The sequence below is a fragment of the Nicotiana sylvestris genome, chromosome 1 (assembly GCF_000393655.2).
Source record: "Nicotiana sylvestris chromosome 1, ASM39365v2, whole genome shotgun sequence".
NCBI lineage: Eukaryota > Viridiplantae > Streptophyta > Magnoliopsida > Solanales > Solanaceae > Nicotiana > Nicotiana sylvestris.
Genome location: NC_091057.1, coordinates 101,615,830 through 101,687,918, shown reverse-complemented (window position 1 = coordinate 101,687,918; position 72,089 = coordinate 101,615,830). Strand labels below are relative to the sequence as shown.

Below are 72,089 nucleotides of genomic sequence, written 5' to 3'. Positions count from 1 at the left end.
CGTTTGACCCAGCAATCTTTGAGATGGCTGGTATGCGATAAGTTCTTAAAATGGTTGAGTTTCAATTATGGGGGCATCTATTCCAAATAGATGCACCTAAACTGTATGAGGATGAGGTTCAAAGCTTCTTTTCTAGCCTCTTTCCCATTGAGACCGACCACATTTGTGATTTGGTGAATGGAGTAGATATCGTGTTCGATGTAAAGTTTATTGGGGAAATTCTTAAAGTCCCTACAGTTGGTGTGACCAGTGTGAAGGATGTGTGTCACTATAATTTCCGAAATGTCGTGGTAAAAGACAATGTGAACCAAAAGGGGGACCAGATCCACAAGAAGGCATTACTCTTTGTTTATCAACTACTTTTCGAATAGGTAAACAAAGTTCTATTGCTTCGTACTGAGAGGAGGTCCATCACTTCTAAGTCTGACCTATTTTTGATGGAGCAACTGGATAGCTTTACTCTCGTAAGCCTGCCTGTTATTATGATTGAACACATGCAAAAAGTAGCAACCTTCAAGGATGGTAATCATGGCCTTCCTTACGGTTTCTGCTTACGCGAGTGTTTAAGTTTTTCAAGGTGTCGTTAGGCCAAGGCAACGTAGGAACTAAGAAACATACTTTCTCACAGACAACGTTGGAAGAATACGAGTGCATAGAAAAGAATGGGGGGTAGGAAGTACATCAACCGTCTCACAGCTCATTAATGCTCAAAATAGTGCAATTGAGGAGATTCGCCAGTTGAAGGCTAGGAATGCTATCCTGGAAGGTCAGCAAGCCCAAGGGGTTCTGGCGTCAAACGATGAAGTAGCTCATTTGACAAAAACGAATGCTGATCTCAGGGCGCAAGTAGAGAACCTGAAAGCAGAACTGCTCAATGAGCAAAAGTCGGCCAATACTCGAATAGACGTAGTTCTCCAAACACTTGCTGCAGCCTTAAGCCCTCTACTCCTAGTGCCCCCTAAGTACCCCTTTAGTGACCAATTTCTGGAATGTTCTTTTAAGTTTTTTTTTAGCATAGTTTTGTTTTCTTTTTTTGATATGGTTGGGATTACACAGCACTGCTCTCGTCTTTAACAGTCCAATTTTACCTTTGCTTTTTAAGCAAAGGCTTATATTTCTATTAATATAAAATCTATCCTCTTTTGTTATCTCATTGCTTGAATTTTCTAATTCTCTTCTCTATCATGTTGTGTGCACATATGTGGCATGACTTAGCTTGGCTAGACTTCTTTGTGATGTTTGACTGCATGTGTCTTTTTAATGATGCCAAAAGGGGGAAGTAATATTTAATCAAGGATCTGATTAAGGGGGAAGTATAAAGTCAGAGAGAACTTGTGAAGTTCATGTTACTTTATCTGGTTCTCTCTACTTTAAATACGTGTTATCATTGTCTCAGTTTGTCATCATCAAAAAGGGGGAAATTAATGGGTTTCAATATCTTTGCCTTATGTTTTGATGATCTAACAAACTTACTGTCCAGAACCAGATAGGGAACCTGACACATTTGGGCTACAATGCAAGTTAACGGATTCCAGTTAAATATGAACTACTATAGCTTCAGGAGATAGAGAACCAAACAAGTACCTGATACCCTTGTGGTTCCCTCATAGTATTACGAAGTCAATTGGACACAGTTGGAAGCGACGTGATAGTCTGCACTATTTCTGCCTGCACTGCACTGTTTCCAGTGGCCACTTATCTTTTGACCAACTGAAGTGCTTACATCATTCAAGTGATATCATTAAGGTGTATCAACAAGGCGTTTATATCAAAACATTACTTGAACACTTGCTTTTCTCATTCAAGCCTTCTGTAAAACTATGAAATTAATTCTCACGAGCTTGAAAAACAAAGTTAAATGCTACTACAGACCAGTTCCTAAATTTAGTATTTTGTTGTCCTTAATTGAGTTGTAACTTTGTAATTGTTCTTATTGTATCTCCTAAATTTCTTAGCCAGAAGCGTTGATTAGGAACCCTCTTGTAAAATCCGTACTCTCTGAGTTTATGTTGTGACTAGCTTTAGTCATAAGTTAAAGTCTGTGTAACTAGAGAGTGACAAAGTGGCTTGTGGTAAGAGTATCACAAGTTAGTTGAGTTGAATTCTTTGTAATGGAGTCATTACAAAGTGGCTTGTAATAGGTGTTTACAAGTTAGTGAAGTTGAAAGCCTACATGTGTAGGTCATGGTTTTTGTCCTTTTGAGTTGGGATTTTTCCATGTAAAAATCCCGTGTCTTATTTACTTACTGTTTTATCAGCATTCTCAGTACAACCTCATAGAGGACCAGGCACTCTACTGTTTGGTGGACTCATACAAATTAACGGCATGAGACTAAGCTCTGTCTCAATTCCTCATAAGGCTAAGACCTGCCTTTCCATTTGCATAAGGCTAAGCACTACCTTCTTATGAGACTAAGCATTGTCTCCATCTGCATATGTGTGGCTCTATTCTAAACCTTGCATTGTCCTCTTCTCTCGGGGCTAATATCTTCTCCCAAAACAAGACTAAGCTCTGTCTTGTTTTATCTCAAGCACCATGTCTCTGCATCTCATGGGCTGATATATAGCCAATTTTTCCAAAGGCGTCATAGTCCGAAGGCGTCATCCTCATAGCCTAAAGACATCATGTCATTGCCTGAGGATCTCTCGATATTGCACATCATTATTTAAAGCCGTTATGGTTCAGAGGCACCATTCTCATGTTCTGAGAACATCATTCCATGGCCTGCGAATCCCTTATCTCATGATTCATGGCCCGGGATGTCATGGTCTAAGGACATCATCCTCACCGTCCAAAGATAACATTCAAGGTCCAAAGGGAATTTGCATCATGTTTAAATTCTCGCAATAATCCATATATATTGCACGCATCGTGTTTTAAGTTTTGCAGGTAATCCAGGAAGTAACTGTTCTTCAAACATGAGCAATCTTCGCTCTAGTTTCTATTACAACGTTCACATTTCACAAATATTTTAAACATAACCAACCACCATCAATTCCCGCTTCTTACTCTATGGCTATTCATATACTTGCTCTATAACATATCTGTTACGTTTCATATTCACATTCATAACTCTGCATAAATCCATCTAATACTATCCTTCCCAAAAGAACCATTTCCGAAACACACGACTATTCATATAATAATTCCATCAGTTTCATTCACCGTTGGGTCCAGAACTATACACGGCCTGATTCCTGTAAAATCAGGGATATGTAAGCAGCTCAGAAATCATATTGCGGCCTATATTTTTTCAAATCACTCCATTCGGTCAAAATTGGTCATCATTTCTTTACTCGACAACTCTTTCATCCCTCCCGGGTAAAGAGGGGCAGCTGTTGATACCCACTTTTTCCCTCCTATATTTCAAACATGCATATATACTTTCAAAATAGTGCATGAGCATTATCAAGTATTTTTCCTAATTTTTAAAGATTTTTTAATCAATTTATTCCCATATTTTATTGTATAAATAATCATTAATTGCATCACAAATCATTTTTATGATGATTTTATCATCTAACTTCACTTAAGCCTTCAATAGTTTTGATGTATTTATTATAATTATATTTTGCATCTTTAGGTTAAAATTGTATATTTTGTAATAATAGCCCTTATATACTTATGATTACTTCATTTATGCAAAAATGACTTTTTATGCTTTTGTAGAAATAAATAGTTGTTATTAATCATTTTTATGTACAAATAATATTTTTGCTATTTTATTTATCATTTTTTACAAATTCTTTTATTAATTAAATTGGGTATTTAACTAATAGCCCCTAAATTCACTAATTTCGGACCTAAAGTACCAACCCCTTAGACCATTTACCTAAAATACCTACCCAAATTCTTGGCCCAACACTTAAGCCTAATCTATAACCCCCTAACCCAGTCCAAAACCGACCCAACCCTTTTTAAATCACAGCCGTTGATTTAAATCTCTGAGATCAACGGCTCATATCACTCCCTTCCTTTTAATTAACCTACTTATCCCAAACCCTAACCCTCATTATCCTAGCCACTCCATCTCTATACTCTCTCGAACCTTCACCTCCTTCTGTCAAACCCTAGTGTCGCCACCCCCAAATCTCTTATATTCCGGCTCAAACATGGAATCAATCCATGATTTACTTACCTATTTTGTGTTACTCTATTATTATACGCTCGTCTATGGTATTACTTAGATTCTTGCCCTGTTTTTGGCAAGAACTACCTCAATAACGGGTAGATTCACCCTGATTCTGTGAAGATCTGGACGATCTTTCGTCCATATACATGTTTTATTGAACGATTCTTGCATCTCTAGTCCGATTCAAAGCATCAGTCTCAACTAGGGTTTGAGATCTTTCCTTGTTCTTTACTGATTTTTGATTAATACTCTTTCCTTTCTCGTATTTGACTAATATTTTCCTTATTTCTGTTTAATCTACCGTGTTTCCTTTATTTTTACCTTATTTTGCTCTAAATTTGATTGTTAATCGATTCTTATATGATATTTTCCTTATTCTCTGTTGTATCCCCTTATTTTAAGTGTTACTCGCATGATTACATGCCATTATTCTCTGTTAATATACTAAACTCTTTGTTTATGTATTATTTGCCCTAAAAAATTAGATCCTAATTAATTTTATATTTAATATTTACCGTGTTTCATATTTATACTATACTAATATATAAACCCCTCCCCTTTCCCTTTTAAGACAGATGAAAATCAATATACTCTCACTGATAAACTTAAGATTTGGCTATGTGCTCTCTTTGCTATCTCGTTCTATCTCTGGTATGGCCAGCTGAAATCCAAGGCCAAACATTCTGGGTTCTCGACTATTGTGGTGTTATTCTTGCTTTTCTTGTCTAACTGGTGAGTGACTATCCTTTGTCATTTCATTCTTGTGTATGCATGAACTGTGTTTATGATCCAGCATGTTTAAAGTTACCTTTTGAGCATGATTCTACTAAATTCATGTTTATATGAGTCTCCTTACTCCTCTAATTGATACTGTTAGTTCTGAGATTAGTTATCTTTGAATAATATGAATTCTCTTAGAGGTTAGCTTAATGTCTTTTAACTTGTTTCATGTATGTTGTTTTGCTAGTTCTGAAATTGTCCTGAACCTAGCATCTTTAGGATCATACTAGTATGTTCATCAGTTAATCAATACTGAGTCTTTACAAACTTGTATTAAACCTTTCTCTGTCATTCATATGCCCTGATAACTTGCCTTCTAATATGGTATGCATCTGTTTGGATTCATGTGATTATCTGACTATTTACCTTAATGCATTGTCTAAATGTTTCTGTGATTGAACAAATTGTCCTAAATGCTAGTATGTACATTTATGCCTAATTAGACCTTTTAGGCTTTAACTTATCAAGTATTATGCATCTGTGCATAAACAACTTTGCAAATCTTGCCAATTTGTCTTCTTAATACAATTCTGCCTATATATTCTGTGTTTTAAACTATGTTATGATGGCTTTTTCCTAAAATCAAATCTGTTTTAAAATCTGTCATTTACCATTGTCTCCTTTTATATGCTGCTACTTGTAAACTCCTATTCTTAGGTCCTTTAGGTTCTATCTCTCACCTCCTCAGTGTGAGCACTGCTTGGGGTCCATGTGAGACCCTTGTGAACTCTAACACACTAGGGTTTGGTTTCTAATCTCCTTTGAACTGTTTTTGAGTATTTGTTCTTTAGTGTGAGCATTGCACTGGGTTCTTGAAACCCTTGGAAACTTTGACACACTAGAGATTTAAGTTCTATGTGCTATGGGTGAATCATTCACCACTGATCATTGTATACTTGTGAAAGTGAGCCTTGGGTCTGCTATGGTTTGAAGGCCTGAATTGCCCGGGTGTATTTTGGCATGCTGTAGGCTCTCTATAGTTTTACTTACCTTTTGTAATTCGTTTATTAACTCTGGTTTGTAATAATTATTGTAATACTAATTATGGGGTATTTATTTAATTGGGAAGGGTTTCTTATTTTTATTTGCAAAGTCGAGTAGAAATCCTGCCTATAGGGTCTCTATTTGTGCTGTTAATTCTGCTTATAAGTTTCGTATTATGTTGTTGTATGTTAGAAATCCTGCCTATAGGATCTATGTTGTGTTTACATGTTAGAAATCCTGCCTAAAGGACTGACATTATGATTTGATGAAAATCATGTATTTAGGTGTATCAATCTGTCCAATAAACGTGTGTTAGCAATCATGCCCATAGGATCAATGTTTGTCTTAATTGTCTTCTGGCTCAGTGTGTATAAATTCATGCTCATATACTGCTCAATTCTAGAAACCATGTCTATAGGATTAAAATTAGTTTAATGCTATAAATCATGTATATAGGATTAAAACCAATTCAAACCCAGAAATCATGCCTATAGGATAACCATCATCACACTCGTATAAGTCATGCATATAGGATTCTATTAACTGATTCGGAATTCGATTATCACTGTTAACCACTTAGACAATATGCCTATAGGATTTAACAATAATTCTGGACTTGTGATTTACTGTTGAGATGCCCAGATATTGTACTGAATTAAAATCAATAGGCAAATATACGTAGGCCCTAACACTCGCATGAAGAAATGTCTCTGCATACTACTGCTCGCTTGTTCATCACATAGATATCCTGCCTATAGGACTCTAAGATTAATAAAGCCTGCTAAATCAGTTGCGTGCATTTGTTGTTTACATGCGGAGGTTAACGTGAGCCCATACATGTCTTTATTTGAAAGTCCTAATTGTTTTGTTTGTCGCTTAGTATTTTACAATTTTGAGAACCTTATGCCTAGTCTAGAACTTTCCTAAATAGAGGTCCCAATGCCTCCATGACCTTAGGTAAGGGACGGGTAGTGCACGCATAGGACATGAGTTAGAATCAACTCAAGCGCTTTAGGTAAAACTCAAAGATAGTAATCCGGTAGCAGGAGATGATAGTTTGTGACCGCTGGATAATATGAGTAACACCCCCGTCTTGGGGGAGTTACGAAGTATTATTTATGTTGCGTGGGATGATCCTATAGGCTAAAAACTTTAGGACCCCCATCCTTATTAATAGTTTATTCGCTTCTTCAGACTAATTCGCATAATTTAAGTTCGGCCGAGACCCACCGTTGTGGACCTCGAGGGGTGCCTAACAACTTCCTCTTAAGGTAATTTGAGCCCTTACCCGATTTCTGGTGATGCAAGCTGGTATAATCTGAGTTATTTGTTATAGGTGCCCTAACGCACCTTAATTCGTTAGGTGGCGACTATAACAACCAATTCCTTTTTGCTACTTTCTCAAAAGGAGTTGTCAAAATGTCTAAACCCGATTTCGCGAGAAAAGGGGGGGCGCGACAATATACAAAACCATTGAAAAGAAAAAAAATTCAAGATCTCTTAATTTTAGCATGTCAGTTACACGACACCCACCCACCCGCCATTTCCAATAACTCCCCCTACATTTAAGATTTTGTTTCTTTTTTCTCTCTTTCGTAATAATCACCCAAAATGTCTCTTTTATTTTTATAACCCCCCCTACCCCCCAAATTTTCAATTCTTTTCCTTTTCCACGGTTTTTCAAACCCAATTTCTCTTTTTTTTTACTAATTACTAAGATCTCTATTTCTTATTGAGACAATGCAGACGAAATTCGAAATATTGCTCTAGAATTAAGTTGTGGGTAAGTTTTAAATCTTGTTTTCTTTCTTTCTAAAATTTTTATTATATGTGACTTGTATATGATACATCAATACCCAAAATAGTACTCGATATAATACTAATACAATTATATTAAATATTTAGTGTAGAGTTGTGATTGAAACTTGAAAAAGATGAAGATCAAAAGTGTATCATAATTTTTCAGAATGTATCGTGATTGTATTATAATTGTATATGTATCATAATTGTTGCAGGAATTGTACTACAAATGTATGATAATTGTATATTTATTGTATATTCTTACGAGAGTTGTGAGTTCGTGACGAATTTCATAGTTTGTATCACAAGTATGATAATTGTATATTAATTTATTAGTATTGTATCATGTATTATTTTGGGTATTAATGTACCAGATACTTAGATACAATTATGATACAAGTATAATACAATTATGTTTTAGGTATTGATGTATCTGATACAATTCAAATACAATTATGATACAATTATCATACAATTATGACACAATTTGTAAATATTTTTTAATAATATAAAGTTGTTGGCAATGGTAGGAAGAGAGAAGATGAAGATCCTCGACGTAGATTAAGGTATTTTGATATATAAAAAAAGGAGAGAGAAGAGGAGAAGGGAAAAAAAGAGAGGAAATGATGTAACTGAATCCCTTAATTAAAGGCACTAATAATGGGGTGGGAGCCTTTTAAGGAGCAATGTATACAATTTATACAAAAAACCTAGATACTTATTAAAAACTACAAAATATAGAGAATATAAGTAAATAAGTTTCTAATATAGTATAGCTAGGTAAAAATCACAATGGACAATATCGTCCCTGTTATTGGTAAAAATTACACGGGGCGCCCTATTTGGTCGCCCCCATTTAATCTATATCCATATATTTAAAATTCTTTAACTTATACCATAATTTTGACAACTTCAGATGCCTTCTCTTCTTCCTCGTGACCTATGCACTCTTTTCTTCCTCATCTTCTTTTCTCTCTCAAACACATTTACATGGAACATAAGCATTCTAAAGATGATTTCTCTTAGTACAGCAAAATGCATTTCTAATGGCGCCCATGAAGCTAAAGCTTGTTCAAGTTCAATTCGAATCTATTTTTGCTTTTATATTTCCTTGTCTAAATGTCTGCAAATCACTGAGGCTATTCGAGCAGAGTGGAAGATGGATCAAAGCACTGTTAGAAGAAGCTGAAAATGAGAGGATGCATCTCATGACTTTCATGTAAGTAGCCAAGCCTAATTGGTACGTCCCTGCTATTGCCATTGAAAATCTATACTGAGTTCCTCAAGGAATTGGACAAGGGTAATATTGAGAACGTCCCTACTCCTGCTATTGCCATTGATTACAAGGCTTAAGTTATATTTTAAAGCCATCTAATTTTAAAGAAAGACAGAACAGAACTTCAACTCTAAGAATACTGAAGTTCAACAAATATAAACAAAAACTTCAGCTACTAGAATGTTGAAGTTCAGCAAATATAAACAAAAATTCCAGCTCATAGAATACTGAAGTTCAACAAATACAAAACAAAACTTCAGCTCCTAGAATGCTAAAGTTCAACAATTACAAAACAAAAACTTCAGCCAAAATATGTTGTAGTTTTATTGAACTGAAGTTTGTCATTGCACTATGAACTGAAGTTTGTGTGATTGCCTTTGCAAGTCAGGCCAAACTTCAGGCAAAAATATCTGAAGTTTTGCTTTGATGAGGCTACACTTCAGGCAAAAAAATTATGAAGTTCAAACTTCAGACATAAATTTTTGCTACTTCAGGCCCGTATATTTGAAATTACCCGAAAAAGTACGTACCCTTGTAATTTTTTATGCAAAACGGGTATAAGTTAAAAGGTGACCCAAAAACTCGATATATATCCCCTGTTATTGGGCGTTTATCTCTTACTCACTAGTGGAATGGGCTAATGAATTGAGAATTGAGCCTATGGCAATTTGGTCACTGGGTTTCCATTCTTACAAGAGAAATACTCTTGGGCTTCTAAAAGGAAACTCAGGATTAATGGGTTACTTAACCGGGCCGAGTTTGGAGCAAGACTAAGCTGTTCGGGTATCTGGCATTTGACAAAGCTGACGTGGCACTATCTATCAGTACATCTCCTAAAATCTCAACGAGGCAATTTAATTTAGAGAACATAAGGTTAAGCACACTATATTATGATTTAATATCGGATGCAATAAATTAAACACTCATACCCCTTATATTATAGAAATCCTACACTTAAACCCCTATAAGGTATATCTATAGCTAAATATATTAATTTTTTTAATTAAAATTAGTTTTAAACAAACGAAAGTCTATTTTTTAGTTTGTTAATCTATCCTTCGGCGTCAAAATTGTCTTAAAATTACTTAATTCGATGAAGTTTATTTGTTGTAGGATTTCAATTCTATAATAAGTTTAAATATTTTAAAATAGGGATACCATTATATTTAAGTGTTTTGAGAGTTCTTTGATTTTTTTTTTTGCCAAATAGTAAAAGTTAGGGACAGACACGTATAAATTCTAATCCATATTCATCCAACACCAAGTATTCCAAGATTCATTCAATGTAACTATAATTATAGTATGTTGCAAACAGGTCGGCGAAACCTAATTCATAAGTTTCAAATCTTAACTCCAACGTAATTCTCCACGCTTATGATTATGTGGCTTCGCTGCCAATGGTCTATATAACATTTTATTCACTATAAAAATTAAATTTTTTTCGAAACCGATTATTGTATTATGTTATAATATAATGTGTCAATAACATCACTTCAACGTAACAGCTAAAAAATATCAAAACAAACAAGACTGTTATATTCGTGACTGTACTCTCTACAAGTAATATTGGTGCACATAGTAGGTGAATTTCCCCCATTTAAGGTGATCTTTTTTATTCGATAAGAAACATTCATGTATATGTGCTAGACTAGACATAACAATATCGATATGACAAGAGCAACAACACACTTGCCAATATGTGACAAAAGTTATCTCACGCCAGTTTCTTAGTATCAATTTATCTTCTTGTCTCCACGTGATCAAGTTGAACTAGAAACACAACTCCTGTGATATCTAGAAACGCAAGGCTATGCTATTATATATTGGTCAATAAATTTCTCACCGCCAGATAATCCAATAAACAGCACCACCACCTTACACTTTTGCTTGCAGCTGTTTTGTAAATCTGCTGGTTTTCCAGTTTGTGAAAAAGTATATCGAAAGCAAGCAACAAATAACAATACACTATTCTTTCTGACTTACGTACTAAAGGATATTGAAATTTATGACATCCAAAACCATGGATGTATCTAGCTATTGATCTGTAGCCAGCATTGGCGATGACTTTCAAATCTTTCGTAAGCATAGGATTTACGCATATAACGTAAAATCGTAAATCAAAGCTTACTAACTACTAAGTATCTCTTTTTCCATTTTTGCCGGAACACATTTCTTTTTCAACTTTTCTTATTAGAGAACCTGCAAACCTTCTTTGTTTTGTTTAATCATTTAGTATTCAGGATTCATTAGGCTGGCTAATTTAGATTCGAGCCAAAACCTTTGAACCTAAAAATAAGAGAAATCAAAATGGTAGGTTCTTCCTTTATTTTTTTTTCAAAAATTTAATTAACTTCCGTACACCAAATAACATGATAAATCATTGTTACAATATCTAGTAATTTAGAGATAATTACATGTAATTATTCATAATAATTAAGTAGAGCTATATATATACCTAGAAAAAGATGCAGTTACTTGTTACACCAAGCTAAATTATAATGATAGTATAAAAATTATATATATATATATATATATATATATATATATATATATATATATATATATATATATATATTGATTCTTTTCATTTTCCTCCGCGTGTGTGTGTTTTTTGTTTTCTTTTTTGGTGGGGCACGGGCGTGTGGCTGGATTACTGGGGCATGTTGTTCGTTTTTAAAAATACTGTGGGCAAAGGACAAACCAAAGAGCTCCATCAGAGTATAATATAAATTGATCTTGATATATAAGACAGCTTAGAGGCATTTGCTAATAAGGTGGTGGAGAAAATGGTGAGAAAAATGAAAATGAAAATGAAAATATATAGTCCACAACATTTAGCAACATCATCGTATCGATTACTTTGGTAACTCTAATCAAGAATGAATGCAAGAGATGCAGTGGCTTTACAACAGTTGTGTACTCCATATTATGCATGGTATGCTTGCATGGAATTAACATGATTTTCGTAACTTTTTTGGATTCATTACATTACAACTTCCCAACAGTATTCTTTTCTTCCTTCTTATCTTTGACTCTTTCCTTTTCCTCTGAGGTTGTAGACTTGTAGTATATGTGAATGCCTTCGAATTAGATATAAACTAGTACATTCTTATTTCATGTTTTTATAAGCCGGTCATTTTTGGAGACATTAATATTATATCATTGGATCTGACACTACAAAAAATTAGAATTAGTTACGAACTTCGTCGCTAAATTATTCGTTCTTAATAGAATTTCTTGATAATTTATCAATAATTCATTGTTAAATCGGATTAGCAACGGATTTTTTTGTCTAGCTACAGAATTTATGATCCGTCGCTAATTTTTACTTTTTTTAGTGTAAAATCTGCAGCCAAAGCTTAAGCAGAGCATGCATAGGCAGTTTTGTATGTTAAAACTTGGCATGAAAAGCTAATCTTATACTATAGTTTTTGAGTTTTCAAGTATAATTTTGGAACCATTCTGTCATTTAGGTTAATACAATTATCATGTATAAACTCGTAAGATATACAATATTTTCTTGGATGTAATTTCTTTGTATAGTTTCTATCAATTTTACTATTAAGTTTCTTTGAGTACTTTTGCTATTCTTTTTTATGTATATTCCTTTCTTTGTGATTTATGATTTTCTTGATAATCCATAATTAAGCGCATGTTTATTCTTTTACATTGATAAATGCAATTCTTTTCCAAATACATAGCTTTAATCATGACTTTCTAATTTCTATTTATGTGTTTGAGTTGTTTGTTGTTAGGTCGAAGCAATTCTTAGAAAGTGAATTCAATATTTAACTTTTTCCATCACATGAAATTTTGTAATGCCTCTCTTGGTTTCTTGATTTAATAATTTTGAAATAAACAGATTCTTAATACTAGATGATACTTTTTTTTAGATGGTTGTCTTGCTTTAGGAAGATACTGATCTTGCTTTAACAAGAATTTTTTTTCTTTTATGCGGGAAATAAGATTGAACTCATGAGTTATTTTACATCTTTAAAATTTTTAGTAAGTAAATAAATCAAAGAGCGTATAAAACCAAAAATACAAAATGTGAATATCTTGGGAAAGTCACCGACCCCCTCGACTAGGGGGTTGGTTAGCCAATGGGAGGGTAGAAAAAGATTTTTTCAATTAAAAACATAGAATACTGCTTTCTCCAAAACAATTTACTTTGTGCCTCACACAACTTGTACTAGTTGTGTGAGACCTCTTTTTTCGTCTCATAATTTTGTGGACCCAAAATTATAAAATATAGGTTCACAAATTTGTAAGATAAAAAGAGATTTCACACAAATAGTGTGAGACCTCTTTTTTTGTCTCATAATTTTGTGGACCCAAAATTATAAAATATAGGTTCACAAATTTGTAAGATAAAAAGAGGTTTCACACAACTAATATCAGTTGCGTAAGGCAAACCATAAAACTTTTCTCCATAATTGGAAGATAATTTTGAAAGCCCTTATTTTATACTTAGCTATGCATATAATTTCAATTTTTTCTTTTAAGGTTAATAAACTTATAATTGTAATTTTATTATTGGGATATTAGCACTTTTAGCCCCTGATGAATTGATAAATTATTATTTTAGTCCTCATGATATTTGGTTAAGCGCATTAGCCTTCAATTACTTAAAATGTACACTTATATTCTGTATTTGAGAATAATAATAGAGATTTATAAATAATCTAAAATATGACGTACTTCCTTTGTAAAGGAAACCAAGATACACTTCTTGATTTATTAAAGATTAAGTATGCTTATTGAAATATCATTGTATAGGCAAAAAAATTATCCTAGTTATATTTGGGCCACATCAGACTAAAGGAGCCTTCGAAGGCTGCCTATGTCATCAGTATGATTTCAACGAAAGATAGATTTAAGGTCGAAATGATCTGACGAAAGATAAGGGCTAGGTCGAGGAGTCAACAGAGGTCGAGGTTGAGGACGAGTACCCTCCTTAATGGAGCAGTAACGACTAGTTTTGGGGATCTGACTTTAAAGAGAATATTCCTAAAATCTGTACTATTAGAGTTTTGTGGCACATGTCCTCTTATAAATAGGAAGAGACATAGTTATAGAGGGCATTGGACACTCATTTGTAAAAGAACAATACTTTGACATTCTCTAAAGATTCTTGTTTTATTATATACATATAAAAGACACCTTTTCTTGAGATTCTGATATAACTTTTCTCCCACGATCCAAGAAAAATTCGAATATTCAAAGGCACATCAATCATTTATCATCGTCATAGGGAATACCACACGATTTCATCCCTTTCGGGCATCTCTCTTGCATTTATTTACAATAATTCCATTATATACCATTATTGCTATTTAATGCTATTCACTTTGTATTTGAGCCATTAAATATTGTTTATTGTTACATATTCACTGCTGTTCCTACTTCTATATGACATTTTGCCATGGTACTAGTTAAATAATCTTTTGGATATTAATATTGGCTAAAATTAACCTTATTTCATTAAAAAATCGTATTGTTTAAACCTAGATCTAAATTTTGGGTCAAACAATCATAAAAATCAAAATCAGAAGTTATCAATAATTGAGAGCTCAAGAGTGCAATATCCATTTATTCTATATGATTTATACTGTACTTGGTAAAGAACCAATAAATTGTATCTTTAGAGCTAATTCTTTTTTAATTAGCTAATGAAATGAATCATAAATACAATTTTTGGTGTTTTCTACTCTGTCACAGGAGTCATTTGGTTATGAATTATGAAAGCATAAGAAGATTTTGGATCAAGTGCCAAAATGTCGACCGTTTCCAACACTCTAGAAGAAGAGCTTGTGCACAAATCTATGGAGTTCATATATTGCTATAAAAAGGATGCAGAAGCTATGATTTTACGTTTGTGGATAATAACTAATAAGAGCAAAAATATCCTCAAATTTTTGTGAAAGATATTTTCTAAATGTTGAAACTTGAAACGTATTAACAAGAGATGGTTGCTAAGTATGATAAGCACCCTTTACCTCTAATTTTAAAAGATTGTGGGTTCAGATCACCAACCGAGTAAAATTAAAAGCTCATGGGAAAGGGTAAAGAAAAACTTGAAGGAAAGGGATGCAGTGGGTTTTTTCTAATATGGAACAAGGAAAAATAACATTATACAACCGCTCTCAAAATAATAGTCGAAAAATATATAATTTTTTTGTATATACATACATTTGTATGATATATATAAAATTTTACAATTTTTATATACTTTTTCAGCTATCGAATATAAATAGTTTCTACCTCGAGTTAAAAATTGAAAAAAGCCCTGAAAAAAAAAAGCTAGTATAAAATTGTGGGCCGCAAGATAGAGACACGTGTCAAACTACTCGACCAAAGTGAAAACTTTTACTTTAGACCCGCGTCGCATGGAATTAATCCACCTGTTCTCCCATTTTACGAAGCCCCTTCGGTTGAGAATCAGAAAAAAAAGATAGTAGAAAGAAGGCGCCAATGGAGAAGATCAGAGATGTAAAACGACAGAGAGAAGTAACTCGCTAATTTATTAAATCAATTTTTCACTTTGCTTCGTAAGTGTTTTTTCCCGCGCTTTTCCCCCTTAGAATCAGTTGAAATTTTCTCTATTTTTTCCTCTAATTAAATCTACACTAATGATACTTAGATTACTGTATATCTGGAATTTTAATTGTTGCTATTCATATAGAATGAGATTACATGGAAATCAAACAAAAAATCACTGTTCATAATTGAAATGGAGCAATTCAACTGCAAATTCAAGCTCCTAGTGGTTTAATTACTAAGTTAATAATATGATCGGTGAGCATACACTTGTAAAATTAGGTTTAACAATGTTAACTTGCATCATAAGCTAAGTTCTGAACTATGGGATCAATACCTAAGAAATTAGAAATTAAATCAACGAGGAAGAAGACTACTTAATTTACTCACTTATGATTAATACGCTTCTGAATATGTGATGGTTTAGCTTTCTAGAGTTATCCCGTTATTCTCTTTGCAAAATCGGTAACACGATAGTTGAGATTATACTATGATGTTCACAAAATTATCCAGGGGGGCATCTGATTGTCCCAAAATGGAGGGAAATCAGATTTTTCTCTGTACCTTTCTGAATAGATAAACAGAAAATATGCCATTTTCTAAACCAATTTGTCAGAGAGATAGAGGGAGATATATATATATACACACACACATATATATATATAGAGAGAGAGATGAACTTTTCATCTCGATGTATGGCCTTACTATCCTGGATTTATGGTTCTTTTATCTGATAGATTGAAGAAAATATTGTTGTCAAGTACTATTTAGCACTTTTACTTAGTTTCTAAGGAGATAACCTTTCACTTTATTTAGTACATGAAGTATCAGCTTGAATTAGGACTAATGATGACTAAATTGTTTGAAGGGGAGCCTTGGAGCAACAGTAAAGTTGTCTCCATGTGACCTATAATATAGGTCACTAGTTCGAGCCGTGGATCTACTAATGCTTGCATTAGATTAGGCTGTCTATTGGGGATGCGGCCCTTCTCCGGACCCTGCGTGAATGCGGGATGCCTTGTGCACCAAGCTGCCCTTTGCACCAAGCTGCCCTTCTCTTTTTTGATGATTAAATCGTTTATGCCATTTGGTGTTCTAAGGAATTATTCGTAAGTAAAACCAAAAGAATTAAGATAAAGAAATTGCAGGCATATAGAGTAGCATTAACGATGGATTCTGATATTTTCCTTTTATGATGTGAAAATATAGCGACTAATCAACTTGATTAGCAAAGGTGATATCATTTATTCCGTTAAGTGCAGTAAGGAACTATTTATACGTAAAAAGAAGCGATTTGGTTTAAGAAACTGTAGATGTATTTGTCATAATGTCAATTAGTTGAAAGGAGTTTTGAAATGATAAGTAGATTGTGATATACAGCTTGGACCTATGAAATTTAGTGAGATCACGCTGATAAACAGTTTTATATGGTTAAAGACTCGTCAATTGACATGCCAGACTTATGGAACTTGATCTTGAAGTCACACTTCCTTCTTAGCTTACAAGGGAATAAAAAGAAATTAAGAAAGAGATAATTTTACTAAAGTTGCTATTATGCTGGCTAATTTGTGGGTTTCATTTGCAGAACAACTATTGTTGAAAGGTGATGGTAGCTGTATATGGTTGCGATGGTAAATCACGCTAATATTCTTTGCAGGTGTAGTTAGTGTAAGATCTTAACTAATTCTCCTTGTCAATTTACTCTCAAGATCTACCTTGTTTGGGAGTTTGTGCTTTCAACAAGCACATGTACCAGAGATCAATGTGGCTTGATTGCTGAAATGTTGTTGCTCTACATTAGCCTCAAACTGGATACCAATACAACTTTAATGTCTTAAATGTGGTGAATGTATACAAAATTTCTGCAAATTGAAATATAATTTTTTTGTTTCCAGTTTGTAACATCTATCTGCTGAAGTTTGTGGTGTTAGCCAACCGAGGTAAAGCATATGCGCAATGAAGATCCTGATGGTGCATTTGTACTTTGTTAACAAATTATGGGTTCTCAAATCATACATGACCTCTATGAGAATCCTACTTAAAAATAAATAGACTGGTAAACTTTGTCCCATAATTTATTTGTCACAGTGAGGTCTCTTACATGAAGATTGAAGAGCCCCTCACCATTGATATTAGATTGACTCATAAGAAAAATAGGTACTGATAATTTGATTGTGCATTTAAACAAGTACAAACACACAGGTTGGCAGCATGGAGTTTGAGTGTGAAGAAGAGATTTCACATATGCTCTCTCAGGGACCATAACCATCATGAGTTTATTTTTAGTTTGTCTATGTACTTTCCTTCGATGATATTTTTTTGAGAAATGAAGTCAAGGAAATCACTGAAGCTTCCTTCTTTGTAGGACAAGATATGTTGTTCGTTGACAAGGTCTGGTGCAGGTCTAACTGTTTTACCTAAAGCTAGACTATGAAGGCTGGCAATTGAAATGCGCTTTTTTTCTGAGTTAACTGCTGCTCGGTGGAGAACACTTTTGTATCTGCCATTGCTCAATACTTCCATGTGATCTCCCAGCTGAACAACGAGAGCTCCTTCAATGACTGGAACTGCATGCCACTTTTCATCTCGGTCCATGATTTGTAAGCCCTGGTAATTTTGAAGAATGATGGATAGCATACCATAATCTGTGTGTGGTGGCAATCCTAGTGTAAGATCTGGCTCAGGACATGCTGGATAGCAATTAACGGCCATGACCTGAGAGCCTTCTGCAATGTCTTCATGTAAGTAACTAGGGTTTAGTCCTAAGCTCTCAAATATCACTTCCATGAGTTCTTCTTGCAACTTTTGTGCTGCCTTTGTGTAATTTCCCATTTTCTCCCTGCATGATAAACTGCTTTAGGCACTTGAAAAAATTATATTGTTCTTGAACAGTAAGAATATGCATCTATAAGACAGCAAAAGCATATTGCAAGGAAAATGAGAGACTTACTTGTAACATGTGGGATTTGATGGCCACAAGTCAATCCAAGTTGAGATTGGATTAGCGTAGTGCTTGAGGAAGTCTCTCCAAAAGTGTACTTTGTCTTTGACATGATTTAGACTAGTACCATATCTTATGGGTTCATGAACATTTGAAGACAAGAGATGCTTTTTCTCTTCAGTTGGTAAATCGAAGAATTCGCTTGCAGCATCTATGGCATCTTTCATGACTGACAGTGGGATTCCATGGTTAACTACCTGCAAAGTCATTTATCACATGCATGTTGTTATTTTACGTTCAGGTTGAAAGTATTTTCTTCCTGTTAGACAACCTAAGTAGCTGAATTCTTGGACATTTGTTTTAACAAATTTGAAAATAAAGGGAAGAGAGAAGACAGAGGAGATGAAGCCTAGAACCCTACCCTGTGTGTGACATGAAGTTATTTCTGCTTCTTGATTTCCAAATGCTTTTTCTATATGCGGATGATCTGACATCATTTTACTTGGTGTGTGCATATTATTCAATGGATCCTATCTTGAGGAACTTTATGTATACTGAAGTAAATAAATAGGCAAGACAATCTTATTCTAGTGCGTGATTGCAGGTGACATGGATGTAACACGACAAGTAGGGTACCTGGAAGAAACCTAGTTCCTTGCAAGCCAGGTGTACTTCCTGGATTATCTGAGGCCGAAGAAGAGGGTGTCGCAGAAAGGAGAGATCTACAACGGGCAAGCATGTGTCACACAGGGTACGCTCGGGGCGTAAGGATGGGGGAAGAATGTAACGCTTGGGAACATAGGTTAGCCCCTCTTCATTTAGTGTCATGGCAGTAGTAAAGGAACCATTTGGTGAAGCTGAGCTATCTCTCATTTTTCCCACCATATTGTGCTCTTTCTCCCTTTATGTTATGGCTTATCTCCCTATTTATAAGCAACAAATGTGAAGATAAGATTGGAGTTTTTGATTATTTTTCCAGTTATATATGTAATGAATATACGTATAATGTGACGGTACCATGAGTATAACCAATGGAGAAATAGAGAATACTCATACATGAAGAGCCACAAAATGAAACATTATAAGCTTGTAGTAACTCCAATGTGAAGGTAATTGTCGGTTCCAATAGTTGAATCCGATAGAGTAACAGTGTTCAGATTCAAGTGGGAGTGAGCCCACGCGCCATGAGGGAGAATGGTGAGCTAATTTTACACATGCAGTACGTAGGCGCTCTGGGATTTTCGAACGTTATATTTCCTGTTTTCCTCTTAGTATCCTATCAGGTGCATTTTTCCTACCCATGGGGGTGACGAGAACAGAGTAATTTACTGAGGCGGCAAGCCTCATGTTTCTTATTTCTTTTTTTTTTTCTTCAATCGAAAACTCAAATGAAATAAGAAATTGACATGTGTCTGGTTTGGTTGGGTTTGATTTTTATTTTTTTAAAATTTTGGACTTGATTTTAGTTTGAATAAGAAAAATTTCAGTGTGCTGTATTTTAAATATATCTTTTCTCATAGACAATCCACAAATACTATGTGATTTTTTCGTTAAAATTTTACTCCGTATATATTCATGATCCTTACTTGTAATGTAATCTTTAATATGATTATTCTGATGAATGATCCATTTTGCTTATTTAAATACTTAATCCAATGAATGACACTTTTTTTATTGAGAGTTATTTAAATCCTTCGATCTACTTTTTCTTTCATTTTCACAATTCAACATTTATTAAGCTCATATATATTTTTTACTTTGATATATTGTATGTTGACGGTTCTTAAAATTAAACTTAGCATATTATTATTTAGGTTTCATATTGAGTTTCATGTCCTATATTGAGAATTTTTAGGCTTTGGCAGGAATTGCAGAGAAAATTCCTCACATAATAATAATTTAATAGGTATAAGTTTGTCCATTTGTTTAATTCTTGCCAAGAATATATTGACTAATAGAGTTGTTTATCCATTATTTCTACTTATATTAATCGAAGCTCCTCTTCGTCGTCGTGTATGATTGCTGAAATAAGAAAGTAACTTGAGGGTAGTTTTGTTATTCGTTCAGCTAATTTGACACTTAATTCTGATATGGACGCAACGTGGCCTTCATGTACTATTGAGCAATTTCATTGGCTAAAGTTAAAGCTTTTTAGTAAAAGCTTTATCTGCTTGACGATTTTACCCTTTACTATTTCAGAAGCCACAACCCAAGGATATCTTGCGTTTTGTAATGTGGGACCAAGGATATTGGTTCAAAAAGAAGTTTACTGTTTAAAAGTTTAAAACACAATAATTATATTGGCGTATACGGTTAAAATCGGGTTTGTCCTTTCTTGTATGACTAATGGAGACTGCAACGTGGCAGACCAAGGTTCGACCCCATGTTATATCGGACCGTGATGTAAAGTAGATTGCAGAGCTTGTGACTCAGAGATCGATCGAGATCGAAATCGGCCAAGACCGAGACCAAGCAGGATAGAGATCAAGCAAGATCGAGGGAAGCTTACCGAGCCAAATAACCGAAAGCCAAAATATCCGCAATCAGATGAGGATCACCGCGGAAATCTCGGCATGTATCAAGAAGAGGCTAATTAATTAGCTAATCATGGGATTTCTTATTGTATTTAGAATTGTATTAAGGTAGGACTCCCCTACTATATAAAGAGGACATGATCATTTGTAAAAGGCATCATATTTACGCAATGCAAAGCAATATACTACCTTTCTCTTAAACTCTCAATACTCTGTTACTTTGTTCATATTTCCGGTGGAATATTCGTTTGGTTCGAGGGCAACCTAGCTCGAGGGCCAAAGTTATACATTTTCTTTGGTTTGCTTTTATTTCTATTTATGGTCAATTTCAATAGCAATTTACGTATTTTCTCAATTTGTACCAAGTAAAATCACGTGTCCTTAAAACCACATATAAGTTCAACTGTTATCCGTTTTCTAGGGTAAGCAGTTTGGCGCCCACCATGGGGCTAAGAATAATAGTGATTGTCTGGTACTAACTTTCGTGACACACACTATTTTATACTTATTCTTGTGAGTATCTTTGATTCCAGGATCAGCATGTCAAACTCTCAAGCAACACCCACACACATAGACAATGGCCTTGGTTTCCATGACGGAAACAACAACATAGCCACCCTAGGGAATGAAGTACCTCCAGCTGACCTCGATGGAGTCCCGTCCGTAGACCCAATCGACGTCAGCTCTCATGTTACCATTAATGCAAATTTGGTCGTCGATCCTGAGAGTAGCGTCCGCAGAGACGTACGATCATCCGGTCAGAACGCACAGGGCGGTGAAGAAGGCGGGATCAGCCTTCGAGTGATATTCAAAATATCGCAGGCTTAACAAGTTGCAATAGCACTACTCCAAAACCAGAACCATGCATCGAGCAGGATCGAGCCCGAGCCATTATAGGAAGTTGTTCGTAGGGCCGAATCAGTGTCAAAGAGATCGAACGGAAATGAATCAGGGACCGATCCCACAATCATGAATATGCTCGAGGAACTAGCAAAGCCAGTTGAATCGGGGTAGAAGAAAATTGAAGCAAATGACAAGAAGATGGAAACCTATAATTCCAGGGTTGATCAAATTCCGGGGTCACCACCGATTTTGAAGGGTTTGGATTCAAAGAAGTTCGTACAAAAACCTTTCCCCCGAGCGCGGCCCCTAAACTAATTCCCAAGAAGTTCCGCATGCCAGAAATTCCCAAGTATAATGGAACGACCATCCCCAACGAGCATGTCACTTCCACATGTACGATTAAGGGGAATAATCTGGAGGACGATGATATCGAGTCTGTATTGTTGAAGAAATTTGGGGAGACCTTGTCGAAGGGAGCGATGATATGGTACCATAACTTTCCACCTAACTCCATTGATTCATTTGCCATGCTTGCAGATTCCTTTGTTAAAGCACACGCCGGAGATATAAAGGTCGAGACAAGGAAGTCGGACCTCTTCAAGGTAAAGCAGAAAGATAACGAGATGCTCAGAGAGTTTGTGTCTCGGTTCCAAATGGAACGTATCGATCTACCACCGGTCGCTGATGATTGGGCCGTTCAGGCCTTCACCCAAGGACTAAACGTATGAAGCTCGGTGGCTTCACAACAACTAAAGCAAAACTTGCGAATACCCAGTTGTTACCTGGGCCAATATGCATAATCGATACCAATCAAAGATTAGGGTCGAAGACAATCAGCTGGCGACTCCTTCTAGGTCTGTTTATCCTATTAGACCAGTCAATAAAGTCAAAAGGGACATCGACCGAGAGCCACGGTCGAACAGGGATCGCTACCGGCCATACAATGGAGATCGAAGAGGCAACGGGCCTGGGCGTAACCCTATTCGAGGTGAAAGGAGAAATGATAGAGGTCAGAACTCTCGGGGGATCATGAGCAAGAATGGTTTTGATAGGGATGTCGGGCCCAAAGAAGCACGTGACTATCAGAATATAACTTCAATATTGATGCATCCACCATCATATCAGCCATTGGACATATCAAAGATACTATATGGCCTCGACCTCTACAGACTGGTCCAGCCCAGAGAAATCCCAACCAAATGTGCAAGTATCATGGCACCCATGGCCATAGAACAGAAGATTGCAAACAGCTAAGAGAGGAAGTTGCCCGGTTGTTCAACGAGGGGAACCTTCGGGAATTCTTAAGCGATCAGGCCAAGAATCACTTCAAAAATAAAGATTCAAACAGGCAGAACGAGAGAAGAGCCACAACACGTGATTTTATGAATGTTGGAGGGGTCGATATTCCTCAAGGACTAGTATTAAAATGCACCAAGGTGTCGATCACAAGGGAGAAACGAACTCGGGATTACGTACCAGAAGGAAACTTGTCTTTTAATGACAAGGATGCAGAAGGGATTGTACAACCCTATAATGACGCACTGGTAATATCTGTACTTATGAATAAGACTCAAGTTAAACATTTCTTAATTGATCCAGGTAGCTCGGCCAACATCATTTGATCGAGGGTCGTAGAATAGTTCGGCCTATAGGATCAGGTTGTGCCCGCGGCCCGAGTGCTAAATGGCTTCAATATGGCATGTGAAACCACCAAAGGCGAGATAACTTTGCTAGTAGACGTGGTTGGGACCGTCCAAGAGATGAAGTTCCATGTGATCAAGGGAGATATGAGGTATAATGCCCTATTTGGGAGGCCGTGGATCCATAATATGATGGCAGTGCCCTCGACCCTTCGCCAGGTTCTAAAGTCCCCGACGCTAGAGGGAGTCAAAATAGTCTATGGGGAGAAACCCACTTCCAAGGAAATATTTGCCGTCAACGAAGTGATATCGATATTGGCACTCTCATCAATGAAGAGGTCAAATTTGAAGGGAAAACATGACGTCAAATAGCAACCACAAACACCGGCCTCGACCCAATCAGAGAAGCAGGGGGATGACGAGGATGATGACTATAGGGTTCCTCGATCCTTCATAGTCCTCAATGATTCCGATGCCACCAAGTCAATGGTCGAAGAGCTGGAACAAATCATACTAACCGAACATCAGCCCGAATGAAAGATATACCTGGGCACGGGGCTAGCCCCCAAGCTTAGGGAAAACTTATTCAATTCCTTAAAACTAACATGGATTGCTTTGCTTAGTCTCATCTCGATATGACAGGGATCCCACCGAAAATCACCACCCATAAACTAAGCCTGGACCTGAAGTTCCATCCGGTGAAGCAAAAAAGAAAACCCCAATCCGAGGTCAAATACGCTTTCATTAAAGACAAGGTAACCAAATTTCTCAAAATAGGGTCTATCCGGAAAGTAAAATATCCCGAATGGTTAGCGAATGTAGTAGTAGTCCCTAAGAAGGGAAACAAGCTTAGAATGTGTGTAGATTATAAAGACCTAAATAAAGCATGCCCCACGGATTCTTTTCCTTTGCCTAATATTGATCGCATGATCGATGCCATGGCCAGCCATGAGATCCTCAGTTTTCTAGACGCCTATTTTGGGTACAACCAAATACAGATGAACCCGAAAGACCAGGAAAAGACCTCGTTCATTACTAAGTATAGTACCTACTACTATAATGTAACGCCATTCAGATTAAAAAAATGTTGGTACAACCTATCAATGCCTAGTAAACCGAATGTTCGAAGAACAAATAGGGAAATCTATGGAAGTTTATATTGATGATATGCTAGTTAAGTCCCTGCGAGCAGAGAACCATTTGAAACATTTGCAGGAACTTTCAGTATATTGAAGAAATATAACATGAAGCTCAACCCAGAAAAATGTGCGTTTGGGGTCGGCTCTGGAAAATTTCTCATCGTCATGGTATCCAATCGAGTAATCGAGATCAACCCCAACAAAATCAAATCTATCGAGGACATCACGGTAGTAGACAACATGAAGGTCGTGTAGAGGTTAACAGGGTGCATAGCCGCCTTGGGGCGATTCATCTCGAGGTCCTCCGATAAAAGCTATCGATTCTTTTCTTTGTTGAAGAAGAAGAATAACTTCACATAGACTTCGGAATGCCAACAGGCCTTGGAGGAGCTTAAATGGTACTTATCGAGCCCACCGCTGCTTCACACTCCAAGGGCAGGTGAACACCTTTACTTGTATCTGGCAGTATCGGAGATAGCGGTAAGTGGAGTCTTGGTCTGAAAAGAACAAGGTACACAATTACCTATCTATTATGTTAGTTGGACCTTAGGTGAGGCCGAAACTATGTATCCCCATCTAGAAAAATTAGCGCTCTCTTTGAGAAGCGTCTCTAGGAAACTAAAATCATACTTTGAATGTCATCCTATATGTGTTGTAACAACTTATCCTCTTCGAAATATTTTGCATAAGCCCGAGCTTTCGGGACGATTGGACAAATGGGTCGTAGAAATCAGCGGGTACGATATTGAGTATCGATCCCTAACAACCATCAAGTCTCAAATCTTGGTAGGCTTCACGCCGGCCCTAGTAGTTGAAAGACAATTATTAGTCAACTCGGGTACATCTTCGGGAATCTGGACCCTCTTTACAAATGGTGCTTTGAACACAAAGGGGACCAGACTTGGCATCGTGCTAAAACCACCCACATGTAATGTGGTTACACAATCTATTAAAACTGTAAAATTGAATAACAACGAGGCTGAATATGAGACCATAATTGTAGGTCTCGAACTAGCCAAAGGCTTGAGAGCGTAGGTGATCGAAGCCAAATGTGACTCCCTCCTCGTTGTGAATCAGGTTAACGGAACCTTTGAAGTTCGGGAGGAACGAATGCAAAGATACCTGGATAAGCTACAAGTAACTCTACACCGATTCAAGGAATGGACTTTCCAATATGTACCTCAAGATCAGAATAGCGAAGCCGATGCCCTCGAAAACCTAGGGCCATCGGTCGAAGACAACAAACTCAATTTGGGGGCTGTCGTACAACTCATGAGGTCAGTGGAAGAAGAAGGCCACGTCGAGATAAACTCCACAAGTTTGACCTGGGATTGGAGAAACAAATACATAGAGTATTTGAAGAACGAAAAGCTTCCCTCGGACTCAAAAGAATCAAGAACTCTACACGCAAAGGCAGCACGATTCACCTTGTCCGAAGATGGGACCTTGTTCAGAAGGATGTTCAATGGTCCGTTATCATTATGTTTGGGACCAAGAGATACCGAATATGTTCTAAGGGAAGTCCACGAGGGCACTTGCGGAAATCATTCTGGTGCTGAACCATTGGTCTACAAAGTAATTAGAGCCGGATACTACTGGATCAACATGGAGAAAGATGAAATAGAGTTTGTTCAAAAATGTGGACATGCACCGATGATTCATCAACCCGGGGAGCTACTCCATTCGGTCTTGTCCCCATTGACGTTCATGAATTGGGGAATGGACATCGTTGGACATTTTCCATAGGGACCAAGTAATGCTCAATTTATTTTATTTATGTCTGATTATTTCTCTAAGTGGGTTGAAGCACATGCTTTCGAGAAAGTCAGGGAGAAGGAATTCATCGACTTCAGTTGGGATCACATCATATGTCGATTCGGGATACCTTCCAAAATTGTATGCGATAATAGAATGCAATTCATCAGCAGCAAGGTGGCTAAATTTCTCAAAGATTACAAGATCAAAAGAATCTTATCAACACCTTATCATCCCAGCGAAAATGGATAAGCCGAATCGACCAACAAAACCATCATCCAAAACCTTAAGAAGAGGCTAACCGACGCAAAAGGAAAGTGGAAGGAAATTTTGCCCAAGGTCCTTGGGCATACCATACAACATCAAAGTCTAATATCGGGGCTACCCCATTCTCATTAGTTTAATGCGTTGAAGCTCTAATACCTTTCGAGGTCGAAAAATCGAGTATCAGGTTCCGATATGCAACAGAAGAGTCAAATAACAAGGCTATGAATACGAGCCTAGAATTATTAGATGAAAGATGTGAAGTCGCCATCATTCGATTGGCTACCCTAAAAAACAAATCAGGATATACTACAATCAAAGAGCCAATCTTCGGTATTTCAGCGTCGGGGAATTGGTACTAAGGAAAATTACCATCAACATCCAAAATCCAAACGAAAGGAATTGGGCCCGAATTGGGAAAGAGCGTACCAGATTCTCAAAGTCACAGGAAAAGGATCCTACAAGCTCGGAATGATGAATGGAAAACAACTACCAAGTAATTGGAACGTATCCCACCTGTTATTTTGTATGAGTCCACCAAATAGTAGAGTACCTGGTCCTCTACGAGATTCTGCTGAGAATGCTAATAAACTGTAAGTAAATGAAAAACGGGATTTTTATGTGGAAAAATCCCACACAAGGGGACCAAAAACCACGACCTATACCAGTAGGCTTTCAACTTCACTAACTTGTAAAAATCTATTAAAGCTACTTTGTAATGACTCCATTACAAAGAATTTAACTCAACTAACTTGTGATACTCTTACCACAAGCCACTTTGTGACTTCTTAGTTACAAAGACTTTTACTAACTTGTGATGCTCTAACCACAAGCAACTCTGTCACTCTACAGTTACAAAGGCTTTTGCTTATGACTAAACCTAGTCACAACATAAACTCAAGGAGTTTACGGATTTTACAAGAGGATTCCTAATCAACACTTCTAGCTAAAAAATTTAGGAGATATAATAAGTACAATCACAAAGTTACAACTCAACTAAGGACAACACATGCTAACTTTAGGAACTGGTCCGTAGTTGTATTCAACTTTGTTCTTCATGCTCGTGAGGATTGATTTCTTTGTTTTTGCAAAATGCTTAAATAAGAAACTGAAACATTCAAGTGATGTTTTAATATAAACTCATTGTTGGTACACCTTGATCACATCACTTGAAATAATGCGAGCACTTTAGTTGGTCAAGAAATAAGTGGGCACTGGTGACAATGTAGTGCGACAGAAATAGTGCAGGCAGTCACTTCATTTCCAGCTGTGTCCAATTGACTGTGTACTGCTACGAGGGAACCACAAGGGTATCAGGTCCTTGTTTAGTTTCCTACCTCCTGAAGCTGTAGCAATTCACCTTTAGCTGAAATCTGTTAAATGCAGTGTAGTCCAAGTGAGTCAGGTTCCCTATCTGGTCCTTGACATTAAGTTTGTTAGATCATCAAAACACAAGGAAAAGATATTGAAAACCTATCAATTTCCCCATTTTTGATGATGACAAACTTAGCATTGATAATGGATTTAGAGCTAAGAGAACCAGATTAAGTAACAGGAGAACACAAGTTGCCCCTGACTTTATGCCCTTTTTACCCCCTATTTTATTTGTTCCCCCATATGTTCCCCATGACTTTATGGTCATATTATACTATTATTTTTCCCCTTTTGGCATCATTAAAAATACACAATCATAAGAAAAATACAAAGAAGTCTAGCTAAGCTAACTCATGCCACATATGTGCACACAAACACGATAGAGAATAGAAACACAGAAGTAAAGCACTGATATAATAAAAGAGGATAGAATTTATATTGATAAAACTTTAATATGCCTTTGCTTAAAAACAAGAGGCAATATGGACTGTTAAAGAGAGAGTAGTAGTGTTTCATCCCAACCACATAAAAAAAACATCTGCCAAAAAAAAAACCAAAAAAACTGAAGAACATTTCCAGAATTTGGTCACTAAAGGGATACCTAGAGGCACTAGGAGTAGAAGGCTTGGAGGCTGCAGCAAGTGTTTGGAGAACAAGGTCTATTCGGGCATTGACCGACTTTTGCTCGTTGATCAGTTTTGCTTTCAGGTTCTCTACTTGCGCCCTGAGACAACAAATTTCCTCAATTGCACTATTTTGAGCATTAATCAGCTGTGAGACGGTTGATGTACTTCCTACTCCCCCATTCTTTTCCAGACACTCACATTCGCCCAATGTAGTCTGTGAGAAAGTCTGCTTCTTAGTCCCCACCTTACCTTCCCCCAATGGCACCGCAAAGAAGTTAAACACTCTGGTAAGCAAAAACCGATAGGGAAGGCCATGATTGCCATCCTTGAAGGTGGGTACCTTTTGCATGTGCTTAATCATAATAGTAGGCATGCTTACAGGGTTAAAACTGTCCAGTTGCTCCATCAAGAACATGTAAAACTTAGAGGCCACGGACCTCCTCTCAGCTCGAGGTAATAAAACTTTGTTGACCAACTCAAAAAGTAGCTAATAGATAGGGAGTAACGCCTTCTTATGGATCTGGTCCCCCTTCTAGTTTGCGTTGTACTTTACCACAGCATTTCTGAAATTGAACTGACAAACATCATTTACACTGGACACACCGGCTGTAGTAACTTTAAGAAATTCACCAAGCAGCTTTACATCAAACACTATATCCATTCTATTCACCAAAGCACAGATGTGGTCGGTGTCAACGGGAAAAAGGCTAGAAAAGAACCTTTGTACCTCATCCTCATAAGCCTTAGGGCCATCTATTTGAAATAAATGCCCCTATTGTTGAAACTCAACCATTTCAAGAATTTGTCGCATGTCAGCCGTCTCAGAGATTGCGGGGTCAAATGTACGACCAACAGAACCTTTTGGTGCCTTAGGCCTTCTGAGCCAAGACTGACTTTACTCCTTAACCTCTTCATAGAACTAGGTTCCTGAACATTTTCAAACTTGCGTTTTCGAGACTTCTCACCACTTAATTTTCCTTTTCCCTTGGATGTGACTAGCACATCCTCATCAGACATCGAGAACTCACTCACAATCTCCTTCAATTTGGAGCTAGAAGGTGACCCTTTTTCTATTGAAGCAGGCTTTTTCTTTTTCTGAGACCGTCTAACTAGAGAACCAAGTTCATCTAGTGTTTCTTCTTCCACCTCTACTATAGGGATCGCCTCATCAATTACGGGTACACTGTCTTTCACCAACTTCCTCCTTTTCTTCTTACTACTTTTCTTGCTCCTTTGAAGGGCAGAATCGTAGGCCAGCTTGAAACCTGGTAGTAGGTCATTGGTTTCAGACTCAGGAGTGGACACAACCCTCCACTTAACTATGAACGCATCAAGAGACACGTTATCTAGGTCCTCCTCATCATTGGACCTCATTTCAGGTACTTGCATTTCCAAAGGCACGGTAGTGAATGCAGGAGCAGAACTGTCCTGGGAATGAGAGCCCTAACCTGGGTCCTCCGGAGAGGTATCAGGTTCCTCATGTGAGGGCCCAATAGTATCTGCTAGTGCATACCCTTCAACAGTTACAATGGTCCCTTCGTCCCCCACACTTTGTACCTCATTTTTCTGAGAGATGATCTCATGCAGTACACCATCAGCAGACACCACAAAAACGGATACATCATTCTCTTCCTCAATTGGTACAACTGCCACCACGAAATCGGTAGCAACGATGGCGGAACTCTCTATGACCTCAGGGTTTTGACCTTGTTCTCCACTTGGTCTTTGACTAGTGGTAACCTCAGAAGATGGAGAGGACGGATCAACAATTTTAGGGGTATCTGAAATAGAGAGAGACGAGGAATCTGGGTGAGGTGTGATTTTAGCGGAAGGGTAAGAGCGGGTAAGGAAGGCTCAGTAGGAACAGAAGTCTCCATAGGTTTATCAGTAGTAGGTACGACTGAGGTAGAGAGGTCGAAGTTTGTCTCGGCCATTGGAACAATGATGTGAAGATGCTTTTGGGAAATTCTAATGGAGAACTTATGGTTAGGGAGAATAGCAAAGGATTTTTATGAGGAGGGGATAATTATAAAGAGAGAGGAATAGGCACCGGTTCTGAAATGGCGGTTAGGCATGGAGAAGTGCAACGTTTCAAAGAGAGATGGAATGATTTGAAGTGAAGAGATGTGACAGCATGATCTAAAAAGTTGAATGACATGGTAGTTGTATTTTGTATCCTTTTTAAGACGTGTATTAAAGGATGCACAGAACTACTAACCTTTGGTACAAGAACTAGATTCTTGACCTTTTATTTGAAGGAATAAATCCTCTTTTATCTTTCATGCACTGCATCTACAGCTTATATACTCATCATGCGTGTTTACCTGCAACGGTATTAAAGTGAGTTAGACATGGCCAGAGAACACTTTTAGCCAGTTATTTCTTGAAGGTGATTTTCATAGCCAGATAAAGAGGAACCAGGTTCTCAATTGGGCTTTAAAAGCCCCAACTCACTCTGTTTCTTTCAAATTGTTCCCTACTTAATGCCTTGGTGAACATGTTTGCAATTTGGTCTTATGTGTTGCAGAACTTCATACATATCAGCCCTTTATCCACATTGTCCCTCAAAAAGTGATGCCTCACATCAATATGCTTTGTCCTTTTGTGTTGAACTGGATTTTTGGCCATGTTGAGTGCACTGGTGTTGTCACATAGAAGGGGCACACTCTTAGTGAGTACCCTAAAGTCCTCTAGCTGCTTCTTGATCCATAAAAGTTGAGCACAACAGGATGTTGTGGCTACATATTCTACTTCAGTTATTGAAAGAGCCACTGAATTTTGTTTCCTTGTGCCCCAAAAGATAAGACATGAACCTAAGAAGTGAGCCATTCCAAAAGTGTTTTTTCTGTTGACAAGATAACCTACATAGTCTGCATCAGCATAAGCAGTGAGATTAAAGCTGTCACCTGAGGGATAATACAGAACCAGGTCCTGTGTTTCTTTGAGATATCTTAGTATTCTTTTGGCAGCCTTCAAATGAGATTCCTTGGGATTTGATTGAAACTTTGCACATAGCCCCACACTAAAGACAATATCAGGTCTGCTGGCTGTGAGATGGAGGAGCGACCCAATGATGCCTCCATACATGGTTTGATTCACAGGAGACCCAGTTTCATCCATGTCCAGATGAGTAGCCGTAGCAATGGGAGTGTCTATCACTTTTGATGTTTCCATGTCAAACCTCTTCAAGAGCTCCTTGATGTATTTTTGCTGACAGATGGATATACCTTTTGGGGACTATTTTACTTGAAGACCCAAGAAGAAGTTCAGTTCCCCCATCATGCTCATTTCAAATTCACTTCCCATGAGTTTTGCAAATTCTTCACATAGAGAATCAGTTGTTGGCCCAAAGATGATATCATCGACATAGACCTGAACAATGAGCAGGTTCCTCCCCCATTTCTTTAAGAACAGAGTGTTGTCAATTTTCCCTCTCTTAAAGCCATTTTCCAAGAGAAACTTTGACAGCCTTTCATACCAAGCCCGAGGAGCCTGCTTCAGCCCGTACAATGCTTTGTCCAGTTTAAACACATATTCAGGGTGTTCATGACATTCAAATCCTGGAAGTTGCTTCACATAGACTTATTCCTTAAGATGTCCATTCAAAAACACTTTTGACATCTATTTGGAACAAGGTGAATTCCATATGAGATGAAAAAGTGATTAAAATTCTAATAGCTTCCATGTGAGCGACCGGAGCAAACGTTTTATCATAGTCAATCCCTTCCTCCTAATTGTAGCCTTGAACCACTAACTTGGCCTTGTTCCTTGTGGTAATTTCATGTTCACCAAGCTTGTTTCTGAATGCCCACCTGGTTCTTATAATGGTTCGATTTGAGGGTCTGGGTACCAGGTGCCAAACATTATTCCTTTCAAACTAATGTAACTCGTCTTGCATGGTTGTAATCCAATCTACATCTTTCAAGGTTTCCTTGATATTCTTGGGTTCTATCTAGGAGAGAAAAGCTGAGAAGGCAAGTGAATTTCTGGCTCTTGACCTGGTTTGTACTCCGGAATCTAAAGGAGTAATAATGTTGTCCATCAGATGAGAGCTTTGGTGTCTCCAGTTAGAAGTCTGAGGTTCATTTTGAGAGGATGTGGGTGCGTTTGTCTGGTTTTCTTGCGTTCTTCTCTCAGGTGCTAATAGAGTTCCCTGAACTGCATCAACCACTCTTTCTTTAGCTTCAGTGGTTGTAATTGAAGTACTTGGTTCCATTGGAGATGAGAGAGTATTGTCTTCACTCAGCTATTTTACTTGACTCATCATATCTGCCTTTCCATTTGTCGTGTCAATGACTTCACATGAACTAGAAAGGGTTCTTCATCTTGATCTTCTTGAGCACTCTTCTCACAGGATGGATAAAACTCATCAAAAATAACATGAACACTTTCCTCAACACATTGAGTCTGCTTATTATATATCTTGTAAGCCTTGCTTTGAGAAGAGTAGCCCAAAAATATTCTTTCATCACTCTTGGCATCGAATTTACCAAGCTGGTCCTTTCCATTGTTTAGAACATAGAATTTGCACCCAAATGTTCTTAGGTGAGTCAGCTTGGGCTTTCTTCCATTCAACAATTCATAGGGGGTTTTGTTCAGAAGTGATCTGATCATGCACCTGTTCACCAAGTAGCAGGTAGTGTTGACAGCTTCAGCCTAGAAGTTCTTTGCAATTCCACTGTCGATTAGCATTGTTCTTTCCATCTCTTCCAGAGTTCTGTTCTTCCTTTCTACTACTCTATTTTGCTGCGGAGTTTTGGGAGCTGAGAAGTTGTGAGTGATACCATTTTCATTGTAGAACTCATCAAATTTGACATTGTCAAATTCTGTCCCATGATCTGATCTAATGCATGTGACTCTCGACTCCATCTTCACCTAGATTTTCTTCGCAAAAGCCACAAACACTTCAACGGTTTCATCTTTAGTTCTAAGAAACAAAGTCTATGTGAATTTGGAGTAGTCATCCACTATCACAAAAATGTATCTTTTTCCTCCTCTGCTTTGCACTCTCATAGGACCACATAGATCCATATGCAGAAGCTCTAGTGGCTTTGAGGTGCTCACATCCCTCATAAACTTAAAGGATGACTTCACATGTTTTCCTCTAGCATAGGCATCACAGACCTTTTGCACCTTGAATTTTGAGATAGGCAGACTATGGACCAGGTCCTTCTGAATTAGTTTGTTCAGAAGAGAACTTGTGTGGCTCAGTCTTCTGTGCCATAGTTCAGCATCATCATCAACAACTTTTAGACAACTCAGATCACCACTTTGTAAGGACTCGAAATCAACAACATAGATGTTCTTGTATCTTTTGGCCACAAGTACCACTTTACCAGTTACCAGATCAGTGACTGTACATATTTTGGACAAGAATTCCACTTTGTTTCCTTTATCACAGATTTGGGAGACACTCAGGAGACTGTACTTAAGGCCATTAACATAGTACACATTTTCAATAGAATGAGTAAGTGACTTCCCGACTTTTCCAACTCCAAGAATGTACCCCTTTTTCCCATTGCCAAAGGATACACTCCCTCCTTGAAGGGCTTTTAGTGAAAGAAAGTCCATGGTGTTCCCAGTCATGTGCTTTGAACACCCACTATCCATGAACCATTGTTGACCACTTCCTTTCACTGTTCTCTGCATAAGGAGATTAAGAGTTAGTTTTAGGAACCTAAGTAAGTTTGGGTCCATTGTAGTAGGCAAGAGGATAAATAAGAGCTCTCTTAGTCCATGCAGGTAATGTGCGTTATTTGTGAGTGGAACCTGGTCCCTCCTTAGTAGTCATCTTTTCAGCAAACACATTATTTTTCTGAACAGATTGATCCCTGGCCCGTCAATTTTCTTTGAAGTGCCCATTGTTCCCACATTGGGTACAAGGCCAGTTATTAGAGATAGTGACGTACTTGCTATGAGGGTTGTAAGGGATTTTCTCCCTTTGGAACCCTATTCTCTGCCTGTTTCTACCATTATTAGTGTGCATGGCAGTGTTGGCTTCTGAGGACCAGGTCCACTTTAAGAACTTTTCAAGATCATTTTTTACTCTTTCCAGATCAGTTTGGAGGTTCTTGTTTTTTTCAATTTTAGCACATATCCTAGTTCTCGCAACTTTAAACTCAGTTTCAAGCCTAATGTATTCCACACTAGCTATCTCTATTCGTTTTTCAAAATTTTCAGGTTTTGATTTAGTCCCTGGTCTCTCTATTGATTCCCTTAGGTATGCAATTACTGTCATGAAATCACTTCTTTCTTTTTTTGAGTTCTTCAATGGTTTCCTTATGGTCAATAATTACAGCCACTAAGTCATTTCGAGTTTGTTCAGCTTCTCCTAGTTCTACAGTCAAGGAATCCCTATCCTCTACAAGACTATGATAGGCATCAATCAATACACTAGCTAAAGACATGAGTTTCTTAGGAGAGTAGGATTTCAGATTTCTCTGAACATCCCTAAAATTTACCTCCTTGTTATCATCGTCTTCATCATCATCTGATTGGGCCAGCAAAGCAAAGGTTGTGTCATATCCATTTTACTCACCTTTAGCTGCCATCATGGAACTATCACCAGCATCAGTTTCATCTTCAGACTCACTAGAGGAATGTCCCCATGTTGCAAGATCATGTTTCATCACATTGTCAGCAGATCTTTTTCTTTTGAAGTCCTTAAAAGGAACCGGGTTCCTCTTAACTGCCTTTTTAGGGTTGTTCTTGGAGAATTCTTGCTTCAAGAGAGGACAGTCTCTAATGAAGTGTCCATGCTTTCCACACTTATGACATAGATCATAGTTTTTTAGTTTACTAGAGCTACCCCTTTTTAGTATTTCTCCATTTCTTCTGACCATCTTCTGAAACTTTTTGGTCAAGTAAGCTATGTCAATGTCTTCATCACTTGAGTCATTGCTATCAGCTTTGAGTACCAAGTTCTTTTCTTTCTTTGGTTCTCTTCTTTCACTGTCTATCTTCTTCTTCATCTCGTAGGTCTTCAGATTTCCAATAAGCTCTTCTGTGGTCAGTTTCTGCAAATCCTTTGATTTAGTAATAGCATTCACCTTGCTTTCCCATGGGCTAGGCAGAGTACTAAGGATTTTCCTCACTAGCTTGTTTCTAGGAATGGTTTCGCCAAGTGAGTATAACTCATTTATGATGGAAGTGAATCTTGTGTGCATATCTTGAATAGATTCATCGTCCTTCATCCTGAAGAGTTCATACTCGGTAGTGAGCATATCGATATTGGACTGTTTTACTTAGGTAGTTCCCTCATGAGCTATTTGCAAAGCTTCCCATATCTCCTTGGTAGTGTCGCAGGCAGAGATTCTATTGTATTCTTCAGGTCCTATTCCACATATTAAAATCTTCTTGGCACGAAAATTCTTCTCTACTGCCTTTTTGTCTGCATCAATGTATTCTTTACTGGTTTTTGCCATTGAAAATGGATGTTCTTCTAGTTCCTCTGTTGGAACATAAGGGCCATCGCATATGATATCCCATAACTCAGAATCCTCAGTCATGATAAAATCATACATTCTTGTTTTCTACCACCCGTAGTATTGTCCATTGAACTTAGGTGGTCGGTATGTAGATTGACCTTCTTCAAAATTTGGTGGAGCAGCCATAAGGATCCTTCCTAGGTGTTAGCCTGATATGAGAAATCTACTCTGACACCAATTGTTAGTTTGTATGAGTCCACCAAACAGTAGAGTACCTGGTCCTCTACGAGATTCTGCTGAGAATGCTGATAAATTGTAAGTAAATGAAACACAGGATTTTTAAGTGAAAAAATCCCACACAAGGGGACCAAAAACCACAAACTACACCAGTAGGCTTTCAACTTCACTAACTTGTAAAAACCTATTACAAGCCACTTTGTAATGACTCCATTACAAAGAATTTAACTCAACTAACTTGTGGTACTCTTGGCACAAGCCACTTTGTGACTCCCTAGTTACAAAGACTTTTACTAACTTGTGATTCTCTCACCACAAACCACTTTGTCACTCTACAGTTACAAAGGCTTTTGCTTATGACTAAACCTAGTCACAACATAAACTCAAGGAGTTTACGAATTTTACAAGAGGATTCCTAATCAACGTTTCTAGCTAAGCAATTTAGGAGATACAATAAGTACAATCATAAAGTTACAACTCAACTAAGGATAACAACATGCTAACTTTAGGAACTGGTCCGTAGTTGCGTTCAACTTTGTTCTTCAAGCTCGTGAGGATTGATTTCTCTGTTTTTGCAAAATGCTTGAATAAGAAACTGAAACATTCAAGTAATATTTTAATATAAACTCATTATTGGTACACCTTGATCACATCACTTGAAATAATGTGAGCACTTTAGTTGGTCAAGGAATGAGTGGGCACTGGTGACAATGCAGTGCGGCAGAAATAGTGCAGGCAGTCACTTCATTTCCAATTGTGTCCAATTGACTTTGTACTGCTACGAGGGAACCACAAGGGTATCAGGTCCTTGTTTAGTTTCCTAACTCCTGAAACTGTAGCAGTTCACCGTTAGCTGGAATCCGTTAAATGCAGTGTAGTCCAAGTGAGATAGGTTCCCTATCTGGTCCTTGACATTAAGTTTGTTAGATCATCTAAATACAAGGCAAAGATATTGAAAACCTATCATCACCTAAAACAGTATTATTGCTAAGCTACGACCCTTTTCTATTTCCTTTTGTTTTAGACTAACACTTGCAGGTGATCAACTAGAAATAGCGATGGATTTATCAGCATGAAGTCTTTAGGTCTGAAAGCACGCGTTGTACTCTTTTTTCCCTGGACCGGTTTTCCCCCAAATGGGTTTTCCGGTGAGGTTTTTAATGAGGTAACAGTGGATCGCGCTAACTTAAAATCAAAAGCCAATCACAAATCGGTATCAAAGACTGTGTTTACACTATTGATACCAAATTTTTCCCTCATATATTTTTAATATGCACATATATTTTCAAAAATAGTGCACATGTATTTACAAACATGCACAAGTATTTTTATCATTTTTTTAATAATTTTAAAGGCTTTCGACCAATTTATTTATGGATTTTTACTATAAAAATATCCAATAATTATCCCTCATATTATTTTTTATAATGATTTAATCATCTAAATTCATCATTTATGCCCAAATAGTACTTAAATATTTTTATTGCATCTTTTATAATTACATTTGCATTTTTCAAGCTAGAATTGCATATTTTGCAATAATAGCCCATGCATATGCATAATTATATTATCTATATAGAAAATGACTTTTCATATTTTTATAATGTCAAGTAATTACTTTAAATTATTTTCATGCACAAATGACATTTATTTACTAATTATTTTACTGATTTAATTGGGTATTTAAAATCCAGTCCCTTTCTAATTAATTTCGGACCTAGTCCAATTGTATACACCTGCCCAAAACCCAATTACCCCTACCCAATTAAACTACCTGACTAAAACCCCTTAAATCAGGACCGTCGATCTCTAAGATCAATGGTCCATACCACCATAGCCTCTTTTAACTTAACCAAACCCAACCCTAATCCCTCATAACCCTAAAGCCGCCGCCCCTGAATGCTCTCAATCTCCCCTATTTCACTCTCAAACCATAAGCGTCGTCACCCCAAATCCCCACCAAATCCCCTTTGATTCCAACCAGATATGGAATCATCTGGTGATTTCTTACCTTATTCGGCTCTCTTTCTCTATTGGCTAACCGATTATGGTGTTACATAATTTCTTGCCTAACATGGAAAGTGGATCTCTCTTGTTTTGAACCAAGTCTGGTTCGAATCTTTATCGCGTTCTATCTATGTTCTTTCTCCGTCTCCTTATGGTTTGAATCTCTGGATTATTAGCTTATTCCTTATTTTACCTAAAAGCTAGGGTTTACATCCTTTGAAATCATCTGAGATTTGGTACTTATTTTCGTTAAAAATCATATCTATGTTTCCACATGACTATCTGTGAATCTTTTCATGATTTCGTTAAAAGGTTTTCCGCCTCATTTTACTTACCCTAAAATTAGGGCCCAGATCTTTTCAGATCTGCCAAGGTTCCTTAATTTTGAGTATCTTTCCTTTAATGTTTTCATGTATCTATGTTTATCTATGTTATTCATATAGTTGTTTATTTAAAATAATTTATTCTTCCTAAAATTAGGGTTTCAGATCTTTTCTAGTTCGATTCCTTGTGCTTTTCGAATAAACCTCTTCTCTATGTTCGTTATACACAGTGTGATTTTTCTCCCTTGTTACTCTGTTGACTTTATGATTTACCCAAAATTAGGGTTTTGAAACCCTTTACGAAGATTTTAATCTTTCCTTTTTTGTGCGATATTAATGCTTTCTAATTTTGTTCGATTTACGTGTTCTTACCTTATTTGGACCAATGTTTGATTAATAATTTATGCTACTTCCTTTTGACTTAACCTTAGTGGCCTGATTTTATGTTTTGGTTATTAAAATCGACTTCTAATTGATTCTGGAATTATTCCTTACCTTATTTGACTACTCATTGAGTCCGTTAACTGATGTCAGCTTGATTTTATGCATGTTAATTGATCTATGCCGACCTTAACTGATTGTTAATTGATTTTTCATACCTTATTTGTGTGTGATTGGTTCATTACCTTATGTGTTCTACTCTATTGTATGCTATAAAACCCTTCATTGTTCTGATTTCAAACACGCTGAGACACACAAACTCACACCTACACTTACACACTTACACTCACACAACTTGAGTTCTTTCTATCACTCTGATTTGCTGCATTGTCTAGCCGGCTGAAAGCCAAGGCTAGACTCTTGGATTCCCATTGCCTTCACCTTTCTGTTTACTTTCTTCCTAACTGGTACATTTTTAATTCCTATTATCTTGTTCTATTCTATATGCTTATGTAGTCAGTTTTATCACAGACCTTAACATGCTTCTGTTTGATACACGATTCCTGACTATCTCTTTCTCAATTGTTATGCCTTAGTTTTTGTTGTCTTGTTCTGTTCCATGTGATTATATGATTAGTTTACTTCAAACTTCAATATGCTTCTGTTTGCCATATGTTTCCTGTTTGCATTCTTCCTGACTAGTATGCCTTAATTCCTGTTAACCTACTCTATTCTATGTTCTTGTGTAGTTAGTTTACCTTGGCATGTCTAGCCCATGATTTCTGTTTACTTCTTTCTAGACTAGTATGCTTTAGTTCCTGCTACCCTGTGCTATGTGTTTGTTTGGTTAGTTATTTCAAACTTTAGCATGCTTCTGTTCAATATACGCCTATATGGTCCTACCTAGTGATAATTAATAAACTAAGTAATCTTTAATAATGTGAAACCTTGATAGATTCAGTTGTATGCTTCCTATTCAGAAAGGTTTAGGTATTTCCAATATATGTGGTCAGTTATGTCTGTAATTCAAGTATTTTCGTCCTTGTTGTGATTGCTTTAATTTTGGTATATCATCCATGTCTAAACTACTACTAATCTGCTAAAGATGGACTCTGTTCTATTTGTAGTCTTGTAATTTGAACCTATTTGTTCATAAAAAATAAAATGTTTTTTAAAACTGTCCCCTAACCCTTACATATACTATTTTTCAAACTTCTACTCTTAGCTATCTAGGTTCCTACCACCTCTAGTGTGAGCACTGCCTAGGGTCCCTGAGACTCCTTTGAACTCTAACATATCGGAGCTGGTTTCCAATCTCTTATGAATTCTGTGTTGAATGTGTGGATCTAGTGTGAGCATTGCCCAGGGTCCTTGAGGCTCTTTGGGAACTTTGACACACTGGAAGCGTGGCTTAAGGTGTTGTGGATCCCTCCTACTGTTTCAAGACTGTTGTGCTGAAGGCCTTGCTCTCAGGTTTATATTGGGCCTGCTAAGGCTTCCTATAATGTAATGGATACTGTTATATAGTTTATTCATTCTAGGCTGTAATAATTTCTATATTAAACTGATTTGGGGTTTGTTAGTAAAAGCTGGGGGGGATTTATTCTATATCTTTGCTTGAAATTCGGGTAGAAATCCGGCCTATAGGTTTATTGGTGATTATGTGAGCATTACTACTTGTTTAGAGATCATGTCTATAGGACTTTCTGATTGCTTTGTTCTGTACTTCACTCGCATGCTAGAAATCATGTTCATAGATTCCTTGCTTTAGAAATCATGTACATAGGATCCATGCACATTTTTACATGCATTAGTAACCATGTATATAGGATCTTATCTGTTTGAATAATAATTTTCCTAGCAACGTGTCTAAAGAATTCTGCCCACACGTGATTAATAGATATCATACCTATAGGAACTAAAAATCAATTAGATATCATGCCTATAGGAAATAATGGAATTAATTTCAAACCTAGAAATCATGTTTATAGGATTTAATCTAATAGATATCAAGCCTGTAGGGTTAAATCAGTTTGTAAATTCAGAAATCCTGCCTATAGGGGGCTTATGTTAACTAGAAAGCATGCCTATAGGATCTAAAGAGATAGAATCTGTTAAAATAAGTAATTTGTTTAGAAACCATGCTATAGGTTTATAATTAACAATTGTAGATACCATGCCTATAGGATTCTTTTATTCACTTAGGCAAACTTATAAGGTTACTAATGATTCTAGGCCTAAAAATGCTAATATTTACTGCTTGAAGATGCCCAGATTCGAGGCTTAATAAAATCAGTAGGCAAAACTAATAGGTCCAGATTCCCGCCTTAGTAAACTTTGTTCTATATTCTGTTGCTGCTCATCTAGATATCCTGTCTATAGGATCCTTAATTAAAGAAACCTGTTGATTTAACTGCGTGCATTCGTTGTCTACTTGTGGATATTAATATGAGCCCTTATTTTCTCCTTACATGATAGTCATATCTGAATTTTGTTTGTCGCGTAGCTTTTCTCATTTTAAATAATATAGGTCAGTCTAGAACTAGCCAAAATAAAGATCCTAAATACCTCTAGGATCATAAGTAAGGGACGGGTAGTGCACGCATAAAGTACGCATTAGAAGCTATTAGAACGCTTAGGTAACAATTGAAAAATAGTAATGGGGTAGTAAAGGAAATTGATGACCCGTGTACTAACTCTATGTGTAGCACCCTTACTTGGGGAAAGTTACCAAGTATTGCATGAAAATCATCTTATAGGCTAAAAACTCTAGAACCCCTGTAATTCATGTTTAAAGTAATGTCTATTTGTCTAAATTATTTAATTCGCTTGTGTAAGTTCGGCCGGGACCCACCATTGTGGACCTCGAGGGGTGCCTAGCACCTTCTCGTCATGATAATTCCAAGCCCTTACCCGATCTCTGGTGACGTAACAGGTTATATGAGTTAATTGTTTTAGGTTCCCTAATGCACCTTAATCCGTTAGGTGGCGACTCTTCAAATCCCTTACCCAATCCCAAAATGAAAGGAGTTATCCCTAAATTTCGAAACCCGATTTCACGAGAAAAAGGGGGCGCGAAAGCATGGTGACTCTGCTGGGGATATTTTTAGGCTCTTACCATAACGAACTTGTCTGCAAATTAGTCTCTAAGCATGTATTTATTATTCCTAATTCTTGCACACCCTTTCCCCTTCTATGTGGATTTATCTGCCTATCCTTATTCGTTTATGATTTTCCTCCCCTGCTTTATCACTTTTACTATGGAAACTGACTTGTCTCCTTGTTTTCTTTTCTTAAGTGTCTTTACCATTATTAAATGCTGCATTTTATCATTATTCAACATGCAAATAATTGACAACGTGTTATTTTCTTTTTGCATAACTCCATGCTCAACATCATATTCCACTCGTGCGTGCTAATACCATAGCGGTACTTAATGAGTATCTGCGCTCTTCCTAAAATTATCCTTTAAATTCGGAAAGGCTTATTTGCAGTAAAACTAGTCGATCAACGGTGCAGTCGATGGTTTTGTGCCTTTCCCCCTCAAGTTATCCAATTGAGGGTACCAGTCTAGACTTCTATAGAAACCTTGCTCTGATAAATAACTGTACGTGCATCATGGTCAATCCTAGCCGGAGTTAATATGTTGTCCACATAATAACCCTCTAAGAAAGCCTTGTCCAAAGTTCACCAGGATTTCCTTAATCACAATGGATGTAATCACGATATTATTTGGAGAGATAAATGCCAACATGCTAATTGTTAATGTGCAAGTAGTCGAATCCGGAGGGGGAAAAGGTCTAACTCTGTTTATTTTGCAAAAAATGAGGCACGAAGTCCCCAGGTTCAGCATGGTGTAAAGTATACCACCACTGTTGTTGGACTGGTTGGAAAATCTTTCGCCAAGCGATAAAAACCATGTGAAAAGAGTTCTTGGAAATTTACCTTCCTTATTGGACATTCAACCAAACAACATGTTGATCGAAGCTGCTACTATGTTCTGGGATGGAGAAAGAGTTGTATTCCATTTTGGTGACATAGAAATGACTCCTCTCCTATAGAAAATCGGAGGGTTCGCTGGATTACCATGGGATAGTCCCGATTTACTAGTACCAGAAAACCACAATACTAGGGGGTTTCTAAAAATGATGAGCCTGAGAAAGAATGAGGATTTGGAGTGCTTGAAGAAGTCTTAGATACCATTTGACTTCCTCTATGAATGATATGAACACAGCAAATCTTACTGTATCTTTCATGATGAATTCTCCATCACTTTCCTAGGTTGGACTCATCGCAGGGTTTTTGTGTTCATCATCTACTTTCTGAGTATGATAGTGTTCCCAAGCCAAGGGGAAAGAATTCCCACCAGGTTGGCCATGGTAACCAAAGCTTTAATTGAGGGAATTGACGGACAAACCTATACTATTGTACCGATGATTGTAGCAGACATATACCGGGCTCTAGACCGTTGCAAGAAAGGGTTCAAACACTTTGAGGGTTGTAACTTGCTACTACAGATTTGGTTGTTAGAACATCTTTAGAGGGTATCGCCAAAAGTTTCCATGGAGACCATGGAACGATTACATCGCTTTCCACCATCCTAAAAGAATTACCTTTATCCCAAATAGATTTGCACAGCCAGAGAACGCCAGAGTGGGCACAGTCTTTCATCAATTGACCGAGGACCAGGTTCACTGGATGTTCGAGTGGTTCCCTACCGATGAATTCATCATCAGATCCAGGGATGTTCTGTATTTGGTGCTGATTGGGTTAATGGGAATACATCCCTATGTTCCTATCAGGGTTATGAGACAAGCTGGTAGAAAACAAGTCATACCACGAGTCTCCAAAATGAGTCACTACAGAGCCAATTTTCAGGATGATGCCATTCCCTACAAATGTGAAGCTCAGCATAACAGCATTTGAAGATTATCGTTGAAAAGGATACCATCGAGCCAGATCGATATCACGCCGGTCATGTGTACTTGTACCCATCATGGTTAGAAGATAACATAGCAAGAATATTTGAGCCAAGGGTTGGTCAAGGAAACAAGGTCATAAATGAAGTCGCTGACACATAAGTGAAATATGAAAGGCTACACAAGAGGGTCCTTGAATCCGAAGCCAAGCATGTGGAGCAACACAAGTTCGACATGGAATAAATCAACGAGTGGAAAAATGGCTACAAGGTCGGCAGAAAGGTTGGAGTACTTAGAGCAGGGTCTAATGGAACTGGAGGGGAATATAAGGAAAAGGGTTGTAGATTGTTAAATGCAGAAGGCAACGAGGGAGGACATCTAACAAGGGCATACCTACTACTGAACATGCATGGCATGGGGAACATGATTGATGGAGCCAAAAAGGCCAAATATGGAGAAGGTCCTTCTGGGACAAAGTAGATTAGGTTTATCTATTTTGAGTCATTTTAGAATTCAAATGTAATAAGGCAGATGCCATTAGTAACTCATTTATTTAACATCATTTTAGATTCGTCCTGTTTATTACATTACTAAAATGAGGCATTAATCAACATTAAATCTCTCCAAATCTATTTGCCTCTAGGCCTACCTCGGGCACAACGAGGTTCCCCAAATTAGGATGCGAATTTATGTTTCCGCAATACATGTTTAAATCCTACAAGTGCTTTTCTGAATCCTTACTGACTTGTTTACCTTTTGTTTTTCTTTATTTTTATTATTTCCATCTCCTAAGGTTAGTTCGCACATACCGGCATCATTAGCATACCACACCAGATCTAGAGGCCTCCACATCCTCTCCTCCGAGTAATCCGAAAAGCAAAGGAAAAGCTAAGATGGATGATTTGAGTGGTATCCGAAAAGAAAATGCTGAGAACATTGAAACTTCAGACGGTCGGAGTACTCTAGCCCAGAATGATTTGGTCCTATGATTGGAACAAAAAATACTGGAGTTACAGGGAGAACTTGAGCATGTCCGCAACTTGGCAAACCTCTCCCTCACCCTAAATGTCCTTGACATCAACCAACAAAATGCTCAAAACCCAGCACCTCCTCAAAATACGCCAAACCAACGTCCACAAAATCATCCCGCACCCCATCAATATGTAACTGCTCCCCAAAATCCTAATCCTTCACAAGTACCCACTCCTCCTCAATACCAACATCTTCCTACTCAGTACCGCAAACCACCGACCATACTCCCCAGAATATCCCCCAACCTATCCTTAATCTGTAAAACTCCACTAACGATCACCACTACACTCCAAACCCCGACACCCACCAAAACAGTCCCATATACGTGGAAACTGTAACTCATTCTACTCAACCAACATCATACACTCCAGAATTTGCCAAGAAGGACCTGCTCATTAAGAACATGGCTAAAGAGCTTAAAAAGCTCACGAGCCGAGTCCAGGGTGTCGAAGGAGGCAAAGGAATCAAAGGTTTGAATTATGAGGATCTGTGCATTCAGCCAGACGTGGAACTGGCGGAGGGTTACAAACTTCCTAAGTTCGAAATGTTTGACGGAACAAGTGACCCAAAAGTGCATTTGAGAACATACTGTGATAAGCTCGTGGCTGTTGGAAAAGATGAAAATATGCACATGAAATTGTTCATGAGGAGTTTCACTGGAGATGCCCTATCTTGGTATATCAGTCAGAATCCCAAGAAGTGGGTCAATTGGGTAAGCATAGCATTGGACTTCATAGATTGATTCTGGTTTAACACAGAGAATGCACCGGATGTCTTCTACATACAAAATCTAAAGAAGAAATCAACAGAGACTTTCAGCAAGTATGCTACTCGATGGAGGTCAGAAGCTGCAAAAGTTAGGCCAGCATTAGAAGAAGCGTAGATGAACAAATTCTTCATCAGGGCCCAGGATCCCTAATACTATGAAAGGTTAATGGTCATCAAAAATCAGAAGTTCTCCGACATCATCAAACTCGGAGAAAGGATTGAAGAAGGGATCAAGAGTGGGATGGTGACCAATTTTGGGGTATTGCAAGCCACGAACAAAGCATTGCGGTCAGAGGGTATATCAAAGAAGAAAGAAGTAGGGGCAGTAATGGTAGACCAAGGCCCAAAATCTCCACTTACATACCAAACACCTCCACCCACATACCAACCTTCACCTCCTAGATATTCTCAACCTGCCACCACCTATCACACTTACAATACCCAGCCAGCCTATTATCATTCATCTCCAACCCGTCAAAACTATCAAAAGTCGAGACCCAATTTTGATCGCAAGCCGCCCAGACAATATACCCCTGTTGCTAAACCCATTGACCAACTATATGAAAGATTGAAGTCTGTTGGATATGTTACCCCCATTCCTGCTATTGCAATGGAAAATTCTTCCCGGTAGGTCAACCCAAACAAAACCTGTGCATATCATTCTGTCATGAAAGGTCATACTATCGATGAATGTCTCACCTTGAAAGATAAGATCCAAACCCTGATTGATACAAAAGTCGTACAAGCAAAAGAAGTCGCGCTAAATATCTACAATAATCCCCTCCCAGATCATAGGGGTGAAGGGGTAAATGTGATAGAGACTTATGAAGAATAGGATTCTGAGGGGTCAATCGGGCTTATTGGGGAAGGTGATGACCCTAAATTTATAGTCACACTCACTCCTATCGTGGTACAGATACACCCGCCAGTCAAAGTTGAAGTAGTCGCATCAGTCCTATTCGAAATTGAAGTAACATCACCTGCTACTGCACCGGATCCATTTGAAGTAGAAGTATCCACACCCTTCACCGTGACAGTAGTACCCACACCTCCTTTCAAGTCCAATGCCATACCTTGGAATTACGTTGCCGAAGCTAGGAGAAAGGAAAAAGCAAAGATGGAAGAATTTGGCGCTGCACAGGGGATGACCAGAACTGAAAGGATATATACACCCGAAAATCTGGGAGGAATAAGCAAGGAAGCTGCTACCAAATAACCCCTCATTGAAACTGGTCCAGATGATCTTTGGAGGAAAGTACAGGCAAGAGAATACTCTGTCGTCGATCATTTGAACAAGACTCCCACCCAGATATCTATCCTATCTCTACTGCAAAATTTTGAGGCACATTAGAATGCTCTGATGAAGGTATTAAATGAAGCTTACGTACCCAACAACATCACTAGTGGAGAGATGGCCAACAGGGTAGGTCAAGTACTAGAGAGTCACAAGATCACCTTCCACGAGGATGAACTACCACCTAAAGGATTAAGTTGCAACAGGGCATTACATATCATAATACAGTTCGAGGACAAATTCATCACCAGGGTCTTAATAGATGGGGATTCAAGCCACAACATTTGTCCATTGATTACTCTAAAAAGGTTGGGAAAGATTTCCATGAGATACGAGAAGGGAGCATGAACGAGAAAGCATTTGATGGATCTCAAAGGGCCACGATTGGGGAGATTAACCTTTGTCTGCAGATGGGACCAATTTGGTTCGATGTTGAGTTCCAAGTACCAGACATATCAGCTACATACAATCTTCTATTGGGACGACCTTGGATACATACCGCTGGGGCTATGGCTTCCACGCTACACCAGGCCATGAAATTCGAATGGAACCATCAGGAGGTAATCATTAATGGGGATGGAAGTAACCACATTTACACCAGCCAAACTGTTCTGGTTGTCAAGAATAGAAGAAGGCTGGGTGGAGAGACTTATCACTGCATTGAGCATGTCAACGCAATTGAGAAGGACAAGTGGTAGAGTAACAAAATAGAAAGAATACTGGCATGGTCTAGGTATGAACCTGACAAAGGGCTTGGGAAGAAACTCCAAGGCATTACCAAACCGATACAGTTGAAACATCACGGTTTTGGGATGGGATATCCATACACATGACAAGAATATAATGATTGGTCGCCACCATAGCGTGGTCCTTATTACCCTCTCGAGCAGTCAGTGCCACACCTGAGTCAGACTTTTCACAAGGCTGATATAATATGGGGCTCTGTAGAGGAAGAAGCTTTGGCTGGGTTGAGAATTTATTCCTAGAAGACGAGAATATGGATTGCAATATTTAAGGAGGAGGAGGAAGAAGGCCTCACCATTCAGACCATAGAGAAGGGAGTTGTTCTCAAGAATTGGACTGTCATACCATATCGGGCCCGCCGAGTTCCTAGGTAGCTTGGCAATTAGCCTGGCTTGTTTTAATAGCCATGCTAGGCATTTAAGATATTTTCAGTAATTTTGTTTTAAAGACGCATTTTGTTTCGAAATAATTGCTCGATTTATCGAGCCGCATGTTTTGGAATTTAATTAATACATTGCTATTTAGTATTCATTATTATCTTTCACATTTTTCTTTTACAATATTATAATTACTTTTTCTGATGAACCGATGACTATGACATGTAATGAGACAACGCAATATAAGGATAGTGACTTAGAAGAAGAGGAGGAAATACCGGAGGAAGTTGTCAGAGAAGTTGAGAATTTTGAGAACAAACCTAAGTCCAATCTAGACAAAACCGAAGCAATCAATTTGGGAGATTCCGAAACCATCAAAGAAACTCGCATAAGCATTCACCTATCACCCTTAGAGAATGAAGAATACACTTGTTTCCTAAAAGAATATGAGGACATTTTTGCATGGTTATATGATACATGACTGGTCTGAGGATATCCATAGTGGCTCATAAGTTGCCTACCAATCCAATATGTCCACCGGTGAAGCAGAAACTCAGAAAGCTCAAACCAGATATGAGCCTAAAAATCAAAGAGGAAGTCACTAAACAGATCAAAGGCAAAGTCCTCAGGGTAGTTGAGTACCCAACCTGCTTAGCCAACATTATACCGGTTTCGAAGAAAGATGGAAAAGTCAAGGTATGTGTTGACTATCGAGATTTAAATAAAGCAAGTCCCAAGGACAATTTCCCACCGCCAAATATACACATCCTGATCAACAATTGCACCAAGCATGAACTCCAATCCTTTGTAGATTGCTTCGTGGGTTATCACCAGATCTGGATGGATGAAGAAGACGCAGAGAAAACAACCTTCATTATACTGTGGGGAGTGTACTGATACAAAATGATGTCATTCGGTCTAAACAATGCTGGGGCTACCTACATGAGAGCCATGACAACCATATTCCATGATATGATACATAAGGAAATAGAGGTGTATGTTAACGATGTCATCATCAAATCCAAGAGGGCCGCAGATCACATAGTAGACTTGAGAATGTTCTTTGACAGGATAAGGAGGTATAATATAAAACTGAACCCCGCAAAATGTGCATTCGGGGTTCCCGCAGGAAAGCTGTTGGGATTCATTGTCAACCGTCGAAGAATCGAGTTGGACCTGTCCAAAGTTAAGGCTATCCAAGAGTTACCACCACCAAAGAGCAAAAAGGATATAATGAACTTCCTGGGATGCCTCAACTACATAAGTCGCTTCATAGCATAGTCTACAGTAATATGTGAACCCATCTTCAAATGTTGAGGAAAGATGCTGAAACCAGTTGGACCGAGGATTGTCAGAAGGCTTTCGACAAAATCAACGAATACCTGTATACACCACCAGTCCAAGTCCCGCTAGAACCTGGGAGACCTTTGCTACTCTATCTATCCATATTAGATGGGGCTTTCGGATATGTTTTGGGAAAACATGACGAGACGAGAAGAAAGGAGCAAGCCATATATTACTTGAGTAAGAAGTTCACAGCTTACGAAGCACGGTATTCTCTGCTAGAACGCACTTGTTGTGCTTTGACATGGGCAACTCATAAATTGAGGCATTACTTATGTGCCTATACCACATACCTCATATCCAGGATAGACCCTCTGAAGTACATCTTTCATAAGTTCATGCCAACCGGGAAGTTATCTAAGTGGCAGATATTGTTAAGTGAGTTCGATATCATCTATGTAACTTAGAAGGCGGTCAAAGGACAAGCATTGGCAGACCATCTTGCTGAAAATCCTGTGGGAGGAGAATGCAAACCACTAAAAATGTATTTTCTTGATGAAGAAGTATCATTCGTAGGAGAGGACATTGTTGAAGCCTATGACGGATGGAGAATGTTCTTCGACGGAGCTACAAACTTCAAAGGAGTGGGCATTAGAGCAGTTTTGGTATCAAAAATAGGTCAACATTACCCATTATCCACAAAGCTTAGGTTTACGTGCACCAACAATATGGCAGAATATGAGGCTTGCATCATAAGGCTCAATTGGCCATCGATATGAATATACAAGAGTTGTTGGTAATTGGTGTTCAGATCTTCTTGTACCTTAGGTTTAAGGAGAATGGGCTACGAAAAATACCAAGATACTACCATACTTGTATCATGTGCAGGAATTGATGAAGAGGTTCACAAAGATAGAATTCAATCATGTGCCTAGAATACAAAATGAATTTGTAGACGCACTAGCCACTTTGTCATCAATGATACAACATCTAGATAAGAATTTCATCGATCCCATCCTGGTGAGGATCCATAATCAACCAGCTTACTATGCTCATGTTGAAGAAGAAACGGATGGAAAACCTTGGTTCCATGACATCAAAGAATATTTGGCAAAAGGAGAATACTCGGAACAGGAAAACCATTCTCAGAAATGCACATTGCGGAGGCTGTCCAATCACTTCTTCCAAAGCGTAGGGACCATGTATAGAAGAACTTCTGATCTGGGGTTGTTAAGGCGTGTTGACGCAAATGAGGCTTCTAGATTACTTGAGGAGATACATGTCGGAACTTGTAGACCACATATGAACGGTTTTGTTCTAGACAAAAAGATACTCAGAGCTGGATATTTTTGGATGACCATGGAAACAGATTGCATCAGGTATGTCCAAAAATGCCACCAATGCCAGGTACATGCAAAAATGATAAAGGTACCACCAAATGAGCTTAATACAACAAGTGCACCTTGGCCTTTTGCTGCCTGGGGAATGGATGTCATCGGTCCAATAGAGCCCACCGCTTCTAACGGGCACCGGTTCATTTTAATGGCTATTGACTATTTCACAAAATGGGTAAAGGCTGCATCTTACAAAGTTGTAACCAAGAAAGTCGTCGTAGATTTTGTCAAGGATGGTAATATTTATCGATTCGAGGTTCCCGAGTCCATTATCATTGATAATGCTGCCAATCTCAACAGTGATATGATGAAAGCCATCTGTGAAACCTTCAAAATCAAGTACAAGAACTCTACAACATACATGTCTAAAATGAATGGAGTTGTGGAAGCTGCCAATAAGAATATCAAGAAGATACTGAGGAAGATGGTAGAAAATCACAAACAATGGAACGAGAAGTTGCCATTTGCCCTATTAGGGTACCGCACTACGGTCCGCACATCAACTAGGGCAACTCCCTATTTACTGGTTTATGGTACTGAAGCTGTCATTTCAGCCGAGGTAGAAATTCCTTCTTTAAAGATCATACAAGAAGCCGAACTCAGTGATGTAGAATGGATAAGAAGCCGCTATGAGCAACTAGCCCTCATAGACGGAAAAAGAATGAATGCAGTATGTCACGGTTAACTTTATCAGAATAGAATGTCCTGAGCTTTCAACAAAAGGGTCAGACCAAGACAATTCGCACCGGGGCAACTGGTGCTGAAGCGAATCTTCCCTCATCAGGATGAAGCCAAAGGGAAGTTTTCACCCAACTGTTAGGGTCCCTACATGGTTCACCGGGTGCTAATAGGTGGAGCACTCATACTTGCAGAAATGGACGGAGAATTTTGGCCAAAACCTATCAATTCAGACGCAGTCAAGAGATACTATATAAGACTGTTTACATTCCTTCATTTGATGTAACTGAACTACGCTTGACCTTGTCACACCTCCTTTTTACCACCCCCGGAAGGGGTATAGGGGAGTTTTTCCAATTTAAGTGACAATCAAAATGTGATTATTTAATTAAAAGAGTCGCCACTTGGGATAATTTATGGTGTCCAAATTCACCGGTTGAGAATCCCGAATCGAGGAAAATTAGACTCTATTTTATAGTCTGCGAACATAGAAATCTGGGTTAGGAATTCTGTTAACCCGGGAGAAGGTGTTAGGCATTCCCGGGTTTTGTGGTTCTAGCACGGTCGCTCAACTATTATTATTGGCCTATTTATCTGATTTTAAAACACTTTTAAACCTATGTGCATTTTAAACTTTATCACCGCTTTTAATTATTTAAAGAGTTAATTCAAGGTTATTTAAAACACATCGCAAGTCATGCTACATGAAATGCACCCGTGATTCACAACATGTTCTATTTAACCTTGTTGGAGATTAGAGTCGGGTCACATGAAATGTACACCCGGGTTTTAATAGAAGCCACGATAATTATATAATTAACGCGCCTAAAGTAAACTACGAAGTTCATTATTAATATCTAAGTTATAAAATTAGTATGAGGACCATAGGTGATTTAATTAGTATGGCACACCTCACTCTAAGAATAACTGGTTCAACTAGGAGATTGTAAGGCTCTTGACTAATCTAACTCAAGATTTATCTAACTCAAAATTTAGTCTAAAGCCTTAATTACTGACATGTAACGAGGTAATTAAATGACCTCTGATTACTTAAAGGAAATGGAACCAACTGCAGGCCATCTGATAAATCAACGAAACCCCTTGGGCTGAATCTACAGTTGAGCCTAGTATTCAGAGCAAAGGGCCAAAGTCCCTCAACGATGAAATTGGGCCAATAACAGGCCCCAAAAGTACCTTGAACGCCACATTTACAAGTCTTCTCTTTAAACATAAAACGCAAAGGGAGAAGGGTGGAGCTGAAGACTCTTGGGCCTAAAATTGTGCCCAAATCAAAAGAAAACTTTATCTCGACGGTTTGGGCTCCAAAATTGAGCCCACCATGCAGACGACTGTCAAGGATCACACTTAGAGTGATCTTGACCAAAACCATTCATTTTGGCCTATTCCTGACCCAATTAGTTAATGACACACACTGATATTCTGTATATACGTACAGCAAAATACATACGTTTGAAAGCTACAATTAACTATCAATGATTGAACATCCCTAACCAATTACACAGAACAAATAAACAAAAGAAAATAAATTTATACAATCTTTAATCGTAATAACTAAGTAATTTGACTACATCATTGAAAGAAAGCTCCATAAATCGTTCCATCCTTTGCTAAGGCAACATACTTCCTCCTTGTGATTCAAAACATTGTTGAGATTTGCAAAACTAGCTATAAAGCTAGCCTGCAAATCTGCATCTGATCCCTTAATGCAACAGGCCAACGAAAACAAAGTTAGTACCATTATCACCCTTCATTGGTGTCAACACACAAGGACATGCTTAACCAAAATATCCAGATTCCCTTTATACTACTTCCCAGGTTCCGTTAGTTGATTTGCCAAAGAAAAACAAACATAAAATGAGAAAACAAGTTTCAGCTTTCACATGGATCCTTGTAGACTATTTTAAGCATGATGACTACCACATTATCATACAAAGCTTGAAGGCAAATTTTAGATTCAAACATATAGTAAGAAGAGAGGTCATAGTTGATTATCAACACATATAACAAGAATCACACCGAGTTTCAGACAAAGATGTGAATCAGATTCATACTAGTTTACCATTATTCACATAAAATACAATCGTTGCATAATCATTCCATTTAATAAAAGAGAAAAATTGTGACGACCCGGCCGGTCGTTTTAAGAATTTGTGCCCCGATCCCCCATTAACTGTTTTCCCCAAGTTTATTTCTGCTACTTTGATTTGCAGGGATGTTCGGTTTTAAGTTTTGGAGAGTTTTGGGACACTTAATTCCTAAATGAGACCTTAAGTGTTGGAAAGTTGACCATAGTCGGAACAGTGTAAAGACAACCTCAGAATGGAAATTCGATGGTTTTGTTAGCTCCGTTGGGTAATTTCGGGCTTAGGGGCATGTTCGGATTGTGTTTTGGAGGTCTGTAGCTAATTTAGGCTTGAAATGCCGAAAGGTCGAATTTTGAAGTTTCCGGTTCGATAGTGAGATTTTGATCCGAGGGTCAGAATAGAATTCCGGAAGTTGGAGTAGCTTCGCAGTGTTGAATGTGGCGTGTGTGCAAAGTTTTATGTCATTCGGACGAGGTTTGATAGACTTTTTGATCGAAAGCGTATTTTTAGAGTTTTTGGAATTCTAAGGCTTGAATCTAATAAAAAAAAATAGGTGTTTCGATGTTGTTTTGAGCATTCTAAAGGTTGGAAAAAGTTTGAATGAAGTTATGGGATATGTTGGTAGGTTTGGTCGAGGTCCCGAGGGCCTCGGAATGATTTCGGATGGTTGACGGAAGGATTTTGGGACTTTGGAGTTGCAGCTTCAGTTGTTCTTCTGTCATAACCGCACCTGTGAGTGAGGGACCGCATGTGCGGATCTGCAGAAGCAGCGGATCTACCGTAGAAGTGGAAATAGAGGAAAGGCAGCAGGGACAGCAGAAGCGGGGTCTTCACCGCAGAAGCGGCCCCGCATCTGCGAAAGGATAGCCGCATATGCTGAAAGCTGGGCCTTAAGTGAAAAGTAGCAAATGCGACCATTATTCCGCAAATGTGGGACCGCAGATATGAAAACACCTGGGCAAAAATATGAAATTTCGAGGGTTTAGTTTCAAAAGTTGGAAATTCGATTTGGAGCTCGGGAGAGGGCGATTTTGAGAGGAAATTGAAGAGGAGATCATTGGGTAATGATTCTTTAACCCTTTCTAGTTATACTACATCAATCTATAGTTAGTTTCATCATTTAATTTCGTATTGGAGATGAAAATTGGGGAAAAGTTGGAAGAAAGTTCTTAAACCTAGAATTCGACTTTTGATTGGGAATTTGACCTTAGATTTGGATAATTTTGGTATGCATGAACTCGGGAGAGTGTGAGGATTCTAAAAATATAAATGTTACCCGATTCCGAGATGTGGGCCCAAGGGGTATTTTGGTCATTTTACCTAATTTCGCGTAGTAGCTTAGAATTTCTTTGTAGAATTAGTTACTTGAAGTCTTATTTATGTTATGAAATTGAATTGAATAGATTTGGACCATTTGGAGTCGAGTACTCGTGATAAGAGCATGGTTTCGGATTGATTATTGAGCCGGTTTGAGGTAAATGGCTTGTCTAACCTTGTTTGGGGAACCTTCCCCTTAGGATTTGGTATATTTGGTAATTGAAATGCCTTGTATGTGAGGTGACGAGTGCGTACTTGTGCTAATTGTTGGAAATCCGGTTTTCATTAAGTAATTACTAGTATGTTTCCTTTCCTATTTTAATTACTTGCACTATTAAGCCTGTTGTTAGCTTAGGAAAGCATGTCTAAGTGACTTAATTGCTTTACTTGCTCAAACCGCCTTACCTAAATTCTGTGTAGCATGCTAGGCTAGAATTACTTATTTGTCTTAATATGAAATTTGCCATTTCTAAATATTTTCCTGTAGCTGCTGTGTATTTACATTAGGACTACGGATGTGGGATTCTGGTAGATCCCCCTTGTCTGTTTATTTTGGGACTACAGATGTGGGATTCCGATAAATCCCCCTGCATAGTTATATGGAACTACGGGAATGCACCTGGTAGATTCCCCCAGTACTGGGTATTTACATTTGGGACTACGGAACGGGATTCCAGTAGATCCTTGTGCACTATGAGTTGGACTATGGGACGGGATCCCGGGAGATCCATTGGATATGTATATTTGGGACTACATGACGGTATCCTGGGAGATCCCCGATTGTTATTTTGGTACTGGACCGTATTTCTTTCTGTGTTTACCTTGTCTCTGTAATAGTTGTTGTTGCCCTTTATATCTTGTGTTACTTTTATTGCTGTACTTATTTATATTGTTCTGTTCTACACTGTTTAACTTTATATTATTTAACCTCAGTAGGGCCCTGACCTTCCTCGTCACTTCCCGACCGAGGTTAGGCTTAGCACTTACTGAGTACCGTTATGGTGTACTCATGCCCTTTCTGTGCATGTTTTTCATGTGCAGATCCAGGTACCTTGACTCGGTCTTATTACCCTTGAGGCGAGGCGACTGTTCCAGAGACTTCGAAGTATATCTGCCGCATCCGCAGACCGAGGAGTCTCTTTCTACTCTCCTTATTGTATTAGCCCTTCTGTATTTCCTTTTTCTTGTTAGATATTCTGAAGTTAGACACTAGTAGACGTTCCAAGGCTTTTGGATTCATGGGTTTTTGGGTTTTGGGAAAATGTATTAGTTTTGAGGATTTATATTGTGTATGCCGAGCGACACGTTTAAACGCTGTTATATCACTCTATTTCTGTTTTAAATTATTTTCTTCCGCAAATTGGTTTATCTTCAGCATTTTAAGCTTACCTAGTCGTAGAGACTAGGTGTCGTCACGATGGTTCACGGAGGGCGAACCGGGGTCATGACAAGTTGGTATCAGAGCTCTAGATTCATAGGAGTCATGGATCACAAGCCAGTTTATTAGAGTCTCGCTGATAGATACGGAGATGTCTGTACTTATCTACGAGACGCTATGTAACTATTAGGAAAATTCCACTTCATTTGATTTCCTTGTCATGCGATATTTTGACATCACAATTCTAAACTTTTGTCTTCTATTATCTTACAAATGGTGAGGACACGTGCTACTTGAGATGCTTAGGCACATGCGCCCCTACTGCAGTCGTCAAAGGACGGGGCCTGGATAGAGGCCAAGGACGTGCACGTGGTGCAGCCAGAGCACCTACGTGAGCTGCCGCCGAGGTACCACAAGCAGTTCTAGCTGAAGTCCAGGCACTTAACATGCCTACTGCTACTACTACTCCAGCTCTTCAAGAGACTCTGGCACAGTTCATGAGCATGTACACCACTCTGGCTCAGGCAGGATTGCTTCCCCTTGCTGCAGCTACATCTCAGGCCGGGGGAGGAGCACAAACTCCCGCCGCTCGCACTCCTGAGTAGCGAGTGCATGTTGAGCAAGTCCTTGAGATTATTCATGTACTGCCTGCAGTGCCAGTTCATCCTGAGGGCAAAGCAGCAACTTCCGAGGAGGAACAATTGAGGCTTGAGAGGTTCAAGAGGTACAAGCCTCCTATATTCAGCGGTCTAGCATCGGAGGATGCTCTAGGATTTCTAGATGAGAGTTATCGCATTCTGCGTACCATGGGTATATCGGTATCGAGCGGGGTTTCCTTCACTACCATCTAGCTTCGAGGAGCCGCCTATGAGTGGTGGCAAACCTATGAGTTAGACAGTCCAAATGAGGTTGCTTCGCTGACTTGGACTTAGTTCTCAGATATGTTCCTGAAAGAGTATGTTCCTCAGAGCCTCAGGAACACATGGCGCGCAGAGTTTGAGCATTTGCACTAGAGTACTATAACTGTCTCAGAGTATGTTGTCTGTTTCACCAGTTTGGCTAGGCATGCACCGGCCTTGGTTTCTACTGTTCGTGAGAGGGTTCGCCGGTTTATTGAGGGCCTTATTCCCAGCATCAGGTCTAGCATGGCTCGTGAGTTGGAGATGGATATTTCTTATAAGCAGGTGGTGAGCATTACTAGGAGGATTGAGAGTATGCATGCTAGGGAGGTAGAGGAGAGGGAGGCCAAGAGGTCTCGAGAGTTGGGCCATTTCTCTAGTGTTCGTGCCCCAACAGCCAGTTGTTATGGTAGGGGTTATATGAGTCGCCCTATTCATTCAGCTCTTCTATCAGCCAGTGGCATTTCAGCTCCTTCAAGACCTCAGGAGCCTTATTATGCACCACCGGTATCTAGCGCGCCTTCTATGCGAGGTGCTTTCAGAGGTCAGTCGAGCAGACCTGGCCCGAGCCAGTCATAGCCACCACGTCCTCCTAGAGATTATTTTGAGTGTTGTGACACATGCCATATGGTGAGGGATTTACCTAGACTTGGGAGGGGTGCACCTCCATAGACTTCTCAGCCACAGCGTGCCCCGCAGAGTTCTCAGGCCATGGTTACAGCTATAGTTGCTACCCCACCTGCTCAGCCAACTAGAGGTAGAGGTCGGAGAGGTAGAGGTCGCCCTAAAGGAGGAGGCCAGGCCAGATACAATGCCCTTCCTGCCCGTACCGAGGTTGTTGCCTCCGATTCTGTCATCACATGTATTATACTGCTTTGTCACAGAGATGCATCGGTTCTATTCGATCCAGGCTCCACTTATTCTTATATGTCTTCTTATTTTTCTCTACATTTGGGTGTATCTTGGGATTCTTTAAGTTCCCCTATTTATGTTTCTACTCTTGTGGGCGATTCTCTTGTTGTGGACCGCATTTATCGGTTGTGTTTGGTTGCTCTTAGTGGTTTTGATACCAGAGCCGATTTATTGCTGCTCAGCATGGTGGATTTTGACATTATCTTAGGCATGGACTGGTTGTCGCCCCATTATGCTATCCTTGATTGTCACGCCAAAACCATGATGCTGGCTATGTCAGGTGTACCGTGTTGAGTGGAGGGGTACTTTAGATCACACTCCCAGTAGAGTTGTTTCTTTTCTTAAAGCTCAGCGGATGATTGAGAAGGGGTGTGATGCATATTTAGCTTATGTGAGAGATGTCAGTATTGATACCCCTTCAGTTGATTCAGTTCCAGAAGTATAGGATTTTCCCGATGTGTTTCTAGCTGACCTTTTGGGCATGCTGCCTGATAGAGATATTGATTTTGGCATTGATCTATTGTCGGGCACTCAGCCCATATCTATTCCTCCGTATCGGATGGCTCCTCCTGAGTTGAAGGAGTTGAAGGATCAGTTACAGGAATTTCTTAACAATGGTTTTATTCAGCCCAATGTATCACCTTGGGTGCTCCTGTCTTGTTTGTGAAGAAAAAAATGGTTCTATGTGTATTGATTATCGCCAGTTGAACAAGGTTACAGTGAAGAACCGTTATTCTTTGCCTCGTATTGATAATCTGTTTGACCAGCTTCAGGGCACACGGGTGTTTTCTAAGATTGATTTGCGCTCGGGTTACCATCAGTTGAAGATTCGGGAGCTAGACATCTCGAAGGCTACTTTCAGGACTCGGTATGGTCATTACGAGTTCCTAGTTATGTCATTTGGGTTGATCAATGCCCCAGCAGCCTTTATGCATTTGATGCACAGTGTGTTCTGGCCGTATCTTGACTCTTTCGTCATTATCTTTATTGATGATATTCTGGTGTATTCCTGGAGTCGGGAAGATCATGAGCAGCACCTCAGGACTATGCTTCAGACTTTGAGAGAGAAGAAGTTATATGCTAAGTTCTCGAAATATGAGTTTTGGTTGGATTTAGTAGCATTCTTAGGCCACGTGGTAACGAGTGAGGGTATTCAGGTGGATCTGAAGAAAATAGAGGCCGTGCAGAGTTGGCCCAGACCATCCTCAGCTACAGAGATTAGCAGTTTCCTTGGCATGACGGGTTACTACGGTCGTTTTGTTGAGGGATTTTCATCGATTGCAGCCCCTATGACTAGACTAACCCAGAAGGGTGCTCTGTTCCAGTGGACGAAGGAGTGTGAGGCGAGCTTTCAGAAGCTCAAGAGAGCTTTGACCACAGCCCCAATTTTGATAATGCCTACAGGTTTGGGGTCTTATACGGTCTATTGTGATGCCTCGAGGATTGGCCTCGAAGCGGTGTTGATGTAGGACGGTAGGGTGATTGCCTATGCGTCCAGACAGTTGAAGATACAGGAGAAGAATTACCCTATCCACGACCTTGAGTTAGCTGCCATTGTTCAAGCCCTGAAGATCTTGAACCATTATTTATACGGGGTTCCCTGTGAGATTTATACTGACCATCGGAGCTTGCAGCACCTGTTCAAGCAAAAGGATCTAAATTTGCGCTGGAGGAGATGGTTAGAGTTGCTGAAGGATTATGATATCACCATTTTATATCACCCGAGCAAGGCCAATGTGGTGGCCGATGCCTTGAGTCGTCGGGCAGCGAGTTTGGGGAGTTTGGCTTATTTACCAGCATCAGAGAGACCTATGGCAATGGATGTTCAGGCCCTAGCCAACCAGTTTATGAGATTGGATCTTTTGGAGCCTAGTCAAGTTCTAGCTTGCGTGGTTTCTCGGTCTTCCTTATTTGATCGTATCAAAAAGCTGCAGTATGATGACCCTCATTTGCTTGTCCTTAAGGACAAGGTTCAGCATGGTGATGCCAAAGATGTGACTATTGTTGACGATGGGGTATAAAGGATGCAGGGTCGGATTTGTGTACCCAATGTTTATGGGCTTCGGGAGTTGATTCTGGAGGAGGCTCATAGCTCGCGGTATTCCATTCATCCGGGTGCCGAGAAGATGTATCAGGATTTGAGGCAGCACTACTAGTGGAGGCGGATGAAGAAAGATATAGTTGGATTTGTAGCTTGGTGCCTTAACTATTAGCAGGTGAAGTATGAGCACCAGAGACCGGGTGGGTTGCTTCAGTAGATAGAGATTCCGGAGTGGAAGTGGGAGCGGATCACCATGGACTTTGTAGTTGGGCTCCCATGGACTTTGAGAAAGTTCGATGCTATTTGGGTGATTGTGGATCGACTGAACAAGTCCGCTCACTTCATCCCTGTGTGTACTACTTATTCTTCAGATCAGTTGGTGGAGATCTATATCCGGAAGATTGTTCATCTGCATGGTATTCCAGTTTCCATCATTTCAGATAGAGATACTCAGTTCACATCACGATTCTAGAGAGTCATTCAGCATGAGTTGGGTACTAGAGTGGAGTTGAGTACATCATTTCACCCTCAGACGGACGGACAGTCCAAGCGCATTATTCAGATTCTTGAGGAAATGCTCCGTGCGTGTGTGATTGAGTTCGGAGTGTCTTGGGATCAGTTTTTGCCATTGGCGGAGTTTTCTTACAATAATAGCTATCAATCCAGCATTCAAATAGCACCGTATGAGGCTTTATATGGTAGGCGGTGTAGATACCGGTGGGTTGGTTTGAGCTGGGTGAGGCTAGACTATTGGGCACAGACTTGGTTTAGGATGCTTTGGAGAAGGTCAAGGTGAATCAGGATAGACTTCGTACAGCCTAGTCCAGACAGAAGAGTTACGCGGATCGGAAGGTTTGTGACATTTCCTACATGGTTGGATAACGGGTTCTGCTTCGGGTTTCGCCTATGAAGGGCGTTATGAGATTTGTGAAGAAAGGGAAGTTGAGTCTGAGGTTTATTGGCCCTTTGAGATATTGAGGCGTGTTGGAGAGGTTGCTTATGAGCTTGCCTTACCTCCCAGCTTGGCAGGAGTTCATCCGGTATTTCATGTTTCGATACTCCGGAGGTATCACGGTGACCCGTCACACGTGTTGGATTTCAGTTTAGTCCAGTTGGACAAGGATCTATCTTATGTTGAGGAGCTAGTGTCAATATTGGACAGGCAGGTTAGAAAGCTGAGGTCAAAGAATATTGCATCGATAAAGGTGCAATGGCGGGGTTAATCGGTCGAGAAGGCGACCTGGGAGACCGAGCAGGATATGTGCAGCCATTACCCTCATCTTTTCACTACTTCACGTATGTCTCTATGCTTTGAGGACAAACGAATGTTTAAGTGTAGGAGGATGTGACGACCCGGCCGATCGTTTTAAGAATTTACGCCCTGATCCCCTATTAACTGCTTTCCCCAAGTTTATTTCTGCTATTTTGATTTGTCGAGATATTAGATTTTGAGTTTTGGAGAGTTTTGGGACACTTAGTCCCTAAATGATAGCTTAAGTATTGGAAAGTTGACCGTAGTCGGAACAGTGAAGACGGCCAAGGAATGGAAATCTGATGGTTCCGTTAACTTCGTTGGGTGATTTCAGGCTTAGGGGCGTGTTCGGGTTGTGTTTTGGAGGTCCATAGCTAATTTAGGCTTGAAATGCTTAAAGGTCGAATTTTGAAGTTTCTGGTTCGATAGTGAGATTTTGATCTGAGGGTCAAAATGGAATCCCGGAAGTTGGAGTAGCAGTGTTGCATATGGAGTGTGTGCAAAATTTCAGGTCATTCGGACAAAGTTTGATAGACTTTTTGATCGAAAGCGTATTTTTAGAGTTTTTGGAATTCTTAGGCTTGAATCCGATAAAAAATAGGTGTTTCGATGTTGTTCTGAGCATTATGAAGGTTGAAACAAGTTTGAATGAAGTTATGGGATATGTTGGTAGGTTTGGTCCCGGGGGCCTCAGAATTATTTTGGATGATTGGCGGAAGGATTTTGGGACTTTGGAGTTGTAGCTTCAGTTTTTCTTCTATCATAACCGCACCTATGAGTGTGGGACCACAAGTGCGGAGCCACAGAAGCGGAAAAGGAGGAAAGGCAGCAGGGACCGTAGAAGCGGGGTCTTCACCGCAGAAGTGGCCCCGTATCTGCGAAAGGATAGCTGCAGATGCGGAAAGCTGGGCCTTAAGTGAAAAATCACAAATGCGAACATTGTTCTACAAATGCGTGACCGCAGAAGCGGTCCCAGGACCGCAGATGCAGAAACAGCTAGGCAGAAATATAAAATTTCAAGGGTTTAGTTTCAAAAGTTGAAAATTCGATTTGGAGTTCGGGAGAGGGCGATTTTGAGAGGAAATTGAAGAGGAGATCATTAGGTAACGATTCTTTAACCCTTTCTAGTTATACACCATCAATCTATAGTTAGTTTCATCATTTAATATCGGATTGGAGATGAAAATTGGGGAAAAGTTGGAAGAAAGTTCTTAGACCTAGAATTCGACTTCTGATTGGGAATTTGACCTTATATTTGGATAATTTTGGTATGCATGAACTTGGGACAATGTGAGGATTCTGAAAATATAAATTTTACCCGATTTCGCGATGTGGGCCCGAGGGGTGTTTTGGTCATTTTACCTAATTTCGCGTAGTAGCTTAGAATTTCTTTGTAGAATCAGTTACTTGAAGTGTTATTTATGTTATGAAATTGAATTGAATAGATTTGGGTCATTTGGAGTCGAGTACTCATGGCAATAGCGTGGTTTCAGATTGATTATTGAGCCGGTTCGAGGTAAGTGACTTGTTTAACCTTGTGTGGGGGACCTTCCCTTAGGATTTGGTATATTTGGTAATTGAAATGCCTTATACGTGAGGTAACGAGTGCGTACTTGTGCTAATTGTTGGAAATCATATTTTCATTAAGTAATTACTAGTATGTTTCCTTTCCTGTTTTTATTACTTGTACTATTAAGCCTGTTGTTAGCTTACGAAAGCATGTCTAAGTGACTTAATTGCTTTACTTGCTCAAACTGCCTTACCTGAATTCTATACAGCATGCTAGGCTAGAATTACTTGTTTGCCTTAATATGAAATTTGCCATTTTTGAATATTTTCCTATTGTTGTTGTGTATTTACATTGGGACTACGGATGTGGGATTCTGGTAGCTCCCCCTTGTCTGTTTCTTTTGGGACTACTGATGTGAGATTCTGGTAGATCCCCCTGCACAGTTATATGGAACTACGGGAATGCACCTGGTAGATTCCCTAGTACTAGGTATTTACATTTGGGACTACGGAACGGTCCGATAGATCCCCATGCACTATGAGTTGGACTACGGGACGGGATCCCGAGAGATCCATTGGATATGTATATTTGGGACTACAGGATGGTATCCTGGGAGATCCCCGATTGTTATTTTGGTGTTGAACCGTATTTCTTTTTGTGTTTACCTTGTCTTTGTAATAGTTGTTGTTGCCCTTTATATCTTGTGTTACTTTTATTGTTGTACTTATTTATATTGTTCTGTTCTACACTATTGAACTTTATATTTTATTTAACCTCAGTAGGGCCATGACCTTCCTCGTCACTATCCGACCGAGGTTAGGCTTCGCACTTACTAAGTATAGTTGTGGTGCACTCATGCCCTTTATGCGCATGTTTTTCATGTGCAGATCCAGGTACCTTGACTCAGTCCTATCACCCTTGAGGCGAGGTGACTGTTCCAGAGACTTCGAGGTATATATGCCGCGTCCGCAGACCAAGGAATCCCTTTCTACTCTCCCTATTGTATTAGCCCTTCTGTATTTCCTTTTCCTTGTTAGATATTCTGGAGTTAGACACTGGTAGACATTCCAAGGTTTGTGGATTCATAGGTTTTCGGGTTTTGGAAAAATGTAATAGTTTTGAGGATTTATATTGTGTATGCCGAGCGGCACTTTTAAATGTTGTTATATTACTCTATTTCTGTTTTAAATTATTTTCTTCCGCAAATTGGTTTATCTTCCTCATTTTAGTCTTACCTAGTCGTAGAGACTAGGTGCTGTCACGATGGTTCACGGAGGGCGAATTAGGGTCGTGAAAAGTACTATTGTACAAGAAAGGAACTGGAAAGAGTAACTTGAAGGAGTAAAAACAGAAAAAGAGTAATAGCCAAGCAATAGGAAGAAAAACCCAGCAACACTAACTCAGCAGCAACAAGGATCAGTGATGAAATAACCCCAGCAAACCAGAAATCCTTTGAATTTTTTTTTTGTTCTTCCAAGAGTAATCCCAACCAATTTTGAGCCAAATGATGCAGAAACTTGTCAGTATTTTTTAGGGTATGAATGTTTGATTTTTGAGTGAAAGAAGGGTCTATATATAGCCCTTTTTGGGAGCCATGTGCTGCAAAAATAGAATGGAAATTATTCCCTCACACAAGCATTTTTTTTAACAGAATGGGACAACTGTCAACCTCTAATTGGTTTCAGCAATTTGTGTTGGCCAAATAGGGCCAGCTGCCCCTATTTTAGAACACTCTAACATGAATTTTATCCAATTTCAGAATTATTTGCCCTCTTTTATGACCTTCTTAACTTTCTTTTTGTTCAATTAGGTCCCTATAAGTTGCTACTGATTTGCAAATCAGGGTAAACAACAAATGGGCATACTAATGTAAATCAAATAACCAAATTTAACAATGATAGAACTTTTAAATTTCTGGACACCTAAACAAACCTAGAATGAGCTAATTTCAATAATGAACAAGTAGCAACCTAATTCTAATCCAACCACAACAAAATGTGATACCAAACAAATCGAATTTAAGAGGTGAACAGTGAAGCATGACTGATATTGAGCATTCAACAATCTGACTCCTAAAACCCTACATCTAAAACCATACAATTAAAATGAAGAGGAAATTGACAGAAAGGCATGACAAACTAGAAAAACAGAATTCATGATGACCTAACCTGAACAAACTAAGAAATTATCATAAACATGAATAACGCCTAATTTAATTCAAACAATCTGAATAATACCAACTAATTGGAGAAAATAAATAGCCTAAACAAATTTAGATGAACAGATGTTTTAAAAATTGAAAAAGAAAATCAGAAAACAGACCAAAAATAAAAACTAAAGAGAAGAAATGAGGTACTGGCTAAGCACTAGAATATTCTATCAGTCCAGAGATTATGGCTACCCTAATTCCTTCATTATTTTTTTCGGCCAGGAGAAAAGGAACATAAAGAAACAGATTAGAGAAAAGTGGAAGCAAAATAGGAGTAGAAATCACAGAAATAGATAGAGGAAAAAACAAAAGAAATACCTAGCAATTGACTTAAAGAATTCTGGCTGCTCCGATTTTAAGCCCAAAATTAATGTTAATCGCATGTTCTTTGTTAAGAAAAAACAACCAACATCAATTTCACGCTAAATCATCCTTGGAACTTGAAGGCTTGGGGCTTAACCTTGCATGCCACAGATGCGAAGTCGGGTAGATTTGGTCGAGCTTTTGAGGAAACTATTGAGGGGTTTGGGTTTATGGGTGTGTGAAGACTATATGGTGCGATTTTGGGTGGATTTGGAGACTTTAGGGTTTTGGGTGTTGATTTTAGATCTAAAATCCGAGCCGTTTGGGAGGGATTCGAGGGACATAGATTAGGGATTTGGGAAGAGGAAGCAATGGGGGTTCTGGAGTGTTAGTTTGGAGCGGATTGGAGACGTTTATGGCGTCTTCGCTGGCGGAGACGGTGGGGGATTTTGGGGTTTTTAGGGCGGCGGCTAGGGTTCCAAGTCTCTGAACTTGAGAGACGGGGAATGAGGGGGAGTGGAATGGGGGGGGTGCTTGGGTTCGGACAGTTAAATACACAAGGTGACCCTAGTTCCGGTCCGTTGGATCATTGAAATCCAACGCTGAGATGATGAAGCTCGAAACGGGGTCGTTTGGTTGAGACAAGGGAGCTGGACCGGGTTTAGGGGAATTGGGCTTGGATTTGGAACGGATGGAGGGGAGATTTGGGCTCCACCAAAGCTTAGCCCAATTGAATCAGCCTTTGCAATTAACCCATTTGTTTTCTATTCTTTTAATTCCTTTCTTTTTATTTGTCTTTTCTTTTCTTTTCTTTTTTTAAAAAACTACCAAAATTAAATTCCTAAATTAATCTAAAATACAAAATTAAGCTAATTATCTGTTATAAAAATTATAAAAATCACTTAATTCTAAATTAAAGAGAAAAATCAATAACCTAAAGATTTAAAGGTAAAAATGAGCTATTTTTGTGATTTTCAATTTTTATAAAACTAGTCTCTATGCACATGCATCGCAAGTGTACTCCATATCATTTTCTTTTACAAGATGCATATCAAAGAATAGTTAGAAATTGTTAATATGCATATATATAGGAAAAATGCATAAATACCCCCTAACCTATATCCTGATTCTCAACTACACGCTTTATCTTTGCGAGAATCTTATTATTCCTCTAAATTATTTTAAAGTAGAATTATTTGCATCCTTAAAGCTGGCGTGGAAGAGTGTGTGTATGGGAGAGTGAGAAGCAAGAAAAAACGAGTTTCAGATTTTTCTTTTTGCTTTTTTACCACTTTTTTTCCTTTTCCTTTTCCTTTTCCTTTTCCTTTTCATTTTTCTTTTACTTTTTTTCCTTTCTTCTCTAATTCCGGCGGATATTCATTTACCGACGACTTTATCTTACTGCTTTTCTTCTATTTATTCTGTTTTTATTTTTTTCTCTTTCTATACTTTTCACACACAAATTAAACTCTCAAAAAGATCTATCCATAATCAAAGCAAATTAAAATATAGATTGGGATAAAAATATGTCGCCGGGAAAAAAAATTCACCTTAAAAAATGGTGTTCTTGAAATTCCGACGACCACCATTTTATGCCGCCGGTAGCCAAAACAAAAAACAGAGAATGAAATAACCAAAAAGATGAGAATAATAAGAAATAAGAAAAAAAGGATAAGAAAAAGAAGAAAGAATAAAAAATACTAAAAATACATGTGGCAGCACGTGTATTTCACCACTTGCCAAGAGTTTGGTTGTCTAGTTTTAGGATGGTATTTATTCCATTTAAAAATAATTTAGGGGTAATAGGATTTCTATAAAGATAAAGTGTGTAATTGGGAATCCGAGTATAGGTGTGTGTATATATATATATATATATATATATATATATATATATATATATATATATATATATATATATATATATATATATATATATATATATATATATCACGGAAAAATATTTGATTGGGTAATAAATTAGAAATTTAAATATACCAAAACCTAGCGTGTCCTTGAGAACTTTTTACGAATAAAGCCGAAAGGCATATTCTCTATCCAAATCAATCTTTGTTGTTTTATTATGACACTATTAATTAAAATTCGTTATATACTAAATCCGGATTTGCGACGGAAAATTCTACATTGGGGGTAAAGCGCTCCCTAATAAAGGCGACTTTATATTCAGGGACTCAAACCCGAGACTTCTGGTTAAGGATGAAGGAGTACTTACCACTCCACCACAACCCTTGTTGGTCCCTTTTTCCTATTTCAATATACATGTCATGCACAATGTTTTTTTGTTTCCTCGTATACAGCTGTTTATTTAAACACTGATAATAAGTGTTAGAGTTCAAATCTCATTATTGGATATGAATGATTAAATTGCATATTAAGTCCCTTTTTTAATCTACTGAAAATTAGGTAATCGGGTATAATAAAATTAAAGAAAATATCCAAATATGCCATGTAATATTAGAAATTGCTCATTTTTATATTTTTAATAAATTCCTTGAGTTAGATATATCATCGTGGAATATGAAGGGTTTAAATGCATAATGTGTCCTCTTTTATACTTACTGAAATTACTGAAAACTAGGTAATCAAGTGAGATTAAATTACAGGAGAAAGTCCAAAAATGGCCTTGTTAATCATAATTGAACCAAATAATGACACTCCAAAAAGTAGTAGCAAAAAGTGATAATAAAACAAAAGAAATGAAATACAGAAAAAAGTAAAATATAATTATAAAGGGGCACCTCTATTACATGAGCTCACTATACACCCAAAATACCTGGACTAAATACTCTAACATTGCTTTAAGAAAAATGGCCATACAAATGAAGTCCAATCTTCATAAAATCTATGCTATGATTTTTCAAACAAGACTACAATATTTATTCACCTCTGCAGAGTGCAGAAAGTTAATTCCTTGGCCCAATCTCCCAACAGGCTTTAGAAAGCATACACATATGCATTTATTACTTTTTATTTGTAAAAGAAAGGAAGGATATTTCGATTAGATAATCTATTGATGTATGGATCAGAAAGCAGGGGTAGGGCAGGGGTAACTGGAAATATTACAAACTATTACGATACAATAAGTCCTCCGTTTTGTGGCTTTAATAGAATCCGTTTGCCAAGAGATTGGAACTTAAGAAATCATTTACAGTTGGAGATAACCTTTCTTTCTTCCTCTCACTTATTTATAAGCGTGTAACAGCTATTTCACGTGTAACACTTATTTCATGAAAATCTTCAAGTGTGTTCGAGCAACAGTTAGGGCTCGTTTGGTACGAGGGATAAAGAATAATTAATCTCGGAACTAAATTTAAAAAGAGTTTATCTCATATTTGGTTAGTAGAAAATTTCTGTATAATTAATCCCGTAATTAATTATTCTGGGATTGTAGTATTTTTTTATCCTCATAAAAAAGTGAAATAACTAATTACGGGATAACTAATCCCGTAATAATTAATACTGGGACAACTTCTTTCTAACCAAAAGAACCCTTATTCTATTAACATGCCATAATACCCTTCTCCTGGATATAGTAATAGTAAAAGAGTGCAGATTGCAACAGATCGTTTCACGTGTATGAGTTAGTTATTATTCAATAGTAAAGATAACTTTTAAAACACAATAGCACTTGTTTAGCTATCAAATTTCAGAGTAAAAGGTAAACAAACTAATCAAAATTTCTTTTTTGACACTCTGAATAGTTAATTTTAAAAAAATAACGAAAAAGAGACATCCAACTCGAAACAGAACGGAGAAAGTAACTTAAACTTTCTTTCAAATAGAAGGGGGAAAAATGCAAGCAATAGAAAATAGAGGATGTAAAATTTACCTGTTTGCAACGCCACAAACGACAGTGACGCCGGCAGCCTAATTGAACCGAACACTGACACTTCAAAAAGTAGCAAAAACTGGAAATTCACTGCCAATATATTTGTTGCTGGAATGAAAATTCTCTTTTTGAAATATTTTTAAGGGTAATTAAAAGCCTTAAATAACAATAACTGTTAATAAAGATCAAAGAAAGTCGAAAAGGGGATCATAGCCGTTGTGAAACACTAACTCTGATGCAAATTGCAGATATTTATTCCAAATAGAATATTTCGTCCTTTTTTTATATTTTATTTTGGGGAGGGGATTAATTTTCTCCTAATGATTTTGTAAATAAGTGAAAATTTGCTTTTAGATCAATCTGTAGATGTTACATCCTTTCATGAGATGATCCTTATAAGTAACTTTCCGGAAGGAACACACCCCTTCATATGGATGAGTACAGAAGCGTGGTAATCAGATTCTTAGTGACGGTTCAAATAAGGGGTATTATAGGGGTTTTCTTATTAAAAAAATAAATTTATTAAGAAAAGGGTAATTTTATAATTTAACTTTCTACTGAAGAGCTTCCTCTTTTTAATAGATTATAGAAAAGTAATTACTGATTAATCCTAAAAATGTAAAAATAAAACCTAAATGCAATGCATGGTATTTTTGGTATTTTTCATGATTTAAATAAAACTTAAACATGCATAGAAATGCAAACAATTAGCACAAATTTCCACAAAATCCTATAAAATTGCAAAAATGGAAAAAATGCTTTTCTTATATTTTCTGGGAGAATTCCTATAGGGCAAAAATCACGTGCTCACAGACCTAATTCTCGTTTAAGAGGGGATACATAGGCAGCCTTGTGGGTTCGGTTACATCTTAATAAAATCTTCATTTCCCCAGAACCAGAAACTGAGCCAGAATTTTAAGGAGGGCCCTCAACATTCCGGAATAAGTCCAGCCCGATGCCATCATATGCAAGACAGTTAGAAATCGGTTAAGTAACTGGGGAAGAATTTTGAAAAGGATTCTCAAAATTCTGGAGCAGATCCAACAAACTTCGTTGCACGCAGAACGGTTGAAGGATCAAACTGGGGCAGAATTTTGAGGAGGACCCTCAAAATTCTAGTGCAAGGAAGCCGCAATGTCTCTAAAAGTGTTACAGTCATTAGTTCATCTAATTCACTTGATATTATATACCATTATGTTTCTAAATAACTCTATTTCATCAATAAGTGCATATTTTCGAAAACTTTATTTCTATGGCCGCCAGGTGTTACTCAGGGTAACTCGAACAAGGCCTCCAGAACAGAGCAAAACAAAGCAAGCAGACAAAGGCACGAACCAATCTTTCCCCCAAAACTCGCGATTTTTCTTTGGGTGCAGGCACAGTGAACATAACAGGAGTACTCGCAAATATACACATATCAAAATCACTATCCTCATAAATCGGACCGACGAGCGCAAATATATCTCCAGCTAAGAAATATTTTGTTCTTATTTGCTATTTGTCTATTGCATAAGGCTAAGCATTGTCTTCTCTTTGCATGAGACTAAGCCCTGTCTCAAATCTTGCATGAGGCTAAGCCATGCCTCCATATTTACATAAGGCTAAGCACTGCCTTCTCTTTGCATGAGACTAAGCCCTGTCTCGAATCTTGCATGAGGCTAAGCCCTGCCTCCATATTTGCATAAGGCTAAACATTGCCTTATCTTTGCATGCGATTAAGCCATGTCTCAAATCTTGCATGAGGCTAAGCCCTGCCTCCATATTTGCATAAGGCTAAGCATTGCCTTCTCTTTTCATGAGACTAAGCCCTGCCTCAAATCTTGCATGAGGCTAAGCTCTGCCTTTATATTTGCATAAGGCTAAGCATTGCCTTCTCTTTGCATGAGACTAAGCCCTATCTCAAATCTTGCATGAGGATAAGACTTGCCTCCATATTTGCATAAGGCTAAGTATTGCCTTCTCTTTGCATGAGACTAAGCATCGTCTCCCTTTCTTGCATGAGGCTAAATCCTGCCTCCCCAATTGCACAAGGCTAAGCTCCGTTTTTCCCTGTCTAATGTTGAATGTTACACTATCTGAAACCTAGCGCTACTTTGCCTTTTCCGGGACTAAGCTCTGTCCCGATTCTACACAAGACTAATCTCTGTCTTGTTTACTTATATGATCCATCATCATGGCTTTATCCGAAGGCGTCAGTCCGAAGGCATCATCCTTATAGCCTGAAGACACCATGTCATGGCCTAAAGATCTCTCAATACTGCACATCATTATTCAAAGGCGTCATGGTTCAGAGGCACCATTTTCATGGCCCGAGAACATCATTTCTTGGCATGTGAATCCCTTATCTCATGATTCATGGCCCATGAAGTCATGGTCTAAGGACGCCATCTTCAATATCCAAAGACAACCTTTCATGGTCCAAAGGGAATTTATATCATGTTTAAATTCTCGCAGTAATCTATATACTTGCATGCATTGTGTTTTAAGTTTTACAGAAAATCCAGGAGGTAACCGTTCTTCAAACAGGAGCAACCTTCTCTCTGGTTTCCGCTCATACCATTTACACTTTGCCATTATTTCAAATATAACCGATTCCCATCAATTGCTCGCCTTCACTCCATGACCATTCAGATACCTGCCTTATGATAGATCAGTTACGATTCAGATTTGCCTTCATAACTCCGCACAAACCTATCCGATACTACCCTTCTCAAAAGAACCTTTTTCGAAACATACTTCCATTCCTATAGAAATTCCATCGGTTTCATTCACCATTGGGTCTAGAACTACACATTGTAAAACCAGGAATATGTAGGCAGATA

At 38.3% G+C, this 72,089-nt stretch overlaps 1 protein-coding gene and 1 long non-coding RNA gene across 4 annotated transcripts; one reads left to right on the top strand and one right to left on the bottom strand.

Moving 5' to 3' along the window:
• Positions 1-15,375: 15,375 nt before the first annotated feature.
• On the top strand, positions 15,376-19,509 carry LOC104213048 (uncharacterized). 3 transcript variants are annotated; one of them, XR_011404908.1, is made up of 5 exons: positions 15,381-15,524; positions 17,099-17,181; positions 17,409-17,453; positions 17,879-18,254; positions 19,059-19,509. It is a non-coding gene; the product is annotated as an uncharacterized lncRNA (long non-coding RNA). The 3 variants fall into 3 exon arrangements; XR_707500.2 differs by having other exon boundaries at positions 15,376-15,524; positions 17,099-17,453; XR_011404907.1 differs by lacking the exon at positions 17,409-17,453 and having other exon boundaries at positions 15,383-15,524.
• Positions 17,660-19,349, bottom strand: LOC104213049 (flavanone 3-dioxygenase 3-like). The gene is made up of 3 exons (XM_009762447.2): positions 19,091-19,349; positions 18,464-18,711; positions 17,660-18,352 (listed from the first exon to the last, which is right to left on the bottom strand). Exons 1-3 carry the CDS (start codon positions 19,337-19,339, stop codon positions 17,782-17,784), a joined length of 1,068 nt encoding a protein of 355 aa, XP_009760749.1. The 5' UTR covers positions 19,340-19,349; the 3' UTR covers positions 17,660-17,781.
• Positions 19,510-72,089: the final 52,580 nt, after the last annotated feature.

Coding starts and splice junctions, on each gene's coding strand:
- LOC104213049 (XM_009762447.2), bottom strand. CDS start 19,339: ATGGTGGGAAAAATGAGAGATAGCTCAGCTTCACCAAATGGTTCCTTT. Junction 18,712..19,090: donor AGGAACTAGGTTTCTTCCAG/GTACCCTACTTG, acceptor ATGACTTTGCAG/GTAGTTAACCATGGAATCCC. Junction 18,353..18,463: donor TCAAATCCCACATGTTACAA/GTAAGTCTCTCA, acceptor TTTATCATGCAG/GGAGAAAATGGGAAATTACA.